Genomic DNA, 60,948 nt, shown 5'->3' with positions numbered 1-60,948 from the left:
TGACAAAAAATGGCAAAAAAAACACCCTGCTTTATAAATGGATGCTCATAAACTTTAAATGAATTTCCAACCAATTTTCAAAATACTTAGTCATGCCTGTAGGTGACATTAACAGCCTTCAACAAATGCTGCCCATTCGGCCCTTGGCTTACAAAGGATGTGGCACCTGCATTCGTCTGATAAAGGAAGCCTCCCCTGACGTCCAAACTCAAAGCCCTCAGAAATAGATTCCAGCATCTCTATAGCATCTGTGGGTAAGAAATCGTTCCAAAGACACTACTAATTTCACACATGGAACTCAACAAATTAACCTGGGGAAGGTGGGTGTTAATCAGGGGAATGTTGGGGTAAACAGACACACACAGTTGGGAAGAAACATTTTCATCAGTGATGACGAGAAACAGAAGTTTTATGCAAATTCTAAAGATCAGCTGAGCACAGGAAAACCCTCAAATTTCAGAGAAATTACAGACAAGCCCATTGCATAGTTGTCAGAATGGCCTTACAGCCGTGTCTATGCAATTCCAGAACATCTGGTCAACTCAGTAACACCATCAGTCACACCGCTTGTTTGGTCTTCAGTGCACCAAACGACTGACTCACTGAAATTTTCATTGTTTAACCCACCACTGTGGCATTGTGACAACAAAGCCTGACTTCAGGTTATGGGAACTGTGGACCTATGGACCTACAAAATCAAGCATTTAAAAATGGGCTCGGATCTTTGGGTGTTTCTTGACTGACATAATGAAAACTATTACTGTTTGTAAACTGCAGAGATCACCTAGTGCCTTCCTGATCAACACGTTAGGAGTTTTTTGGAAAGAGTAACAGAAAAACAGCTGACTTCCAATTAATCATTGTCTAGAGGTGGCCTCTGTTCTCTGGTTTCTATTTAACAATAGGCTCTGTCAATGTAGACACAGTGTACGGTATCACCTATCTGATGTCTTTGCTGAGAAGTATGAATTCAAGTTTTTGGAAAACATAAAGACGACTTATTTGAATTAAAATAAGAGAGTGCTCATTCCTGTCCCTTTAAACAACTCCATGTCTCCACCTTCCTACAGGCAGGAACACAGCCCCTTCCATGGGGACCAGCTCTGCTCGGGTAGCAGAGTTTACTTGAAGATTTCAGACGGGTGACCAGGAATTAACCTTTTTTTTTCCACCCTCACCATCTATCTAGCTAGTAATATTTTACAGTCAATTGTAGTTTTTTCTTTTTATAATACAATATTCTGAAAATCTGTGGTAGGCTCCACAGACTTCCCCAACAACCCTAAAATGGATTTCAATCTGGGAACTGTGGCAGGTCAAGAGTTAAGATTGAGGATTCACAGTCTGACAGATGCCATGCTGTGGGCTCTAAGTGATGGGAACAGGACATTCACAATGGTGACTCTGGAGAGGACCGGCTGCTGCAATGGAAAGGTTTTGTCCCCTAATCCCCAGACCCATCCTGGGAATTCTTACTGAAGACGTCATCCTGGGAAGCCTGGTGATCAATCCCTTCGTAAAACGAGCCTCCATTGTGCAGGAAAGTTCCCACCGCGCGCCCCTGCCGGGCGTGACCCACAGCATCACTGAACACTTTGTTTATTTGCTCCTCCGAGGGCATCCACCAGTCGGGGTTGGAGGTACAGTGCATCCTAATGAATTCTGTGGGAACATACACAACAATAAAAAGAGAGAAAAAAACAGCTGGTTTTTTGCAGAAGATGGTAGAAGAGACTGCTTACACTTTAACAGAAGCTCTTAATTTGAAAAGCTTTATGAGAACTCCAATGCAATGCCATGATGATGTCACTCACTACACCCAACTTATTCCATACATAATTCCTACTCATGCTCAAGGTAAAAGTCATGTAAGTGAGAGGGCGATCCTTCTAAGGAACATTTGCCATTGGAATCAAAGGTAAACTTGATTGGCAAGTTAGAGAGTTACTTTGTCAAAACCCGCATTTTTAGGATGTTAGCTACCTCCAGAAGCATAGCAAATATGTTCGCATGGTATTCTTAAACCAGCTACTGATCTATAGATTCAAGTAACAAAATCTCACATTTAGTGAGAAATTGCCTAAACTCTAGTTCAGGAGAGGCTTGCACATTCTTAAAATGTTATACTATAGGCTATACTTATTTCTCTAATTGTGGTGCCTACATATGCACTGACAAATATTTTAAAAATGTGATTTCCTCTAAATATTTAATTTCACCAGAAAGCAATGAGCATGCCTGGAAGAGCAAACATACAGGGTGACCCAAAAACATGTACACACACTTTAAGAGCTGACAGCTCAACTGCCATTTCTTTCTTTTCTCAGCCAGACTAAACTTTTAACAAAGGAAAGTCATCCTAAAATGCTACTGGGAGTTTGAAAACCCAGTTGAAGTACAAACACTGCCTTTATAATTATTCAAAGTGTGTATACATTTTTTTTGGACACCCTACATAAAAAGTAGCTAAGACTCCAATGAAACAAACTTGGCCTCCTTTGGATGAGCCTAAATGAACTCTTCCTGTTTCCTCAAGGGGGGGAGGGCACATGCATCATTCCTACGTAGCTATTTTTAACATGAACAGTTGTAAAATGAAGTGAACATTCTGGGAAAAGTTCTAAGTCAAACTGTGTTTGTTTTTGCCCAGCTGACTGCTGTTTACACACTGCTTCCTCCCCAGCAGTGCTCCCTCTACAAGATGATAGTTCTAATTGTGCGACTGGACTCGTCTGAAATGTCTTTGTCAAATCCACACTCTATCTGCCCATGGGAGAAGCTAATGCTTCGCACGCCCTCCTCAACTGTGCCCACCTCAGCAGAGTCCAGCTTCGAGGAGCGGGGGCACCACTGAGGTTGCTGGCATCCCTTTGACTCTGAGGTGAGAGACTCGCTTGTCTTACCCAGTCCCAGCCCTGGCAATCTTCCTTGGGAAAACACTTTATTCAGCTCCTCTCTGCAAAACTGCTGTGAACCTGATGGCTTATCCTGGGAAACACTGAAGGTTAATTCTCAGACCTAGGTCACAGTTGTTACAGTGCTGGGCAGAGAGCAAGGAGGTATTCTGGGACCTCGGGGGCTTAAATATTTACACTTCCCATTATTTCACTTGCGTTCACAGCTATTCACAACTCTTCCCATCATCTCCAGCCAGACTTTTTATTAGCTCCAGAAGCCAGGGACTGTTTTCTATTCTTCTGTCCTCAAGTCCCTACTGTATTCAGTAAGCATTCAATAGCTGTTGTAATTTCCCTCTCACTGTCCAGATCCCCTGCTCTCATATCAACGAGAGGGAATGAAAGACTCAACGTATCACCGAGGGGAAATAAAGGCTAATGGGTGAGGGCGCTGCCAGCCTGGGCTCCAGGAGAACGCGCTGCTGTGACACTCCTACCGCCTCCGCACCTACTACTGTGACAAGACTTTCCCTGATACGGTGAGAGACTATTAAAAGCTAAAGGCGGAGCTCATTCTCTTAGACAACATGAAGCATCTTCACAGGTCTTCTTCCCTCTAGGATCGTAACCCCTTCATGAGGAGGTCCCCCAGGATTTGGTTCTGTTCCCTGAGCACCCTGCTCTCCATCACTAAAAGTGTCCCACAGTCTGAGGCTTCCTCGGCCGTTGTAATCTTGCTCACTAAATCAAGAACACCCACCCTGGGAGTCACCAGGCCTACACCTTTAGGGAGGGATTCCCACCTAGGTCGCAGGAAGGCCCCAGGATTGCAGCCTTTGGGACAGACATATAAATGCTCTAACCAGTTGCCCCGGACACAGGTGGTCACCATTTCATGCCTATGCATTCTCCAGTGGAGGCCTGCGGGTCATGTCCCCAAGTGAGGCGTGGGCTGGAGAAGGCAGCTCTGGTCAGGTAGCCTGACTGCGTTAGTATCGGGTAGGTGTGGTAGTGCCATCAGGGCAGCGGTACTGGGGCTTTGGGATGTATGCTAATCCCTCAGTTTCACCAACTTGCTAGTTAAAATGTAAAGTGTTTAACAAGGATTTCTGGAAAGGGATACCACTGTGAGGCCCCTTATCCTGAGGCCCTTAGAGCCCAGGGCAGCTTCTGGAGCACACATTAGAGTATGTTCTGGGAGCCCTGAGCCTGCCACTGCCTCTGGCACTCTTGGTGAGTAACTGCGTCAGATCTGATGATGCTGAAAACTAAAGAACACCATGGCTAATCTGCTCAGAAAGACCCTGAAAATTTCCATCACACCCATTCTGAGCAAGTGGAATTTCCAGACTGGCCAACAGGGGGTGCTCTGGAGCACCTGTGCCTAGTTAAGACTGGTGTTCTCATTCCAGTGGTTTTCTGAAGGGCCAGTGGCAGGATCACCGGGGGTGGTCCTGAGGCACAGCCATGCATGCATCCCTACCCCTGCCCCAGACCAGCTGGATCAGAAGGTCAGGGGAGGCATGGGGAACCTCGGCTAACAGATACTACATATGCATTTGGACACACTAACAATCACTGTGGGCATCCCAGCAGGAAGTGTAGGAGTGAGTGTCCTGTGTGATAACTGAGACCTGATCAGTGACCAGGTTTTTCCCTGTGACTTCCCTGCCAGGAAACGTTTCGATCCATGTCCAGAATAAATCACTATTAAATCTTTCCAACCAACAAAATTACTATTGAACTAACTATACAGATGAATAGTTGAGCTCTCTGATATGAAATTTTACAGGTGTGAACGGTGTTTTTGTTGGCTCTATAATGTTCCTAGTTGTCTAATCTGTTTATTTCAACCTGCTGAATGAACTGAGCATCTCCCGATTCTTCCTCCTCACCCCTTGCCTCGCCTACCAAGTGGGGATCAGCTGCAAAGTAACCAGTTATTAATATTGGTGAAATGGTATTACCTAAGCAGTATTTTTAATACAGAAACTTTTTTTGAATTTAATACAATAAAGTTTGGGCAAGTAGTACTTTAGGCACTGAGGAAAATGAATTCTAAATAAATTTAAGGTACTGGGGGCAAGTATTCTTGAGAAGGAAGCTAGATGGGATGGGGGAGGAGGTGGGCCACAAGCTGCAAATGAAAACGGGCTTTATCATTTTATTAATTTAAAAAAAAAGCCACGTCTTCCCTTCCTCTGTGCATTTTCCGATGCTCCAGTTTTGCTGGAGGTGGCCTTCCCTGGCAGCAAAGAAAGTCTGAATTTAAAGCGTGAAACATGAGGTGCTATGTAATGCTATGTGCCACTCAGAACAGCAAGGCCAAAGCAAGCGAGGATTTTTCAAAAGAACTTCTCGATACCAAGTAGATGGGCCACATGAAGCCTATAAGGTCTCAGTGGGAAAAAAACCAAAAAACAGTCAAGGCTGAACACTTGCACGGGAGCCACAGCCAATGTGGTGAAATGAGATCACAGATGGCGACACTGAGCGGAAGGATGCAGTACCTCGGAGGCATGTTACTTTAACTGGATCCAGAGGGCGTCTTTCGGGACCTGTTTCTCCTGACTGCACTGACCTTTTCCTTTTCCCAAGGCCGCATGAGTACTTAAGCTCATCGGTTGTGAAAACAAATCTGATGAGGTATCGAAGGAGACGTCTTCCATCTTTCTTTGAAGAATTTACAGCCTCGTCCCACTGCTTGCTCGTTATGTAGACAGGATAGTTGTTCAACAGCTGCTTGCTTCCCTGGAAAAGCGAAATATTTTCTCATTACCCACTTAGCCAGCCAGCCAGAAGCCGAGGTGATCTCCATTTCAAAGGCAGACGTGCTTTTTAACCAAGTGGCTATGTTCTGACAATGAACCAGGTATTGAAGAGCACAAGTAATTGCTCACACTCAGAACGGGCACTTTTCAAATTACATTTGCATTTTCTATAACAAGAGCCAATGAGGTATAATGAACACCTTTGAAAGAGGAGCTATTTATAACTTGCATTTTAACAGGTAGGTTAAAATGTGTCAAGATCCAATGACAGGGAACACTATTTAAATATAACCCGCAACTTTCCTTTTCAATCTATTAAAATATGCAGAAATGACTTTGAAGAGTGTGATCAAACAGGTCCCTTCGTCCTTTGGCTGGCAGTTAACGTACTTTTAGAAAGGATGCTGGTCTATTCTCATTAGGTATCACTTGTGTTTACCTACCTAACACCTGATAGCCGTCGATCACATTATAGTGGAAACATTAAAAAGTAAATTTAAAATAAGGGGAACTGTGGAAACTGGAAAAAAAAATCATTAATAATAATGCAAAATAGGTTTTCTCAAATTATAGCTTTTGCAAATGCCACTATGTCAACTCAAAATTTTTCTTACTTTTTACCTTCATAATTTATGCCTGCTATAAAATTCCCAAGCTAAACAGTTGCAGTGGGACTAATTATGGGAATTTCTGTTAACATTTATAAGCCATGTTTAGGCAACTGCACCTACACAACCATTACTTTAGTTCTGGTTGTCCATAAAATTCTACAGTCCAGGGCAATTAATTAACTCGCAATCTCAGTTTTAACGTACTTCTTCCCCAGTAATTAAGGTGTACAAAATAAAAGAGGGAAAATGCATTCAGTTTTACAACTCTGCAAATTTACTACAGGTTATAAATTTGGTAATGTTTGAGTCTATTAGGGTTTTATTTCAAAAAGTGCTCTGTGCAGTTAAGTGCTGAAAAGGGCAAACAGCACAGACGCCAACAGGAAGGAGGCAGCCAGACTTGACTACGAAACTGTCACTGAATCATGCTCTAGAAGCTCATCTCCACAGCATTCATCCCTCCTTGAATTAGCAGTAGTGTGACTCAGTTTCCTTTTTAAGGGAGGACGTTGAGGCACATGGTTTGTGCTTTGAATTTAGAGTCAAGTTGGGTTTTAACCAAATTTTGGCTCCAGATCATAAGATAATAAAATAGTGTGGTGTTTCTTGACCAAGTTATTACTTCAACTCATTGGACCCAAGTTTCCCTGTCTGTAAAATGGATAGAATTAACTAAGTTATCATGGGTTTGACATATGAGTACTTGGGAGCATAAATCAACCCTGGCTCTGTGTACTACAGGTGGTCAAGTGACGGGCAGGGGCCCAGAGGTCCCCTGGGTCCAGGATGCTGCCCCATGGCAGCAAGTGAGATGGAGGAACAACTGGAGTCTGTGGCACTGCAGACGGAGAAACGAGCATGAAAGATGCAGAATCAAGGGGGTCAGAGAGCCAGGGTTTGGGAGGCTGGGGAGTCAAGAGGATTCCCAGGTGGTGGTGGTGCCCTTCGCAAAGACAAGGAACAGAGGGGGTGTGTCTGGGAAGAGACAGAGGCAGACAAGGAAGAGAATCCCACTGCTTCCCATGCACAGGGAGGGAAGGGGTTACAGGGTTCTGATTAGTTAACCCCTCAGCCCAGCCCAGCCCCCTGGGGCCTGGGAAAAGTGGGATCCAGAGCTCCACTGCCTCGGACCACAAACTGTGTCAAAAGCATTTCTGTGGAAGAGACTTCCTAATAACTGTTACCAAATATCCAGCCATGGATAAGCAGCCTGAGGCTGCCACATGTGCTCTGCACCCCTGGCAACAGGCTGAAATGCCGGTGCAAGTACAGAGGTAGGCTCTGGGGCAGGCCCTAGGCAGCTGACTTAACTTCTCTAAACTTTAGCTTTTTTCTGTCAAAGTAAGGATAGTAATTCCAGCTTGCAGGTCTGTGGGGAAAAGTCCACCAATCTCCCCACCAGAGGATAAGCCCACGGAGGGCTCGGATGATTATCTGCTTTAGTGCCCTCTCTGAGGGCCAAGAACAGTATATGACACAGCAGGTGCAATGAACACCTGTGGACTGCCACGGTGCACGCCACCATGACCGGCATACAGCAGACACTCGGCAACAGCGCTGCACTGCAGAACTCTTACCTTGTTTTTAACCGCTGTAGCACTGGGACACTTGAAGAGCTTTTGATTATAATAAATAGGCAAAGTGAAAGAATTTGAAGAGACCATCAAAGACAGGGGGCCACTGAAAAGGGCTACTGAAGACAGACTTCTGCCATCCTTATATGAAAACCATCTTCTCAGTTAAAGTACACTTGTCAGCTTTAGAAAAGGAGACAGTGAAGCTAGTTTTTAAAACTGGTATTTATTCAACGCTGCACACATTTTAAAATTGCTCATCTGGCAAGCCAGGACTCCCAGAACTGTTTGGCTAAGGAGATTAAATCCTTTTCTGAGGTCTCGCAAGTCCAAAGGCAGAGTTGGGAACCCTGTCCCCAAATTCAGAGTGCATCCCTCAAACCAGAGTTGAGTCTATTTCAAGATAGGAGGTACTTGAGATGAGGGAGCTGACAATCCAAGCAAGCAGCTTTCTAAACCCTTAAAAACATCTACTCAGAAAAGTTCTCCAGCTCTTCTGGAATGTTAGCAGCTCTCCATAAAATGTAGCTCTCATAAAATGTAGAAATAGCATCTGAAGGCAATTTTCTTCAACAACAAAAAAAAAGAGAGAAAGTAATTTACAGCTCAAAACAACTCAGAATGCTCTGGGTTGTGGATGAGATTTATCGTGTGTAGTTAATAGAAATAAAATGTAATAAATAATACCAGTGAGAAAATGCCCATATTCCTGACATGACAATAAAAATAAGACAGTAGTAATCATGATGATGGGTAAAGTTTAAATAGTCCTATCCAGAGAAAATGTAGGTATTTGCCCTGCTTTTATGTTTTTATAGAATTCTGACTGCATAGTCTCTTCAATTAGCCACCAACAAGTTTTTAAACTCTGACCTATTGTTGAGTCAACTTTGAAAAAGCCAAGATGAACAGTGCTCTTTTAGTGTCTTCACAGACTCGTAGCCAAATGGAAGACACTGGTGGACACTAACTTTTCAGTAAGTTCTGAATTCTTCTCATGAACAATGTATTCTGTGCACACGGGGGCAGGAGGGGGGTGGCAATCAGGGAGAGCTTCTTGGAGAAAGTGGGCTTTTCAGATGTGCTTTTTGTAGAATAGAAAGGTCAAGTTAAGAAACTGTGGACCCTAGTCTAAGGAGCCATCAAAGACTTTGAAGTATGTGACATTTATTTTGGATCTGTACTTTAGAAAATAACTTCAGTGTGGAGAATGGAGAAGACAGAATTCACTGCCATGGTCCAGGTGAAGAGTGATGAGTGTGAACTAGGAGAAAGACTGCTCAACGAGGCTGTCAAACACATGGATGTCAGTAGTGATGAAGAGGAAAGTGTCAGTGATGCCCCCCAAATTTCTGCCTGAGGTTGGTGCTGCCTTTATTACAGAGAAAACAGGCGTCTGGATGGGCATTCGGAGGTGTCTTGAGCTCAGGGTGCACAGCATTCCACAGCTGGTAGGCCCTGGACTCACTAGTCCAGAGTGGAGCCCTGAGGACTAGTGGTCCAGAGCTAGGTTTGGGTCTAGTTAACCTACACGTGGTTGATGTTCAGAGAGAGAACATAACTGACTGGAGAAAGGCAGTGGAGAGCATGAGAAAGATGGAAGGTAAAACTGGCGAACGCTGGGTGGAAAACGTCTTAGAGCATACTCAACAAAGGGTGGAAGCCAGAAGAAAGTCCTGACATGAAGGCCGAGCGGTCATGGAGGAGATGGGTGAGATCCTGGGGATGAAGGCTCAGAAAGGGCCCCTGGACTGCACAACAGGAAAGCCACCGAGGCCTCCTGCAGAGCATTCTGACAAGTAGTGGAGGTGTAGACAGACTCCAGGAGGTGGAAGAGCAAATGGAAATTAAGAGGACAGAGATTAGGAATAGAGACCAGTCTTTTTTAAAATGAGGTCACCATTTGGCAAGTGCAGGCACTGGATCGTTGTGTGGTCTTGTGTTTCTCTTAGAGAGACATGGGGTCAGGTGGGAATAAGTGTGTGGCTGGATCTACTAAACAGTAAGCATGGGAATAGAGCTTTAATATTATTTTAACTGGACACAGGGAATGCCAATGGATGTATGACCACGAGATGACAGAAAGGGTCAGCATCCTACCATTACTAGCATGAACAACTCACCTTGCCCAACAAAAAAAATGAACTACTTAAATCTATTGTTACCAATCCTAGACATTTATAACCCCAGTAAGGCACAGTGCAGTGGCTTCTTCCCCTGGATTTAGGTTCTAATGTTCCTAAGAATGAAAATAACACACACAGAAAACTGAGCCTTAGATCCTATAAAAATGTACTGTGGTTTAACAGGTACACCATTACCTGTACACATCAAAACACCGCTTCTCCTACACGTTGGAAGAGACTGTAGTTTCTCCCATTGAGATCCAGAGGATGAAAATGCTCATGTTCAGGGGCCCTACTGTTTGGAGAATCTCAGCTTGGGTGACATCTCACAGAAAGGTGTTCTGGAACCCTGGCTCTGCCTGAGGGAAGGACAGGTTGGTGTCTCCCATCTCTAGCCCCCTCTGTGCTAAAAGAATGGTGGAAAAGTTGCCCACACTGTTTAAACTGCTCTCTCTTTCTTATTCCCCTTGGAGTACAGAGTTGAATCTTTGTGAGTTAAATACATGCATCATCTTTTGCCATAGTCTACACACACACAGGTGATAGAACCATATGCCTCAGAGAATCAGAAATGTATTTTGCTAGCTAATCTGTTCTGGTATAGGTGGGTAAGCTACCAAGACACTTCATTTTAAGGAAATTCCAAATGGAACATTTACCTTTTTACAAATGGAGACCTACCTCGGTGGGCTGGTCAGCTGGCTGTGGGATCATGAGTTGGTTGTGATGCTGTAGCACCGTCTTCAAGTAATCTAGAACAGTCTGGCAGGGCACTGGGGGGAAGAAATTGCAATGATTACACATTAGATGCCACAAGAAGAAAAAAAAAACTTTAAGGTTTAAAAAGACTTTTGATGTAAATGTCTAAAAAAAAAAGCATTGTCTAAAGGAAATAGAATCTTCTTGCATTTGATACCCGTAGTTACTTAAGTTTGTAAATACACAGCAGATGCTACAGTTCGGGGGGAATTTTTAGGCTCAGCACAATTCCTTGAAAACTTTCAAGTGAAACTTAATCTAAGATGAATTTGGGCCAACAATAATGACCAACGTACAACTCTCAGAAAGAACATGATTTGTTTTCTTTGACTCAAGTTGTTACAGTAGTATCTAATGATGCTTTTTAAAATTAAAATACTGAAAACTACTGTTTCATTTGTTTTTAATCAATAACATGACACACCATTTTTTTTTATAACTTTATTGATTTCAGAGAGAGAGGAAAAAAGAGGGGGAAAGAGAGACAGAAACATCAATGATGAGAGAGTCATTGATTGAGCCCGCAACCCAGGCATGTGCCCTGACCGGGAATCGAACCCCGATCGCCTGGATCCTAGGTCGATGCTCAACGGCTGAGCCACGACTGGCCGGGCTGACATTCCTTTTTAATGACAGACTTATACCTAGTTCTTCAGAGAGCAGGAATGCCATGCAATTTAGCCCTGTTTCCAACAGAAATACACCTGAAAACACAGTTCCCACTGTAAGTGCCCAATTCTCTCTCCTCTCAAGAAACTCAACAGATCTGGTCCAATCCAGATTGTTGTGGAGTTCATTAACTGTTCATTATTTTTTTGAGGCTTAGTCTTACAGAAGCACTGAAAATTACAATAAAACTCAACAGACAGTAACCCAACATAGAGCCTGACATTTTTTGTAGCTTTGCATAAATAATTCCTACATCTTAAGATTTATATCAGAGACCTTTTAGGAGTACTGATTGTTTTTAAAGGCCTTGGTAGCTCAGTTCATATCCTAATTTATACGAATTATTGCCACTATGACTTAGCTGTGTGTTTTAAGATGCTTTTGTCACATTAAACAAAAAAATAAATATTTAACCTAAGACCCAATTTTAAAATATCACCACAGGGCTTTCTTTACATCGTTTTTCTCACCATTTTTTTTTTTTTTTAAAGAACGCATACAGAAATGATCATCGTCATCCACTGCTAACAGCTTTGGGATTTTTAGGCGACATCACATTGACATAACAAATCAAAAACTCCAACACCCTTTTGAAGAATTTGAATGACAGGAAGTAAGAGTGGGTTAGGTCATTTTTCTTCTTGATAAAAGAAATTTTTCTTAAATAATCATCATTATAGACCTGTGTCTCACAGTCCTGTGTCACAGGCCACTCTTGAATCGTCACTTAAACATACTCTTCAAACTGAAGAGGAATTTGCTGAACAACCACAAAAGTCAACAACAAAAAAAGGCATGGGGCATACCTGTACCACTTTGAAGTAGGACTTTCCTTAAACCAAAGTTTAATAAGACTTTTTAAAAAAAATTTTGTCTTTATTGTTAAAGGTATTACACATGTACCCTTTCCCCCCCATTGATCCCCTCTCCCCAGGCCTTCACCCCACTACTGTTTGTGTCCATGGGTTTTATATATATATATATGTATATCTGTTAGGTTAATCTCTCTCCACCCACCCATCCACCCCCGCCTTCCCTCTGAGATTCATGAGTCTGTTCCATGCTTCTATGTCTCTGGATCTATTTTGTTCACTGGTTCATTTTGTTCATTAGGTTCTACATATGAGTAAGATCCTGTGATACTTTCTTTCTCTGACTGGCTTATTTCGCTTAGCATAATACTCTCCAGGTCCCACCATGCTGTCTCAAAAGGGTAAGGGATCCTTCCTTTTTACAGCTGCATAGTATTCTATGGTATAAATGTCAAGAAGATGCTTGATATTTCAGTGTTCTCAAACTTATAGAAACTTGTTTTGTGTGCTACCATGTGATCCCATGTGCACTTGAGGAGAATGTATATTCTGCAGTTTCAGAGTGAAATGTTCTGTAAATGTCAATTAAGTTCATCTAATCTAGTGTGTCATTAGAATCACTATTTCATTGATGATTTTTTGTCTGGAAGATCTATCCAGTAAAAGTCAGTGGGGAGTTAAAGTCCCCTAGTATGACTGTATTGCTGCTGATCTCTCCTTTAAAGTCCTCCAGAAGTATTTTGGGGTTTTTCCCTAGCCTGTGTGAGTCTTTTGTTCTGAGGTGGGTCTCTTGTAGATAGCATACATTTGGGTCTTGTTTTCTTATCTATTTAGCTACCCTATGTTTTGATTGGAGCATTTAATCCATTTATATTTGTTATTATTGATAGGTACTTATCTATTGCCATTTTATTTCTTTATGCCTATGTTTCTTGTTCTATTTCAACTTCTTATTATAGCAGTCCCAAACATTTCTTGCAATGCTGCTTTGGTGGTGATAAACTCCTTTAGCCTTTTTTGTCTGGGAAGCTCTTTATTTCATCCTCTATTTTGTATGATAGCCTTGCTGGACATAGTCGTCTTGGTTTCAGATCCTTGCTTTTCATTACCTTGAATACTTCATGTCATTCCCTTCTGGCCTGTAGAGCTTCTGATAAGAAATCAGCTGACAGCCTTATGGGAGCTCCTTTGTAGGTAACAGATTGCTTTTCTCTTGCTGCCTTTAAGATTCTCTGTCTTGAATTTCTAGCATTTTAATTATGATGTGTCTGGGTGTGGGCCTCTTTGGGTTCTTGCTTGGGACTCTCTGTGCCTCCTGAACTTATGACTTTTCCTTCACCAGGTTAGGGAAGTCTTCTGCTATTATTTTTTCAAACAGGTTCTCTAACCCTTGCTGACTTTCTTCACCTTCCGGCACTCCCATGATGCAAATATTGTTACATTTCATGTCCCACAGCTCCCTTAAACTGTCCTCCTGTTTTTTAATTGTTTTTTCTTTTTGGTTCTCTGATTGATTTTTTTTCTACCCTGTCTTCTAATTCAGCTTCTCCTAATCTGCTGTTTGTTCCTTCCAATGTATTCATTATTTCTACTATGTCATTTTTAATTTCCTTCATAGTTTCCATTTCTTTTCTCATGCTATTAAGCATCCTTATGTTCAGAATTCTCAACTCTGTATCTGACAGACTGCTCATCTTCATTTCATTTAGCTCTTCTAGAGAATTCTTTTGTTCTTTCATCTGGGGCTTGATTTTTTGTCTCCCCATTTTGGCTGCCTGTTTGGATTTGTTTCTATGTATTAAGTAGATCTGCTAGAACTCCCATTCTTTTGGATAGTCTCTGGTGCAGGCCAATGTCAGATGCTGTTTGTGACTGGCCTCGAGTATTCTGTTTAAAGCTTTCCAGACTCCATAGCTTAGGGTTCCGAACTCTGCTGGGGCTGGGTGTGTTTGGGTAAGACCAAGATGTGCACCAAGGTCTGCTTTTCTAAGCCCTGGGTCCAAAAGCAAATCAGGCAAAGACTCAGAGCACCCAGAGGCTGACTGTTATCAGTCTCTTAATGAACCTCATGCTGTAGAAACTCCAGAGGATGGGGCTGAGCAGTTTTCCAATAGGGTGGAGCAATTTGCCCCCCCCCCCCCCCGCTCCAGGCAAAACTGCTTGGGCAGTCAATGTCTGCCTGAGAAAGATGTCCTCTGCCATATGGGGGAATAACGCAGCACAGGAATACAGATGCCAGCCCTCTGAGCTCTATCCACCAAGCCGGCATCTCTGGATTCTCCTCACACAGCTCAGTCCATCTGTCCTCCCTCTCCTGGAGCCCAAGGTGAGTGGCTGTACATGAAACTTTGTAAGTTGGCCCTTTAAGAGGGTGTCTACATTTACAACCATCTCTCCCTGGTAAACAGAAACCTTGCTGCTTTTCACAGCCAGATGGTATGTAGGCACCTTTCTCAGTTCTGGTACTCTGCGCTACAGAGCCCAGCTTGGGGTTTAGACCTCGGAGTTGTCACTGGGAACCCCCCACAGCTGAGATATCCCTCTGGCCCTTCAGCTGCGGTCTATGGGATCCTGGCCAGCCCTCTTGTGCCTCCACACTTCTTACCAGTCTAGTCTCTATGTAGTCTCCATTTTTTGTCCTTGATTATGAGGGTACTCTCCAGCTAGTCATGTTTCAATTGATTATTCAGGATGGTTTTTCTGTATTTTAGTTGTAATTCCAGTTTGGTTCTAATCTGCTACCATCTTGGAATTGCCAACCCTACTATTCTTTAAACCCCAAATATTTAGGCAGCAGTGCAAAGCTATGAGCAAGGCCGGCTGCTTCAGACATGTTGCACCTACTGGTTATAGGGGGCTCTACTTAAAGCAAGTGGGTCCTGTCTAGAGGTATCTGGAACAAGGCTGAAGGCCAGGAAGATAAGGCTCAGGTTCAGCCAACTGTTAAAAAACAGAAATAATCAGTGTCCAGGTCCCCTGAGTAGCCCCTGTCCCTCCACCTCTCCCTGGCAAACTCCCAGCCTTGGTCCTCCAAAGGCGGATGCCTCCAAAACCTTCTCCCCGCAAAGCCCTTGTTGTCACAGGTTTGGAATATCACTCCTGACTGTGGGCTCTTTAGAGAGTTGCCTAGATTTCCACAGGGAAGCTGTAGAATCAAGTGAAATGTTTTCTGTGAAAAACAAAACAAAACCCCACAACAACACAAAAAACAACAACCCACAAAACCAGTCTGTCTGGAAAGTGGAGATGGTTGTGTCTCTTAAAGTGGAGTTGAAAGGGGAAAGAAATACTCTCCTGATCCACAGCTACACCATGCTGCCTGCCTGGGAAGACACATGGGCACTGAGCAGGGAACAGTGAAAAACCTGCTGTCCTCTTCTTGCCCTTTTGTTTTGTTAACCTACAGTTCTGTAGACACACCATGGAATTTCTGAGTGTGGACGTGGGACCCTCACAAGATGGGGAATCAGGGGCCAGGGCTTCACGTGAGGTTTTGTGCAGTCCAGGCCAGTCACTGCTCCTTTAGCCTCCAAGGAAAGAGAGTGAGGTCAGGGCATATGGCAGCAAAAAGATCACGGAATTTTCAAGGAGTTGTTAATGCTCCAGAGGCATTCATATCTAACTGTGTCCTGGTGCAAATTATGAATTTTAAGCAAGTTACTCTTGCTGATGGAGCAGCCACCATCTCAGCCCAGTTGGGCAGGTTTCACCTAACTCACACATTCTGCCAAAAAAGTCAGGTCCATCTAGTAGGTTTAATAAAAAATTAAATGAGGAACCCAAAACTATAGCAACTTCCTATTCAAGGGAAGTGAGGATATGAAGGTACCCCAAGTATCCTTAGTGGCTATCCTGATAGTGACATTTACAATTTTTTCCTCCTCTATGTAGTGACATTTAAAAATGTATACTAGACAATCCTGGCAAGAGTATAAAATAGCTAGGAGGGAAAAAGCAAAGTAGAAAGATCTTTTGCATCAATAAAGTACAAATTGAGAGGAATGGGTTGCAAATATTCTATCAGGCACAATAGTTTCCTAGATGTGCTGCTCTCAAAAACAAAGATGACCCTGGCCTGGATGGCTTGTTTTTGACATGGTCAGGGTAAGCTAGTTAAATCCACACAGACAGAGTCTTTGAGAAAGTCTAAGATAATACTAGTATATAACAGCTCACTGACAAAAAGGCTGGGGATTGGTCCTAAAGTAATTCTTGGATATTAATTTTCCTCTCCATAATGTACTGATTCTGGCATTTCTGAACTGTGTGATCCTGGGCAAGTTACTTAACCTCTCTCAGCCTCTATTATCTCACCTGTAAAACAAGGATTTTACTGCCTGGCCAGGTGGCTCAGTTGGTAGAGTGTTGTCTTGTACACCAAAAAGGTTGTGGGCTCAATTCCTGGTCAGGGCACATACCGAAGTTATGGGTTTGATCCCTGGTTAGGGCACAAATGGGAGGCAACCAATCGATGTTTCTCTTGCACATCAATGTCTCTCGCTTTCTCTCTATATATGAATATATATATATAATATATATACATATATATATGTAATCAGTGGAAAATATCCTCCAGTGAGGATTAAAGAAAAAAAAAGGATATTACCTACTGTATACAGTTATTGCATGAATTAACTGAAATAATACATGGAAAGCAGAAGGCACCCAGTAAATACTGCCTAACATAAGCCATTGTGATTTTACGACTAGGAGCCTAGTGAATTCCTTGGAGAGGCTACTTAACTGACTGCTGACTTGGCTGCTATCTTGTCTGAGTGAGTGTTAAGTATGGCTCTTCCAAGGAATGGCTCCAATTCTTTTTCTTCCTATATTAATAGTTGGGTTGTGAGTGCTTAATTTCCATTGCAGATCACTGCATTAAAGTCTCGATCAGAGTTTCTCTTCTTATTCTTCAACCCTTAATTAATCTACCTTGCTATACAATTGTTTGTACAACTCCAAACATCATCTCAAAATACACCACATACAATTGCACAGGAAGACTGAAATTATTCACTGTCCTTGGATGACCACGCCATCTGTGTGCTGATATCATCTTTGAGTGTCCTAGTCACATCTCTGAAAAGTATGAACTCCTGAATTGTAAACATCTAGAAATAAATGACGAACTTTAAGTATTACTCAGCCACCAGATGCATGGTCATGCTTTTGATAATGACCACATTCTGTCAAATTTAATAGACATGTGGATGCTACATGCCTGACACTGGGCTAGAAAGTGGGGATACAAAGGTGACTTTGTCCTCAAGGACCTTACTTGTCCTGCCTCTTATTTCAGACCATTAGGAGAGAGAGACACACACAAAAAGTAAAACCTTCCTCTGATACTGACTTAAATAGAAATATGCTTGAAGTACTATATGGAAAGTGGTTAATTTTGCCTACGAATTGGGGGAAGAGTCTGTTAAAGAGAAGTGTCACTTGAATACTGAAAGGTGAATTGGAGTTTCTCAAGTGAGGAAAAGGACAGTATGTTCTTAGAAGGAGTAGCAGGTGTAACGGAAGACCAGAGGCAAAAAGTGTACGGCTACTCAGGAATCAAGAATTGTCCAGTGGGGCTGAACACTTGGTGTCTGGAGGGAATTGAGATTCAAGTCTACAAAAATAGGCAAGGAAAGACCCAGGCAGTAAAAAACCTCCTGTGTCATACTGAGAGTGCTGGACTTTCTTCCACAGACCATGTGAAGTCTTCAGAGGCTTTTTAGCAGTGGGTGACCTGGGGCTTTTCAATGGGGAGAGCCTGGTGTCTGGGAGAGGAACTGGGCAGCTACTACAACAGCCCATGTCATGAGACAGGCCCAGATGAAAGCAGAGGGGTGAGAGGAGGAACCCAAACTGATGGATATGTCCAAGCTGGAATCCACAGAAGAGACAAGACTGAAAGCAGGGGAGAGAGATGCTGTATGGATGGATTTGAGATACCTAACCTGGGGAACTAATTGAATGGTGACCTCTTTACAAGGTAAGAATACCACTTATAATCTAAGAAAACCACTGAAGATTTCTGTATTACTAGGCACGGAAGTTTATCTCTGTTTCGTAAACTCCTTATTTACTGAGTGCCTTCTGGAAGACCTGGTAGGCACTCAGTTGATATTTAATACTTCCAACATTCCTATAGTATTATTATTTTTAATCCTCACCTGAGGGCATATTTCTATTGATTTTTAGAGAGAGGAAGGGAGAATGAGAGAGAGAAACATCAATCGGTTGCCTCTTGTACACACTCCGACTGGGGATTGAACCTGCAACCTGTTTTAGTGTATAAGACAACACACCAACTGAGTCACTTGGCCAGGGCTTCTATAGTATTATTAACCTCACTTTACAGAAATAGGTTCAGAATGGTTAAATGATTTGCCAAAAATCACAGCTTGCAAGTAGCAGGCGCAGAAATCCAAACTCTGGTTTGACTCAAAATCCATTCTCTTCACCTCACCTTGTTCTGTCTCCCTCAATCTCACCTACAGCCACAAAAGTTGTGATGACTTTTACCCAATTCTAAATAAAAGAACTGAATTCTTTTTTCCTTTCTGTTCCTACCATTTGCTCTAATTTTTTACTCAGACTATATTTACATGTCTTCATTGTCCTCATACCCCCACATTAAACATGATCAGTATGTTTCTCAGGCCCAGAAGTTGGCTTGAGCATTTTCCCACCGGAACTTCTGGGCATGTGAGACTTTGGAGGGTAGTGAGAGCAGTGGAGGGTACCAGTGAATCTACACTGCCTTTACTCCAAGGGCTTTTTGTTCTGGCAAAATTATTATTACCCCAAAACTGACATTGATCTACTCTTTAAAAATCTTAGAAAATAACAACTGTGGACTACTAGGATCAGAACTGCGTAATCCAAGGTTAGTTCTCCATTTTGTAACTGTGGATTCAGTATTTGCAAATTTGCCTGTTGACTAAAATGTATCTGTAACAGTCAAATCAATATTCGTGGACCTTCTAGTCATTTACAGATCACTGAAAAGTTTGAGCAGCCTGCTGCACACATTCCCAGCTGAGGCAGAACAAGGTAATGCTCTGCCTTATTTCAGCTCTTATACTACAAACAAGCATCCTTTTCATGGTCAATTCTGTGCCACACTTTTTGCATTTCTGTGCTTAGTGTTGGTGATTTTGCTGTTTAAAATGTACTCCAAATGTACAACTGAGTGCCGTCTAGTGTTCCAAAGTAAAAGAAGGCTGTGATGTGCCTTATGGAGAACATGTGTGTCAGATCAGTTTCATTCAGCCATGAGTTATAGTGCTGTTGGCTGTGAGTTCAATGCTAATCAACCAACACTATATATTAAATAAGGTCTCTTTAAACAAAAACATACATAAACCAAGGTCACGTATTGATCGGTTGGTGACAATGCTGTGACCAGAGGCTCACAGAAACCTAGCGCTGTATTTCCCCTAGGAGCAATGGTTCAGAATTCAGTGTTCACAGCGACTTTATAGAGCAGAACTACTGTGAATGAGGGTGGAAGATGGTAATAAACTAGATCTGGAGTCAAGAAGCCTAGATTACATTCCTAGGTCTGCCACAGATACCACCTGTCAAGATTTCAACCTCTTTGTAAAATGCAAATATTGGAGTTACGAGGATAAACTGAGATGATCATAAGCATACTTTTTAAAAAATAGAAAGCTCTTTAATAATATAACATCAAGAAGTATATCTTCCCTATAATGTGTCATAATTATTTTACTTAGGAAATTATTTTTCAATTACTATATCTTACGGTTCTAAGACCTATATTTTTCACATTTTAGAATCTCTGAACTTGGTGTTCATAGATAATTATAAGGTACAATTACGATTTGCAGTGTTTTTGTTCTTAGTGGAACATAAAGAACTGGTGTGTCTTACATTTACTGAGGGCTTATTTTTTAAAATTTAGATAAAATAATATTTTATATCCACTCTCCCTCTTATGACTTTTCTTCACCTAGTGCTGATGGTAAGCTTTCTGAATAAATGTGAGCACACTAACCTGACTCCCTCTCCACAAAAGTTTCCCCACCGTTTTCCTTCCTGTAATAACCTCACAGCTCTTTGTATTCCTGATCCAAACATCTTTTCCTTTTGTGGCTTTTCTTCTTTTAACCTATTTTCATTTTCTTTTAAAAAATTTAAACTTTTAAACAGAGTGTCTAATTTCTAGTGTGATCATCGAATTCAAAAGAAAATGTGCTAATGTATCTTTGGGATAAAATATTTAATTCCCTACACTTGCAAGTTAACTTTGGAAAGTAAGTTAACAAGTACTGTCTAGAAGCCCCTTGCTTGCAGAGAGTTGATAATTAATAAGACTTTGAATATTTCACAAATAATACAGTAACACAGACCCACTCAAGTGGTGCTGGAAAGAACACCTCTGCCCAGCCTTTCTTTAAGATTTACCACCTTTCTTTCCCTCTTTTATTGATGCCCAAGTGAAATCTTTTTTTCCTATAAACTAATAGGCTCATTTCTTTTGAACTTTCACTTCAAGAACTGTTCTCAGGTACAAATGCTTTCTTTCAGGGGGGAAAAAATGAAACAGGAATCTCAGCATGCTTAACAGCATGACTGTGGAGAGGCAGAGAAGTGACTAAGGAACAGTGTCTTGGCTCTGATCTACCATAGGTGCCCCCATCTCCTTGTTAACCTATTTCCTCTGCTAACTGCTGGGTGCTACCATCTCCTTTATAATCACCCATCCTGCTTGGCTGTAAAATGAGTGATTCCACAATAAAGGATAGGTTCCACCAGAAGAAAGCTCCAGGTCCTTCCATGGAAATGTACTGGCCTTCAGGACAAGAGGCCTGCTGGGGTCATTGGGAAGCAGTGACACTGCTTAGGGAAAATCGAGCCCACTTTACACTGGAGAGTTACTGCTTGCAAAATACTCTTGTTACATGCAAAACCAGAGTACTACCTGCTGCACTTTTCTCCAAATGGGTATCTAAAAATAACAGATCCCCCCCCTCCTTAAAAGATAGCTAATAAAGTGAAAAGTGGATTCTTGGGTGATCACCCAGAGACTGATTGGTTGTTTAGCCAAAATGGAGGTTGGGAGATGAGGGTAGTGATGTCTCTTTCTGAGTCAAGTTTTCATCTCCAAGTGACACGTTCAACCTGATGCCCAATGCTAAGGTGTCCCTAGGTAGTGAGGACACGTGTTAAGTAATCACACAAAAAATATAATTTCCTGTACTTTATAGCAATTTTTTCTACTCATAACAGATAAACTGATTTTCATCTCTAAAGTTGGGTTTTGGTACAAATCATTAAAGCAATCAGTTCTCCATGTGAAATGTCTATTGGTTCAAGTTCATGATTATCAACAGGGCCAAATGTTTACAGTAATAGTAATTAGCTAATATCAACTTGTGTCCTTCAATGTCTGACCATCAAGAGGGCTAAAGAAATCGCAGCATTTCTGTCTTTCTGGGAAGCAGAGGAGGATAAGGATTAGTGGCACTGAGTTATCCCCAACACAGACATTTCATCTGGTACAGGTCCAGGAAATGAGAGGTGGACTGAAATCCTGTACTTGCTTAGAACTTACCAAAGACAGATGGCTTGCCAAATGTTTAGGATTAGAAATTAGGCAATAATACTCTGGACATTTACGTCACTGGTCCTTGACTTTAAAAGGCCTAGCTCTAGTTCTGAACAGCTGATAGAATATGTGTCCACAGTTGGTTGATCTCCAGGTAATTATTTTCTTCCTCAATGAAAGAGAAGAGTGCAGAGTAAAATGGGAAAATACCATTTTACCCCCTTTGGGGGTAAAATCCATAATTAATCAACCTGAATTTATGGAACTGTGAAAGTTGTAAAATCCCCCAGTATATTAGCTGTACCCATACCTCTCTGACTTGGAGAAGCTAGAAGTGCTCTGGGTTCCACTGTATTTTTTCGGGTTCTACCCAGTCTCTCTCCTGCAGTCAGTGCCCCCATGGTGGAAGACACAGTGACTCTGCATCTAACCCCATGGCTCAAACACAAAAGAGAGAATGGATTTTCTTTACCTCTTGCTTCTCTCCCATAAAACCACTGCACTGAGTCTAATTCCAAAATATTCTGGACCAAACCTTGGTCTATTTGGAAAATTCTTAGAAATGAAAGGATGAAAGGAAAATAAATGTCTGATTTGGCAATTCTTAACACTTGTTTTTGTTTTCTATGTGTACTAATAAACAGGTGGGTAACTTTCTTCAACATGTCCTTTCTAGATCAGCTGCCTAATTAGATGGCACAAAGACTCTGAGTGAGGAAAGAAACTTCTATATATAACTTCTATTTATATTTATGTATCAGGTTTAAAAAATTTAAATTTAGTCCTATCCAGGTGGCTCAGTTGGAACCAACAGGTTGTGGGTTTGATTCCTAGTTAGGGCACATACCTAGATTGCAGGACTGAACCCTGTTTGGGGTGCATATGGCAGGCAACCAATCAATGTTTCTCTCTCACACAGATGTTTCTCTCTCTCAAAAAAATTAATAAATCATATCCTTGAGGATTTAAAAAGTTTAAATTTATTATGTTTGCTTTATTTTGAACACAATGTATTAGTTTAGAACATATGTAATTAACCAATAAATGTATACATTGGTGGATATATGCTCAAAAATGTTTATCAATGGCTATGTAATTAAAGAGGTTTGAAGACACTGTTCTGGCTAATGATCTTAGTATCTTTAAAAAAAAAAAAAACTTTTACACATTTCTTTTCTTTTTCTTTTAAAGAGAAGGGAAGGGAGAGAGAATGAGAGAGAAATCTCAATCAGCTGCCTCCCGTACATGCTCTCACTGGGGATCAAACCTGCAACCTAGGTATGTGCCCTGACCAGGAAACAAACCAGCAACCTTTCAGTGTGCAGGACACAGGACAACGCTCCAACCAACTGAACCACAATGGCCAGGGCTTAATATCTTTCATAAGCCACAGGCATGCAGGAATGAATTCAAAGACATAAGCAAAATCAGTACCTTTCCAAATAGTAAAAAAATGGCTTTGCAACCCAAAGAAGACCTTGCCATAAAGATGACTTTTACTTTTCTGCAAATCTAGTGTCTCTGAGAGGCAGGAAATGCCTCATATTTCGCCAGGGGCACAAATAGTTTGGGATCAGCTTAAGGATTACTGGTCTGTCTTTGATCTATTTCTTTTGGTTTACAGCTGCTTATTAACTTTATGGGGGAGTTTGCATGCTAAAAAGAGACTCTGCCTATTGAAACTTAACAAGAAAGGTGAGAAATTAATGGAATAGAAGAGATCATTTGTTCATTACTACTTGATCTTGCCTCTCAGAAGGTATCATTTCATTTTAATTTTTATCACTGATGAATAAAACACATATATCAATGTCTTTAAAAATACAAAAGCAATTTTAAAGGAACAGGGACATTTTTTTAAGGAAACTCAGGTTCACAGCAGCCAGCCTATTCCAATCTCACTGTACCACATCTGGGGATCACTTTTACACTGACAGAGCCATCTTTTAATACGACTATGATCTTCAGGCCTATACCCAAGAATTTTGTGGTTTAAATACAGACAGGACAAGGCTAGAGGCTCATCCTGAAATTTGTTTGGCAAAGGCAGGCTAAGGGCACCCTGTGCATACCTGTTTTTCCAACTTTTCTACATCGTTGGCCAAAAACAAAGAAACAAACAAACGCTATACATGCATGCATGCATGCACACACACACGCGCACACATACACACACACACATGAGACCATGGAAAGGAATGAGTTGCAGTTCTCTTGTAACATGACGGGGTACCTGGGACGCTCTCTAATTTCCTCCTGAGCTCTTCATTTTCTTGTTGCAATGAAATGACCTCGTGCTCCAGCTCTTGGCATCTAGGACAGTAGCCTTCCTCTTCTTCCTCCTCTTCCTCCTCTGGCAGTGTAGAAGATGACGGGTGACCATGGGATTCAGACGTTGCTGGGGAGGTCCAGCCACCTAGTGTATGCACGGGGGAGGTTGACAGAGGATCCACGTCGGCCAGGTGGCCGTACTCACTGACCGATGAGGTGTTTGGAGTTGGAAAGCTCCCCGAGAGCAGGTAATTTTGTAGGGAGTCAGTGAAAACTCTCAAAAAGGCAGAAGTTTGCTGTTTTCTTTGCATATATTGCATCTCTATGTCTACATTGTCTGAAGTCTGACTGTGGACCCCTTTTCCAATGTGGCACTGGTCCAGTCTTTCAGTGTAACTTGAGCCTTCCTGCTTGACGTAAGAAATCATGGATTGAGAATGGTTGGAGTCCATAAGTTTGCCTCCACAATTTAAGAGGCTCAGAACACGACTGCACTGCTGGGCAAAGGCATCCAAGATCATGCGACTCTCTGAAACATACAAAAAGACACATCAGAGACGAGTAGCCAAAGACAAGGGATGAGTCAAGTCCCCAATTTTCAGTTTAACATTAAAAAATGTTAAAAATATGCATTTCTACGGTTACATATTAAGGTGACAAGGAGAATCCACTTTTAATAGGATACGTAGCTTCCTGCTGTTCTGACTGTTGGGGTGCCTGTCGAGTCGCCCCTAGCCCCTTCCTCTGGGAAATTGCTGGACTGTGCCTTTGGGGACCGAGGAGAGATTTCCCCCTTTGTGGCATTAACTGGCCTGCACAGGTCTGAACTCACACCTATGGCTTCATTAATATCTTTACTCTAATGAATTGAGCAGCCACTGCAGACTCAATTCCTCATTGATGGGAGGGCTTAGAGCAATCATTACTTCTATTTCTGGAGTGCCCTCGTGCCCTTGCTATTAATCAGCAGATACAATCCCTGCCGAGAGTACGTTGCTCCCAGATACAAACTGGAGAAGAAAGATAAGTCTTTTTGAAGAGCTCACTAGGCATCTAAGGTAAAACAAAGAGTGGGCCCATCAGGCAGATGATGAGGAGCCCCAAAGCAAAACTGTGTGTTATCCTCTATCTGTGTCCACTATTCCTTCTTTTAATTTATCTGCCAACTCAGATTTCTCGTCAAGGTCAATGCTTTTCAGCATCACCTGAAAAGCAGTAGTGCCTCTTCCATTAAGTTGCCCAATCTCCTAAAATGGCATGTGCTGAGAATGCCAGTTAGTTCACTTACACAAATTCTAAAGCATATTAACTGTTAATCTGAGAAAGCAAAAAGCAAACAGAAAGCAATCAATTCACTGCAAAAACAAAGAAAAAAATAAAACAAAACCCAAAACTGTGGAAATGTGATTTAATATTGTCAGTCTAAAGATCTTGAAAATTCACTCTAAATATAAATGTCACAAGGTGGATTCCCTTCTTTCCTGACCACCACCCAGAATGGGCTACTTAAAAATACAGAGAGATACAGGTTTTAGGGCTTACAAAGTGGTATGAGGAAGCCTCACGCCCCGCCCCCGAAATAATGGCAACAAACAAAATATTCTAGATTTTTGGTGCCAGTAACTATTGTTTATGATAGAAATGAAACTGACTACTTGCTGTCTCTGAAAATGTTGACTAACTATATCTTTTTCCTGAAAACAAATAAAAAACCCCACAACTTTTAAAATGAAAGAATGGTGAGGTCCTCAAGGGCTTCTATGGGAACAAGGAACAAAACAGTTGTGATTAGAAATTGATTTCTCCAGAAATCCTGGATATATGACCAATGAAACCACCCTTCAGAAACCTTCATGCAGCGCTTTATGCTCCATTTTGTGCTTTTTTTTCTTACTATTCTTTTCTGAAGTAACTAAGGTAATTGGAGGAGCGGGGGTGTGTGTATGTGTCCAAGTCTCCTTTTTCAACAGTTTAATAAGAATATACACATAAAGACCAAAGCACAGTGCCTGGTATATAGGACGCAGCACCCCTCAAATCTCCCAAATCCATAAAATGCTACCGTTCCTAGATCCTCTGAAACAATCAAGTCAGAACAGAGGCTGGCGCTCTTGGTTCAGGAGAGTAGAGATTATACTTTCCATGAGCACAGGGGGTCTGAGTGGGTTTTGAGGGCCTGCATAGTACCTTAAGAAATATTTACTGAATTCATGCATGCATGGACTCTTGTAAATAAACAGAGGATCTTAGTTCATAGCAGTTTCAGGTTTACTTGGCTGGGAAGAGGTGGGAAGACCACTCTAAGAGGGCTGAGATGCCACAGCATTATTTTCTTCTTGGCCTGGTGCTTCCTCACTTAGTAGTACTGCCCTAGACACAGGCAGGAGGGTCCCTCCAGCCCACCCCACTCCTCATGGTGCGGCACCCAAGATCCAGGAATTCCCTACTCAAAACTGCTCCGAGGACCTATACTGGTCTCCTCCCTGAGCCATCTTTCCAAAGACAGACCATGGTGCCAGAGCTCCAAAGTTTGAAATGTGGCACCCATACGTGGGTGTGTGTGTATGTGTGTGAGGTCCCTTCTACAGGAAGATGAAGTTGGGGGTGGCAAGAGAAGGCCATGGGCTGGCTGAAAGCACCAAAGTCGAATCTGGTCATTATGAAGGTGTCTTTGTCAGGGTAGGTATACAGAACATATTTTAACTGTTCATTAGCTTGAATCAGGTCTTTTAATTATTTTGTATATATGGTATGTGGGCTTGCATTTGTACTCTTGCCCTGAATCCCACAAACACGTAAAAGCCTGTTGTCTTACACCATTATTTTGAGTGCTAATGGAGGAACCAGATGCTGGGCATAGTTTCAGGCGAGAATGGGCTGACGGGCTGGGAACTCGGATGAGGATGCTGCCAAAATAAAGTCCGTTTATTACCTTGGAGAAAAAGGGGTGCGGATGAGGGAAGAATCTCTTACACACCAACCCCTGCCAGGTGAAATGGAGAACTGAGCCCATGATTTAAATAAAAACTTAATGGAGTAAAGAAAGACCTCAAATATTGGGTATCATTTCTTTACAATGACCCAAAACAAACACAAACAAGACAGTAAACAGTTGAACCAGGTAAGTGGGGAGGTTTTAAGATGTTGCCCTCTCATTTCCTTACTTCCGGGTTTTTGTTGTTTTATTAGTAAAATCAAAGGATGATATTGATTGGGAATTTTCAATTCTAGCACACTAGCAGTTTTCATTCATTTTAATCCTATAATCCCATTCTAGACCTGAAGTTGTATTTACTGTTTGCATTTTAATCAGCACAGTCCCAATTGATTTACAGCCTATACACCGTTAACATAACCTTGATGAAAGGAACAAAATATGAAAGGGAAGGCTAAAACAGAATTGTCTAGAAAGAATTGCTCAATATATTTGTTCACTACCCTAAATAACACTCAGTAGTTTTAATCATATTGATAAATCACATTAGGATATAGATTTAAGGGAAAAGAATCTGACTTCGGGACAAGTATGATTTGTTTTCTTAATTGAAGGGTGAACTCATAATATGCTAAGAAAGAAATCATTGTGTAATACCCTACATTATGAAGATAATGTATTAAAGTGCACTCAGAATATCAGAGAATCATAAATAAGTTCTTGCCTGCAGTTTTTTTTAAATGCTTCATTCTCGGACTTGACATATGCAAAAACAGCAACTATAAGCCTTAAAATGGAATTTCTTCTTTTCAGTATCTTAAAATATTTCAATAGTATTTTAACATCAATACATTGAAGAATGTGATGAAAAATATTACTATTACACTTGGTAGAAAACAGTAAATCTTTCCACTTACTACATATTGCAGACAGCAATACTTCAGCTTTTCCAGACAGAATATAATTAGAAATGCAAGTATTGTGCAATGCCCATTATCACTAAGAAATGAAAAGTTGTTTTCATATGAACAGCTGAATGGTCACTGATCCATGATTCTTAAGAACACGTATTTTGAATTTTTTAAACCGCCCCCCCCCCCCTCCCGCCAGCCACAGAATACTCTACTCAGATGATGGCAGAGAGAAATACCAAGTCAACAGTTTACAAAGGGGCTTTAAAACTACTTATTTTATTCCTAACGTCTCTAAAACACACAAAATGTCACAGTCATGAAACACTCTAAAATGACCACTTCTAACTTATTTTGCTTTATTGTGTGGTCTGTTGGGAGTTAATATTATGCTGCAATTTGGACCTAGTCAGATTCCAGAATCTGAACCCATGATTATTTTTTTAATTAAAAAAATTCATTTCTAGAAATTTTTCTGAATTTAAGTGGCTTAATCCATCTTAAATATGATAAGTGAACAAGGAGAGGAATGGGAACTCAGCAATCAAACATGCGCTCCCTACTTTAATGTCCTTCTTTGTAAGCAAAGCCTTGGATGGAATTTGCCCATCACAGCAAATCCCCAAGAGTATTCTGTTTCTATGAGGGAGATCACAGTAGTCGAGATTAGTGGTAACCTTTTGATTTTAGCCCAGCGAAGGGTGAAATATATTAATATTTAAAATGCAGAAGCAGAAAAAAAATTTTGTGACCTACGATCATGTATTCATACAGTATGTCTACCTGAAGGATTTCCAGCTAGTTTAAAATAGGTAATTTCCTTAAAACACTAATATAACTTCTCTTTAAGTAAGGACTTCATGGCATAGAAAATATAAGTTAGAAAATGAAAGCCTCTTTGGAAGCATCACCCTTGTCTTAAATCAATGAACTATGTCTTTTTAAAAAAATGCCATCCCATTTTTTTCCATAATGGCAAACATCAACACAGCAAAACAGGATGCAATTTTTCTAAATAAATAAATCAATGATGTGTCAAAAATTAACAGATGAGTTAATATACTTGGTGCTATCAAAACCAGATGGTGCTTCCTAATACTCATCCTGCTCAGTCAATCCCTGAATATTTTCTGGACCATCGGTATATAAAATAGGATGCTGCTATTTGTGATGGCAAACAAAAGCAATCATGCCTGCCAAGCACATACTATAACAGGCAGCACTTCAGCTCTGCTAGACAGAAAGTAATTAGAATGCTTTTAATGTCCAAAAGAATGATGCTGATAGGCTGCCACAGATGTGTAGATTTATGAATATTTATATGGTGGTTTATAGCTGACACTTTTATCAGTTGAAGAAGATAAAATATCTGCCTGACTCAAAAGCTTGACAGTCAGGTTAATAAAATCTCATTAAAGAGAATGACCTATGCAATTATATAGGATTTATTGTAATTCATTTTTGATTGTACTCTGCTTAAAGATGCAATTTCCCATTTCCTGATGCCAAATTTAGGCTGCATATCAAGATCTACGTGGGTTTTAACTCTAAGCCTCCCACAGAGGAAAAATATGCTTTTAAAACCATGGTATATTACCCCTTTTAAGGAAAATTATACTCTTCATGAGGTTTTATAAGAATGTTGAAAAAAATCTATTTTTAATCACATATTTCTCCTCTCATTGGTTTATGGCCCTTAATGGCAAACAAGATTCACTTCAACCCTTTCATCTTTTCACTGCATTTACTCTAGGCACTCTTATCCCTCTTCTTTTATCCTTGACTCATTTAATCACACCGATGGTCTGATTTATTGTCAGTTTACCAGGTGGTTTGAGATATTGCTGTAACACTTTTATGTGAGGGGGCAACAAGCAAATGACCACCCCCACCCAGTATACTTAAATGGCCATCCCTCTGAGCACACATGCTCATTGGTTCAAAGTGGAACCATTAGTTCCTCAAAGAGCCAATCAATTCTTCAGGTGAGTGTCCCTCTGATGGCCACTCACATCACTGTGCCTGTTAAGAGGTGGCTTTGTCCATCAGTGATTAATAGGACCACAATTCATGACGGCTAGTACAAGGCTATTCTTTTTGCCCCAGACCATTTTCCTCGTTACATGGGAGACACCTAGCATTTAATTCCCATCTTTCCAACAAGCATGTGGCATCCCACCCTTTGGCATTATCAAGCTTACCTCTCTATGACCTCTCTTAAAAAAAAACAAAAGAAAAAAAAAGACTTGACAATAAAAGAAAATAAGAAATATAGGTTATTTGAGGGCTATCAACAATTGCCTTTTCACTTCTTTAGACTCACTGATGTGATTTCCACCTGGGGACAGAGACAAAGTAGACTAAAGAGGACATTAGAAGAAACACTAAAAGTGAGCATTGAGAACACAGTGAGAAATAAAAAAGAAAGAAAACTACTTATGAATGGAAAGCAGCAGGAAAAGTGCCAGAGTAGGAAAGACTATGGACAGGATAGCAAGTGACTAGTACAGAAAAAGGAAGAAAAAAGCAAGGTTAAACCTACGGGTAAAAGTGGCAATGAGAGGGGACAGACTTTAGTGTATAAAAGGAAGTAAAGGGAAGAAAGTCAGAAAATACTGAAAGGAGAAAGCAAGATGAGAATAAATACTAAACCGGACAGAGAAAGGACAGGGGAAAAACCCTAAATGAACACAGTGAAACTGAGGTTATGCAAAAGAGTTAAGCAAAATATAGAAAATAGTAAAAGGACCCAAACTTCTGAAAAATAAAAATAAAAATACAGTGATATAAAACTGAGTTGGGAAATAAAAATGGGCATGAACAAGTCAAGTCCGCTAAGAAAGAACACAAACCTCTTAAGGGTAAAACAGAAGAAAAATGAGGAGGAAAATAAAAGTGGGCTAGTGACCCGAGAATGAACATAAAACACAACAGAATATTGGGCCAAGAGCAACTGGAACCAACACCCCCCGCAGTGAGCATTAAGGACACCCACAGAAGAACCCCACTCAAAACAGTCAAACATCTCCGAGTCAGCGAGGTGCGCAACAGAAAGTTTCCACTATCACCTGTAATTGGATTTTCTTCCTGCAAACCAATCCTTCGTGTGTCAAAACACTGACAAACAGAACATTAGCATGGGCACCTAGAACTCATTTAGAGACAACGCTCATATTTTCATTAGAAATAAAGCCCTGGGCTCACGGATATGCAGAATTTGGGGTGGGGGGCTCCGAAGTGTCATAAAAGGCCTAAGCAGGAACTTTCAGCGGCTGGGCGGGGAAACGTGGCTGCGCGGCCCGGTCCTCGCGAGCAGCGCGCCCTTGGACGCAGGCCCCGGGCTCCGGCCCCGCCACCAGCGCGTCCCGCCCCCGCGGCCAGGCGGGAGGGCCGGACCTCTCCCAGGGGCCGCCCGCAGGCTCCGGGTAAAGGAGAGGACGCCCCTGCCCAGGGGTGGGCGAGCCCCTGGAGGCATTTCCGAAGGCCCGGCCCAGATGCGCCGGGGCGGGAGACCCCGTGGGCAGCATCCCCCGGGCGGGAAAGCGGCGGGCTGCGGGCAGCGGGACCAGAGCGCCGGGCTCTCGCGGCGGGGCGGGGCGGGAGGAGGATGTCTCCTTCCCCGAAGCGGGCCGCGGGGGCAGCGCCAGTTCCAACTCGTGGCGGGGGCAGGGGAGCCCGGAGTCTTTCACGCAGGGGCTGGGACTCCGGGGTGGGTGGGGAACGACAGAAGCAGAGACGACGCGCGCACGAGAGCCCGCGGAGCAGCTCGCGACGCCGAGTGCACCCGAACGGGGCAGAGAAAGGACCAGAAGTCCGAGGAGGAGAGAAGGAAAGACAAACGGAAAGACGGAGGTAAAGGAAACAAGCGCAAGGAAAAAAAGTGGGGCACGAAGGCTGTTAGGGGAGGGCGTCCCCGCGAGCTGCCGGAGCAGCTCAAGCTTCTCCCGGAGCCGCCGCGACTGTCACCCCAGGGTGCCCGGTCCCGGCTCGCGGCTTCGCCACCGCGGCAGCCTCCCGCGTCCCCGCCCCATCCCGCTGACTGGCCGCCGAAACACTTCCTGGGCGCCCAGCCGGGTCCAAGTGGCGGAGCCACCTGTTAAAAGGCGCGCGCGCCGTCGGGAGCCCGGAATGAGGCGGCGGCAGCGCCGCGGAAGCCTCCAGAACTTGCTGCCCGCGCGGAAGGCCTCCGGGCTGCGCTCGGACGCCCCGACTCCCAGCCGGGGGTTCGCCCCCCACCCCGCCCGCCCGGCCCGGCCCACTGCGCGGGAGGGTGTCCGCGGCCCCTCGCTCCCCCTTCCCCGGTCCCCACCCCTCCCCCCGGCCTGGGCGGGCAGGAAAGTTGCGCGGAAGAGTTGGTACCTGCGCTCAGCTCCAGGCTGGCACCGTCACTGCCGACGCTGCTGCTGCCCGCGGCGGCCGCTGGGCCCGAGCCGTACCGGACGACGGCGGCGAAAGACGAAGATGAGGATGCGGCGGGGGCGGCGGGCGGGGGCGCGGGAGTCCTCAAGTGGCCCTGGGAGGCGGCGGAAGGCGATGATGATGAGGGGGCGGCGGCGGCCGCCCGGCCGGGCCCCGGGGGGTAGGCGCCCTGCGCCTGGAACTGCTGCTGAGGCGGCGGCTCGCTGCTGCTGATGGAGACGGCGGCGTGCGTCGCGAAGGGCGGCGGGGGCGGCCGGACGTGCGGCAGCTCCACCAGGGTGGGTCTCTCGTAGCGCTTGGCCAGCGCCGGTCTCTTGCCAGGGAACGTCTTGAGGACGCTGTAGGGGCTGCGCTGCTTGTAGATTTTGGGGACGCTGGGCCCCTCCTCCGCCGGCTGCATTTCTTCCTCCATGCTGCGCCTCGGGGCCGGTTCCCGGTCGCACGCCCCCTCGCCAGCCGGCGCCGGGCTCCGAGGGTGCCTCCGCCGCCCGCCCGCCGCTCCTCCCCGAGCGCGCGCGTGTGGGAGAGTGTGTGTCTGTGCCGTGGCCGCCGCCGCCGTCACTGCCGCCTGTCGCTAAGCCTGGCATCGCTGAGCCCCCGCGCGGGGGGCTGCCGCCCGAGAGCTGATTGACAGGCCGCCTCGCCAATGCCTGGAGGGAGAAAGGAAGTAAAGAGCAAGTGTTTAGGGTAATATCTGCTAATGATAATGGGGGCGGGGGCGGGGCCTGGCGCCGCCACCGCCCGCGGGGTGGACCAGCGGAGTGTGAGCCTTCGACGGGGTGGGGGAAGGGGACAGCGGGGACTCGCAGGGCGACCTGGTAACCCGGCGAGGTTCCAGCCGAGGTGAGACTTCGGAGCCCCAGATGTGGAGTCGCGGTTTCTGCTGCGGGCGGCGTCCAGCTTTGGAAACGACCTCCTGACGCCCCCCGGCGCTACCCCAAACTCTGGGCGGGCGTTGCACGGCGTGGCCGGGGGTAGTTTCGTACCGACGGGGCGGGGTGGCTGGAGTGCGTGCGTGCGTGCCTTGGGAAGGTACTACAGCCAGTCCTTCCCGGGACGGGATTGCTCCGCCAACCTTAAGAAAAGAGCATGGTGAAGGTCTTGGTCCAGGTCGCTGTGCGTTGTTTGCACGCCCAGGGTTCTGCCCACGCCCAGCAAGGGGCCTTGGAGTTCGTGCTGATCATGAGTTCACATTATTTCGTTAGTTTCCTGTAGGGGCCCTGAGAGTGCATTTTTCCCATTCTACAGATGAGAAAACCAAGGCTTCTCGAGAAAAAAGCCCAAAGCCGCACAAGTGCATCTAGATATCTGAATTCAGAGCCTCCCTTCTTTTCATAGTAGATAGACTGTGCAATTGAGGGTAAAATATGACCTGATACCTCTCTTTGGGATGGTGATTAGATACTTTCAAAAATGTTATTTGATATACAGGGTGTCCCCCCAAAATGTATATGCACTTTAACAGCTGATAGCTCAATTTTGAAAATGAAATGTATTTTAACACTGCCTTTATAATTATTCAAAGTGTATGGCCCTAGTTTGACTCAGTGGTGAGAATATCTGCCTTGTGGATTCAGGTCAAGGGCACTACCTCCTTGCAGGCTTGATCCCTGGCCAACCTCCAGGACCGTGCAGGAGGCAACCAATCAATGTAATGTCTCTCACATCGGTGTTTCTCGCTCTCCCTTACACTCTCTCTGAAAAGCAATGGAAAAAATATCCTCTGGTGAGGATTTAAAAAATAATAAAATTAAATAAATAAAATAATATATCCAGCTGGATTTCAAAGATAAATTCACTTTGTCCAAAAAATAAACTTCTAAAAACAAAAACAAAAAGTATACATATATATGTATATATACATTTTTTGGAGACACCCTATATATGTATATGTGCTTATATAGGGCCATCCTGGCCCCAGAGCTTTCACTCTGCATTGCCCAGCCAGTTTCTGTCTGTATCTGAGGCCATCAGGCCACGGTTTCTGGAGGACACACAGTTTCAGTAGTTGTTTGAATGAGAGAAGAGCTCTGTGCTTTCACGAAGGATCCCATGGGGCTAGAGATGTCTCTCAGCCACTTTTTAGAGCAAATCACCCCTTCCCTAGGCCAACTCCAATACCAGCATACCCCCTTCTAGATTTGTTTTTCCAGCCTTCAATCTCCACTCTCCAGGTTTGAATTCTGGGTACATCTCCTTGATGTATGACCCTCATCTTTCTACTCTGAAGTTACATTCATTTTCATAGCTTTCCTTTTAGTCTTGGGAAAGTGATACATTTTCTTTTTCTGGGGGTTCAGGTCTTTGGCCCCTCATTTCCCATAGCCCCTCCCTTCCTTTGGAAGTCTTCTCTCTCTTTCCTGGTTCGGCTTCTGTGTTTCTCCACCCTAGATAGTCTCCCTCTCTCCTGCAACCTCAGATCCTGCTGTGGTTCCTACCCAACCTCCATTTATTAGAGATGAAATAAATAATGCCATAAATAAAAGTATTTGGGAGTCCAGGAACTGTCAGGGCTGATTAGGGCATAGAGGACATTTTCTTTCTCATTATGCAAAAGCATTTCATGGGGAAATAAAAGAGGTTTCATTGTAACTCATGCATGTCATATTTCAAGGAATTCAAGATATTAATCATATTTAACATTATTTGCAACGTTTCTCCCAGCCTTCTGAAATCTGCTAAATGAGGACACGTGGATCACTGGGAAAAAGGGAGACAAGCATGAGAGGGACAGTTAAAAAATAATGAAATGCTGGTGAAAGACAGGGAGAGAGAATGAGATGCCAGGAAGATGTTTCTTAGGCACATAAGTGAGAAATGGGGGAGCTGCTTCTGAGATGTGAGACAGCTGAAATTGAATGATATACTGGAGGAAATAAATGATAACAAACCTCCCCACACTTTTCTTTCTATAAAGCAGTTCTGAATTTTGCATTGAAATATTTCCCTCCCACTTTACTCCCAGATAATTTGCCAGTAAGTCCAGGCTTTTGAAAAGAAATGGGGGTAGTGGCAGTGTGTGTGTGTGTGTGTCTGTGTGTGTGTGTGGGTGGGGGGGTAGAGTTTTACTGAAGAAGTAATTTCCTACACCCAGAGCTTTCTCTTTTGCTTATGATTTTTAATTTGTATCATCCTCATCACTTAAATCACCATAGGAGACTGGGAATAGTACTTCTGTTGTTATATTTTACCAACTGAAAGACCTTGACATCCTGTATGTCAAAAAGTGGTTGTTTCAATAAAGCTAAATGCTAAAATTAGTGGTTTAGCTTCTAAAAAAAAAAGGGGGGGTGGGGTGGGGTGGAGGGCTCCTAGAGAGAAATATTATATATTTAAAAATGATCAGCTTTTCAGATCCTTATGTTAGCAGTCACCTGTGTCTGGGGCCATAGAAAAATGAAGTGCTTAATAATCACTCTTTAGAAAATAAAATGAGCATTTATTCCAAGCATGAAGTTGAACTCAGTTTAAAAATTTAAATGACCCACTAATTCCTGCCTGGGATTGTATTTAGCCAAGTATTGTACATTGAAGTGTTTGTAAAATCACTGGTAGCACTTTGTAAGCTTCTTTCTGTAAGTTATAGTCTAAGTCAGCAGTTTTCAACCTTTTTCATCTCATGGCACACATAAAGTAATTACTAAAATTCTGTGGCACACCAAAAAGTATATGTTTTTGACAATCTGACAAAAGATATAGGTGTAATTTTGATTCATTCACACTGGACAGCTGTTGTTGGCTGTTGTCTTTTTTTTTTTTTTGACAGTGTAAGGGAAAAGAGGTCAGTGCCCCTGACCAAATAGTCAGGTATTGCATGTTTTAAAAATTCTTGGGGCACACTGGTTGAAAATCCCTTGTCTAAATTATCAGATGGTGACTGTTGATATCTTCTCTTTAGGGTCTCATAGGGGCTGGTAGGATGGTAATTACGCTCAGGCTCTAAATCTTTGTAGATATTTACTCTTTACCTCAGAAAAATAGATAGTGAACTTTTGAAAGTGAAGCGGCTATTTATGGACAGGATGATTTTTTGATTGGCAGCATGTCAATTTCTTGAGCCATCCAGAATATAGCTTTTAAATAATGTCAGCCATGGGAAATGCTTTTTATTGCACCAATTTCAATGATATTTAATGAGCTTCTGATTGACTGTTTGATCTCCCAATGTTTTGTGCTACTTTTAATTCATTTTGTATAATAGGGGGAAAAAAGTAATTGGAATAAAATTTTGTGACAAGATAATGACCTTCCACTTTGAAATTAAATGTCTGATTAGCTTCAACATTTTAATGCTGAGATGATATTGCAGCAGGAACAGGGGCATGCATACTATCATTTGGTGGAAAATAACTGAGGAATACTCCTTTATGTCTCCCATTGCATTGGGGTGGTGGTCATAGAATCGTAGACTGATAGTGCTAGAAGAGCCCTTAACAATCTTTTCTTCTTGTGACTGAGCTTATGCCTACAGCTTGTCTATGACCCTGTCAGATGCTTAGAAACGTCCAGTGATGGGGACCTTGCTGCTTCCAGAAGCATCATGCACCCAGGGAATTCTTCAACAAATATTTATTCAATGTCTGCCATATGCTAGTACCTTTCTAAGTACTAGAGGATTAATGGAACCAGATTCCAAAATCCTACTATTATGGAATTGGATGGGCAGGTAATAAACTAGTAACTAACTGAACACTATTTAATAAATATGTTCGTGTACTTTATAAGAACTCTAATGTAGTATGCTTATATAATAAATATAACATATATAAAACATATACTACCTAAGACTATTGTTATTTCAGATAGAAATAACTGATGAAAAGAATAGGGTGGGGATGTTACTTCTGATAGAGTGGTCTGAGAAGACCTCACTGAGGTGGGCCAGTTGAGCTGAGAGCTTCAGCTTATGAAGAAGAGCTGTCCCTGAGATGAGCCGTCCAGGCTGCGGGGCAGCAGGTGCAGGAGCCACGAGCAGGAACAAGCTTGATGTTCCCAGGGAGCTGAGGGAAGAATGAATGGTCAGAGTGCCCTGGTGAGGGGCAGGCTGGGACCAGGCCATGCAGGGCCTGACACCCCAGGGAAATGTTTGGGATTTATTCTAAATCCAACGGGAAGTTTGTGATGCTAGGGAATGAGACGACCAGATTTATGTTCTCAAAAGATAATTTTCAGAAGGGGTACAACCATGACTGTCATACAGAGATTTTACTTAACTTGCTCCATGTCCTCATATTACTCAAAGGGCAAAGTAAAAAAAAAGCACAGATTGATATGAAATAAAGGAATGTTCAATTGAATGCATAAATGCTTTTTTCCATGTGTAAACTGTTTTTTTCATGGGGGTTGTGGCTCAGTGGGGGAAGGGAACCTCTACCAGACAGGACAGTCAGCACGTTTATCAGTTACCTGTCTGAACTTTCAAAGTTGTAAAAATAGTTCAAAGACAATGAAAGAGTAGAATCAGATAACTGGGAAGGGTATGCCTTATGTAGACTGCGTACTTTCCCACTGAAAAACAATTTTTCTACAATACTTTCTTTCAAAACACTTTTCACTTTGAAATAGTTACACATTCACAGGAAATTGCTCAGCTAGTACAGAGAGTTCCCCATTACCTTTCCTCTATTTCCTCCAATGTGTACATTTTTGTAACTACAGTTATATAAATGGATCATGTGCTATGTGATCTTTTGACATTTCCCACTTGGTTTAATGCCCCTGAGATCCATCTGTGTTGTGTGTATCAATAGTTTGTTTCTTTTTTTTTGCTGAGTAGTACTCCATGGCATGGGTGTCCCACAGTTTGCCTAACCATTCACCTATTGTAGGACATTTTGGTTGTTTTAAGTTTGGGCTGTTACAAATAAAGTTGTGATGCTCTGAAGAGTCATGGACATGTTTTTGTGTTATTGTAAGTTTCATTTGTCTGGGAGTAAATCCCAGGAGTATATTGTTGGGTTGCTCTACAATGTGGTAAAAGATTCATTCTGCTTTGTGGACAATGGACTGTAGAGGATCAGATTGGCAGCAGGGAGATAATTTATTTTCATGTGACTGAGTGACCCTTTTAAAATATAACCATGTCTCGCCCGGCCGGGCTTGGCTCAGGGGTTGAGCATCGACCTAGGATCCAGGCGATCGGGGTTCGGTTCCCAGTCAAGGCACATGCCCGGTTGCGGGCTTGATCAATGACTCATTATTGATGTTTCTATCTCTCTCTCTCTCCCTCTGCTTTCCTCTCTCTGAAATCAATAAAGATATATTTAAAAAAATAAAAATAAAATATAACCATGTCTCTTGGGCTCCCACACCACCATGGCTCCCATGGACCCTGGTGCGGGCTGTGTCCTCTGCTGTGGGCAGAGGCTTGGAGGACCCACTGCCTCCAGGCTATGGAGGAAGCATGGCCCTCTGCTAGGGACATCCCTTGAGGGGCTGGGCACAGAGGGGTGCTGGCACATGTCCCTCCGCTTCCCCATCCCCCCTGCGTTCTCAGCCTCCCTGTCCTGTCCTGTTTGTCTCTAAACTCACATTCTACATGTTTGACAGTGGAAAGGTTTTTATAATTTTAAATTATTACTGCTTTGAACAAAAATGGATGTTATATACATATACTTGATCATATACTTGATCATGTCTCTCTTAGGCCCTCATTGTCTTCCTCCTCGGTAGAGTATAACCCAGAGTCCGTACAATGTGCTTACTTCAGGACCCTCCTGATCTACAACCATCCCTTTCCTCTCTGAGCTCATTCCTTCCACCCCCTCCCTTCCTCACTCCATTCCAGCAGCACTGGTCTTGAACAGGCCCCAAATGTCCTGCCTCAGGATTCTTTCAATATCCCTTCTGCTTAAAATGTTCTTTCCCCAGATTTCTGTGTAACTCACTACCTTATCTCCTTCCAGTCTTAGCTCTAGTGTCTCTTTTTCAGTGAGGCCTTCACTGATTATCCTATGTACAGTTGCACCCCCCACCCCCACTCCCAGCCCCTACACAGTCATTCAGCCTCATTTCTTATAACACTGATGAGGGGGCCACTGTGCCACTGTTGTGTAGAGTTTGCATGTACCCCCACGTCTTCGTGGGTTTTCTCAGAGTACTCTGTTTCCTCCCACATCCCAAAGTTGTGCGCGTGAGGTTAATGTGTCTACATTGTCCCAGTCTCTCTGTGGGTGTGGGTGTGCGTGTGGGGGGCTCTGTAATAGAAGGGCGTCCTGTCCAGGATGGGTTCCAGCCTTGCTCCCTGAGCTGCTGGGAGAGTCTCTGGCCATCTGTGACCCTGAACTGGAATAAGCAGGGTGGAAAATAATGATTTTACTTGTTTTTATTAATCTTTCTTAAATATATGTATAGCTCACATTTATTTCAATGTTTAATATTAGAAGTGTTTTGGGTCTTTATTTAAAAGTTTGGTGATGCTTCTGTGACCAGAAATATAGAGTGTCCAAAAAAATGTATACATACACTTTGAATAATTATAAAGGCAGTTTTAGTAAAATACATTTCATTTTCAAAATTGAGCTGTGAGCTGTTAAAATATGTATACATTTTTTTGGGGGGACACTCTCATTACTATAGGATATTAGTCTATGGTAAAATTGGTTTCCTTATATATGTGTTTTGCTTAAAGTCACAGTTTCCAAGAACCTGTTCACAGTGTTAAGCAATGACTTACTATGCGCCCTATCCCCTTTCCTATCTGGCATACATCACCATCTGTCATGCTGTATATTGTACTTGGTTATTGTTTGCTTCCCTTGACTAGAAAGTACATTTCTTGAGGGCAGGGATTTTTGTCTGCTCCATTCCCTCCTGAGTCCTCAGCATCTAGAATAGTGCCTTGCACAGAGTAGAGGCTCCACAAACATTATTGAATGCATGAATGCTTTTAGGAGGTTCTGGCAGTAGTTCACCCTAGAGCTGGGACTGCTTGGACCAGTGTAGCAGTAGTGCCGATGGAAGAAAGTAGACCTATGTAGGACACATTCAGGAGGTGGTCCACTTCATTTTATACAGCTCCCAACAGTGGAAAGTTTTTCCTTGTGTTGAACTCAGTTTTGCTTCTTTGCTTTCTCCAACTCTTGGCCCTTGAGGCTATTCAGGGGAAGCTTAATCCCCTCCCCAACCTCTCTTTAGAATAAAATCTACAACAGTTTTTTCGTTCCTTCCTGTAATGGTTTCTAGGACATTTTTGGAATGGATACATCCTTTTAAAGAGCAGAAAAGTTCAGTCATCTTTGATTAATTGCTGTTTTTCTCACTAATAAGATTCTATGTTCATTAGAACTTTTTTTTTAAAATCCTCACTCAAGGATATGATTTTTGTTGCTGTTTTTTATTGATTTCAGAGAGAGGAAGAGGGGGAGAGAAAGAAATATCATTTGGTTGCCTCCTGTATGTGCCCTGACCAGGAATCAAACCACAACCTTTAGATGTACGGGACAACACTCCAACCAACTGAGCCACCTGGTCAGGGCTATATTTATTAGAACTCTTTTCGTAGCAAGTGACAGTAACCTAACACAAATGAATTACACATAAAGATGCTTTCAGCTCACGTGACCCTGAAGACTAGAAGTATATCTGGTGTAGAGCAGTTATGGATGCTCATGGTGTTACTAGAAATCTTCCTTTTTCCATTTCTCGCCTCCAATTTTCTTTGTATTCGTTCATTCTCTGGCAGGCTCTTCCTTTGTGGTACTCACCCAGCCACCAGCGATTTGTCACCAGTCAGCTCCAGAAATAGTACCAGAACTAACCATCATTGACTAACTGGCCCTTGATAATGGATTAGTTTATTTGTTCTTTGACCTCTTCAGTGTTATGATGTTGAGACTGTTTCCCTAAAAGTGAAACTAGAGAAAAAGGAATTGAAGAAAATTTAACTCAAGTCATGATTCTCCTGTTTAATTAAAGTAGGAAATATTCCTTGTCAAACTTAGTAAAATTAACATTTTATTCTCTATTTTTTTATTTTCCTCCAATTTCTAAAAGAATATTTTCCCCAAAGATCTGAAAGCATCCTTGACAGATGTATAGGCTTTAGATATTTACGAGAATAAGGTTGGATATGAAGATGGAGGGGGAAAATCATTAAGAGAAAGTTGAAGAGGTGTAGCAACAAGCCAAACTGTGGGTGATTCCGTTTTTAAGAAGAGTATGCAGCCTCCACCAGCAGGGTCAATTTCCATTCTGCGCTCTCTTAATTTTTCTATATGAGTATTATATTGCAATAGGAAATGACCAGTTCATTATGTTAATTAGTGTTTAAGCCAACATTTTATTCCATAGAACTATAGGAAAACCAACTTCCATGGAGAAGGTTCTGAATTGAGCCAGTGAAACACAATCTTAATTACTGGCAGCTTGAGATTTTGTGAGATCACACATTATATGCTTTATTGGAATTTTTACAAATTAATCCATGCCATACATACCCAACCAGGAAAGCAACTGGATTTGTTTGGTGTCCTGGTTGCCTGGAGTATTTCAGGGTTTGCTAACAAAGCATCTGTAAGTATCCATTTTTGAAAAACCAATGGAACTATGTTTTTGCTGCAAAAATTGTAACAGTTTTCTAACTGCTGTATTGTCCAGGCAGCTGGCCTTTTTGGATTCTGTTTTCTAGGCAAGGAGAGAGGAAAGTTTTGTTTTTCTTTCTCTCTTTTGTACTTAAAGAGCAGCTGGTTATAAACCTCATGTGTTGCATGAAGATCAGCAGCGACCCTTTAACTTACTGTGTTCAGGTTATTCAGACTTTTGGGTCCAACACTGCAGAGAGCATCAAAGGTGAATGATTACAGAATCATAAACTTTTATATTAGGGACTGTATTAGTTCCTAGAGCTCTTATAACAAAATATGGCAAACTGGGTGGCTTAAAACACAGAAATTTATCGTCTCACAGTTCTGGTGGCTAGAAGTCAGAGATCAAGGTGTCAGCCACATTGGTTCCTTCTGAGGGCTGTGAGGAAGAATCTGTTCCATGACTCTCCCCTGGCTTCTGGTGGCTGGCTTGCTGGCAATCTCTGGTGTTCCTTGGTTTGAAGAAGCATCATCCCCGTCTCTGCCTTCATCTTCACACGGTGTTCTCCCTGTATGCCTGTGTCTGTGTCCAAGTTTCTCTTTGTGGTACTTTCTTACTACAGCCCTAACAAACTGATACATATTCCATATAGATAGGTAATATAATAATTTCTATTAACCAAAATGAGTTATGTCATAAAGGTCAAAATATTTGATATTTTAAAAACAAGTCTACCAGAATTTTATGGATTAATATATATAGACAGAGACTTAAATGCACACAACAGATATACACACTTGGGCACAAACAGTGGCTTCCCACGAGGCTACAGACCACAAGGCCAATGTGTAAGTGATACTAAAAGCAAGGACTTTAGATAATTTCCATCACACCCCCTGGAGATGTCTAATATGCTTTAATGAGTTCAAGCATAGCCCAGAAAATGCTGAAGGAAAGTTACACAGGACTAACCTTCATGTCTTCTCCAGCCCCACATCCAAAACATGGTCAGACAAGTTATTCTAGTTGAATCAAACACAAAAATTATTAAAAACTTGTGTAAATATATTTTTAGTCAGCCAGTCCTAACCTTGGCCAGGTGAATTTTGAAAAATGTTGATGCCCAGGTCCTTCCCCAGACTAACAAAAACAGAATCTCTGGGGTGAGACCTTGGTATTGGTGTTTTTAAAATTCCTTTGGGTGATTTGAACATTCAGCTATCTCTAACACCACTGCTCTAAGTAATGGCAGTGTGACTAGAGTAAATACGTCATGGTATCAAGGTAATCACTTGGAAGAACAGTCCACATTGAGATGTCTGAGCATTTTGCTATTTATGAGCAAGCAGAGTATCTCTGTCTGTCTCTACAAAGACAGACTAAGTTACTGCAGTTAGAGAGTAATCACATTGACTTGAAGTACAGGCTAAGTAGGGAGTAAAAGAGAAAGAAGTAGATTGAATGCAGAAGACAATGGAGACTAGCAAGATGACAGGTTTGTTGGGTATAAAACTCAGTCCTTTGTAAGAAGGAAATACCTTCAGCTCAGACAGATACCTTCTGTGAGTGGTCAAGGCAGTAATTTAAACCTTTAGTCTTTATAGTATGACTCTTTTGGTTGCAAGAGAGAGAAAGCCAACTCAAACCAGATTAAGTACGAAGGGAAACTTACTGGTTCATTCAACCCAGAAGGTTGCTAAGGTATCTCACAGGAAGGAAAAAAGGACTGCAAGAATTAGAGAAAAAGGGGCTCACTGATTCCAGGATTTTTCTCTCTCCCCATCTGACTCTCATCTCTCCATGTTAGAGGAAAGATGGCTGGCAGACACAAGGTGTTATCTTCCCAGCTTAAAATCTACAACAGAAAGATAGCTGCCTGTGCTATCCTTGGAGCAATCTTTATTGCTTGGGAGAGAGTTTTGTTATAGGCTAGGCCTGGGTCACAGTGCCGCCCACTGGTACAACACATAGAGATGTGGTTCTCTAAGGAAGGGATGCTAGGTAGACAGAACCAACTGCTCTCTACTGCGCCTTTGAGAGTGAACTAATAAGCTCCTCTTTCAATCTTTCATAAAAGCCATTTCTGTGTGATAAAAATGTTCCTTAAATCAAGGAAAAAGCCTTCTTTGGAATTGTAAGAGAAAAATGAAATGGCAAAGGAAGACATTCTTGAATGTCAAAAGCAAGATTCAGAGAGTTTTATGCTTTGATATGTCTCTTTTCTAGTTGGTGAAATTTAAGAAGATTGCCCTGGACTCGTTTGTTCACGGACACCTGTGGGAACAATGACTTGACTTGCTCTGGACACATTCTACTCTGGAAAGCAAGTACTGTATTTTCTGTAATACGCATGACAACAGCTGTTACTTAGGCTACTTTCTGTTTAATGAAAGAGCCTAGTGGTTTTGTTTTGCTATTTCTCCAACTGGGACTCCAGGCTTCATATGAGAAAGGTCATCCACAAATTCAGAAGATAGGACAGTTGCATGGGTGTGAGCCCTGCCATGGGGAGCCCCTATCATGAACCTGTGGGGGCCATGTGGTTTCAGCCTGTTGAAACTATCATAGGTGTTTTGGATTTCCAAGAACATAGATACTTGTTTCAAGTATAGATTTCTTTTTCTGTGGAGAAAAGTTGAAAGAGATCCTATTTTTTTCCTTCAAAACTTGTGAGCTGCTCTATGTCCCAGGTGTCTCGTTTTTGCCAGGAGAGGAGCAGCATGAGTGCTGTTCTGAATGCATGTCTGAGCGGCACAAGGTGGAATAACGCAGTTGGAGGCTGTGCTACTAGCCATTACCTGTGTGTCTGAGAAGCAGGAGAGCATTGCAGTGTGGAGCGTGAGTTCTGGAGCCAGTTTCTTGGGTTTTATGTTGGCTCTTCCACTTCATAGCTGTGTGAACTTGGATCAGTTGCTTAACCCTCAGTATCTTGGTTTCCTCATCTATAGAATGGGGATAATAATAGTGCCCACCTGGCAGCATTGTTCTGAGGATGAAAGGAATTGATACGTGCCACATAGATGGAATCTGGTACACAGAAAGCAGTCAATAAACTAACTTTTATCATTGTCTTCATCATCATTAGATAATAATTAAGCGAAGTCCTTTGTGTATATCTTAGTCCCAAATGAACAGTGGCCCAGGAGAGGGAGCTTGGTAGCTTAGGCTTCTTTCCTGGCCTCACTCTAAGCTGTGGGAAGAGTTCAGACCTTGGAACCAGCAGCCCTGGACTCAAATTCAGGCTCCACCACTTATTAGGCTCTAAAATGGTGGGCAAGTTGTACGACTCTGAGTCCCATTGTGAAATCAGGGTGATGACACTGAACTCACTCTTCTGCTGGTGGGCAGGTCAAGGAGACCACGCTTGCCAGCTGCCCCAGGCTCAGCATCGGTGAGCGGCCACTGGCTCAAATACACTTCAGCCTCTCTTTTCCCCCCACTGGTAATGTTTCAGGACACGGAGGACACCGTAAAATGCACTGTGACTTGTTTTTAATAGTCTCCCATTTTGCCCTTGTCTTGCTTTCAAGTTTTTGCTATTCGGGATTTCAGAAAATAGTTCAGTTGCCAGAATTGGTTGAATGAACTACTTTTAAAAATTGTCAAGTGATACAAAGTACTGTTTTGCAGAGTGGTCCTAGCAATTCCCCTTTGCAGAACCATCCTCTAAGAGAGTGTTTCGATGAAAGAGGAGGATTTGTAAAATTCACATCACGAGAGCTCCTCTTACCTCCACACCCAAGAAAATCCCTGTGTCATAGAAATCTTCCCTTCTCTTTCTCTTGATTTATCAGAGCATCAAGATTAATTGCGACATTGATCGTCATCAAATAATCTAACATGGAGGTATACAAAGATAGAAGATTTTAGTTAGTTATATTATTATTACTCACTTCAGTAGTGAATTCCTTTCTTGGGTTACTGGTTTAGTCCTATCTGGTAGCCTCAGATTTTAACCTTAGCTATTTAATTTAAACTCAGTTCAGTAGCTCATGTTTTTGGATAATTGAGCAAAACAGTAAAAGATCAAAAGCAAAAAATAAAATTACAATGGAGTTTAATATTTCAGAAAGCAGAGTCCAGTGAATGTTAGGGAAGTGTGGCGTTCAGAAAGAAAGGCTGGCATTTATGATAATGCGGCTAACAAGGAAATGAGATTGACACAGCAATTCTCTGTTTTTGTTGTCCCCTGAGGTTAGAGATTATGCAGTGCTTGTTTCTGCTTTTAGCTTCTTTGGTAATTCCTATAGTGAGAGACTACACTCTGCATATTTGCCAAGGTTGCACTCCTGTTAGGTCCTGAGTATTTGAGGTAACGTATTAAACACTGTTCTCATAGGAGCTTTGAGCTCCATCCCTCCCCACCCCAGCTGCCCTACGATGGCCCCCTTCTCATGGCTGATTTCTTTATTTATATTCAGTTAGCAGGGAATTCCACTGGGGTAACATAAGTCTATCTTAACAATTGTTGCTGTGAGAAAGTTGAAATGGTTGGCCCGATGACACAATGTTTACATTCTTTATTTGATGTGTCATTGTAATCCTGGGACCTTTTAATACCAACTGAAGGTAGACTAAGAACAGGAAACTGGAAGATCAACATGGATTTGAATGAAAAATAAATTAGTTAGCCTTCTTTTATGACAAAGAAACCTCGGTTTGCATCTAGTGCCTCTTCAATAATCCTTACGGTAGCTGAATGCTTGAGTAGAAGTGTCATCAATAAACCCAACTCAGGCCATTGAAGGAGCAAAGGGCTGTGTTGACCGACTTGGCTGGGAAGGTTACGGGAGTAACAAATTCACTGCAGCAGTCAAGGCTGTGGCAGCTGGAACCAGGTGCTCGGTGCTGGCAGGACTTCTTCCCTCCCCACCCACCCCTCGTCCGTTTATCTTAGTTTCTCTCTGTGTTGCCTTTAGATCTACTCTGGCCTCCTGTCAGAGCACGTGGCCACCCTCAACCTCAGCTGAGTGCCCAGGCAAAGAGAGCTTCTTTCATCCAGTACCTGTATAGAAATCCCAGGCAAGGACGCGGATTTGCTCTGCTTTGGGACATATGCCCACCCCTTGGACCAATCAGTCTCTGGTGCCAGAGGATGGATATTAGGATTGGTTGATCTGGGTTGTGATGCTTACCACTGTAGCCGGGGCAGAGAGTGAGTTCCCAGGAAGAGAGGGAGGAGAGAGTTGTCATTGGAGTTACCAGGGAATTCCATGATATCAGTCCATCCTTTGACTGCCTTACATACCTATTGTACAGTCACAAGAATGCGTTCATTTATCATAACTGTCCGCTATGTTCAACCAAAACACAATCACATACTCCCTATGAGAGAAACTATTATTGTTAATGGTGAAAGTGAGGTGTCCCTTCCCCCACTGAGTGCTTGGGGTGGGGTCCTTATGGTATCTCAAGAAAAAGAATTTTCTGAGACTCACGCAGGAGGATGAGAGATTTTTATCTGCATGGAATTACATCCCTCAGGTTGCACAGTCCCATCTCCCTTAACCCAGACCTGGAAGATGAGCAGCTGGGGATTCAGTAGAGAGAGGAGCAAAGCCAGTGTCCAAAGTTTCCGTTCCATGGTGGAGCTGGGTCCGGCGCAGCATTAGGCTAGTTGCAGTCCACCAGCCCATTGTATGGGGTCTGCATTGGCTGTGGGCCATGTGGGGAGCCAAGAGAGTGCGCCCCCTGCAACAAGAGTCCCAAGAGTCAGTCCCGAAAGCACCAGAGAGCAAGAGGCCAAGAGTGCAAGCTCCTTTGTTTAGGAGACTAAATATCCTAAATCTTCCTGCACTTGCAGTGGCCACACCTACTCTGGCTAATGACCCGTTCCCAGGTGTGACTGATAGGCAAGTACCTTCCCTATTTCACCCAGACTTTACTGGGCATGCGTTTAAACTGCAGCTTCCTGGCAGAGCTGCACCAACGAATGTCTGTAATATTTGGCCTTCCTTTTGCTCCTTTCCAGTTATTTATAACTAGGTTAAATTACAACGGTATCATTACCGGACCGCTTCCACGTCGGGGGCTGGCCCTGCCTGGGCACAGTCCAGGCAGGACCTTTTGCAGGTTAGGCAACCTCCTGGTTCTTGATTCGTGCAGGAAGAATTTCAAGACACGAATCCAGGTGAAAGAACAAAGTAAGTTTTATTCAGGTAGAGAGAAAGAAAGAGGCCAGTGCGTCGGTGCCTCTGTGAAAGAAGTGAAAAGTATGCATTCAAGTGGATGTAGGCCAACTTAGGAGTGAGTTGTGCGTGTGGTCAGTTCTTGGGATTTTATGTTTCCAAGGGAGGAGGTTGTCTCCAAGCTTAGTGGCGCCAAAATTCTGACTCTGCCTTCCAGTTGGGAGGGGGGTCTTGTTCCTAATATGGTCCATTCTAGAAGTGTCATGGCGTTTGTCCCCCTAGGCCCTCCTTCAGCTTGTGGTGTCAATTTTCATTTTAATGATGGTATAATGAGCTTTGGGGTTCTCTGGTTAGTTTCGCTTCTATCTTAGGTTAGCCTGGCTCTAATTGGTGTTGGTTATCCACCTTCCTGACTATGTGATTTAAACCACCTGCTCTTAGGCATCTTCAGTGAGGGAGGGTAGGGTCTTGTGATTTACCAGCTGGCTGTTAATTGCTCAGCTGGTCCGGCTGTTTAGTTATTTGTCTCAGTTACCTCATTTCACTTGCCAGGGAATTTTTCTAGTTTCTTACTAACCTGCCTCATGACAACCTAATGTCACATCCAAGTTATTACATGTAGTTCCAAGGATAGCTTTTCTGGGCAATGCCTTTCCCTCTAGGTCAAGTTCAAGCATGCCGCTTTACAGACTGGCGTCCTGTAACTACCCATCTCCAAAACACCCAGCATACAATAATAGAGGCAGAAGAAGGGGAATGGGGTAAAACCTCCCAGTTAGAAAAAAGGGAAAGTGGAAAGCAAAATGCAGCCATCACCCATCCTTAGACATCTCCCCGAGCTGCGGAACTACTTGCAGGCACATTCAGAGGCCAGAACAGAGGTTTCTCAGAGACTTTTTCATGTGAACCACTAGAATTGGATACCTTTCTCCAATATAATACATATTTTTCTGCCTCTAAAAAAAAAAAAAATACAAGTAAACCATGTTCATTGTGAAGGAGGAAAGAATACAGATAAACAACACAAAAAACATCGCCCACAGCACCATGTCCACAGAGTGGTGGACGTTGGTCCTCTCGGTTTCTCTTCAGTGTGGGCATGTGTGTGTGTATGTTCAGCAAAAGAGGAATCCTATCACACAACTGGTCTACAGCCTGCTTTTCCCCACCTGCCTTTGTAAAGATGATAGGATGATTGAAGGAGGGGGAACGGGACCTACCTTGTTGAATGCCTGGGTGTGTGCACCTGATCTCATTTTGTCAGGGTTATGAACCTAGGGCCATAGGAGTGAATGGTGGCCCCCGCCCAGGACTCAGCGGCCGCACGCTCTCCCCCTTGCCGCCTTCCTCATCACTCCTGAGACTGCGTTCCCCTTGGTAGAACCTCTCCCTGCAGCCTTCCCTTCTCTCTCATCTCTCTGACAGTGACCTCTGATGTTTTCTGTTTAGAGCATTGTGGGAAGTTCTTCAGGGTCGTTTTCATGAATTGTGCGGCCAGTGGGATACAATGCATGAAACCATTGTCCTGGAATCTCTAGGACCAAGGGTCACCATCAAAGATCAGAGTAAGTGCTTAGGTCCTGGCAGGTAGGGCATACTTCAGTCTGGGGCATCAGCCCTGGTTCCTTCATCAAGGCTGAATTTTAGGATTTGAGTCAGGTGCAGTCCTTTTGTTTCTTCCTTTCATCTCCCTTCAGGTTCCCCTCAGCCACTGTACCCCCAACATCTGACCAGACCAAAACTGAGTTCTGGGGATGGTCCAGAAGCCACGGACTCAGACACGTGTAGAACCTGACTTCCTGTGAGAGGCAGCTCTCTTCCACCCTGTACTACCCTGTGTGTCTCTGTAGGATGTTTAAAATGACAGGTTGCCGTTTTCAGCAATTTTGCGAAATGACCTCTCAGCCTAGTTTTGAAAATCTCAGTGGGAATTTTGAAGTTGGGTTGGTGGGAGTTCAAGTCTTAATCTTCTTTGGGGGCTTCAGGTCAAATATATCCTGCTGTCACAGTGCTGCTTTTTAAAGGGAAATCGGGTCATGTCACTTCTCTGCTCAGATGCAGTGGTTTCCCCCTGTCACTCAGGCCAAAGCCCACAAAGGCCTGCAGAGACCCTAATTACTCCCCTTACCCCCATCCCTGCTCTCTGATCTCGCCCTCCCACGCTCACTCCACTTCATCCACACCAGCCTTGTTTTTTCTGGGGCACATGAGGAATGGCGCCATTTCAGGGTCTTTCTGCTTGCCATTCCCTCTGCCTGGCACTCTCTTTCCTCCGGATCCACATGACTTGCTCCTTCAGCTTCTTTAAATCTTGGGTCAAGTTTTGTTCGAGTTAGCACATCCCTGAGTGAGAGATCAAAATCTCACCTTCTCAGTGAGACCTGCGCTGCCCCACACTCACCGAACTCCCTGATTTCTATCCGGAGACTGTAATTCATGCCTCTCCCTGCTTCCTTCCTTTGCTGATGTCTACCTCTCCTCACTAGGATGTGGACTCCGTGGAGGCAGAGTTTTACTCACCGCAGTATCCACAGCACCTAAAACAGTGCCTGGCTCAGTAAGCATATGGCGCATGAATGAACTGAAGGCAGTTTCCTCAGAGGCTAAATGATCATCGCCTAAACTGCCTACTTTTTATAAATACAGATGTCCACTCATTAATGGAATAGACGTCTTTTGGTAAGTTGGCCATAAAATAAAATCTGTCCGCCTCTTGATTTCCATTACCAAATTAAAGATGCATTTCTATGGGAAAAATATATCTCCCAGGAGGTTAAACAAGGATTAGGAAAACTTCCAAGCCGTTGACATCCAGGCATCATTGTCATGCTAGGCTACTTGCCGCTTTGGCATTCACTCATCACTTCTTGCTCCTTTGTAACATTTGCAGCCCACAGTGGTGATTCTAATGCTGTCTCTCTCTACGGAGAGGGAATTTTTAAAAGTGCACTATACTCATAATGTTCTGAACTTTCTATTTTCTTTCTCTTTATCCCTAAAGTGTATGGTGCTATCCGAGCACACCACCTTATAGATGCAAATGAAGTCCCAGCAGTGTCAGTGTAGATTTCCTGTCCTTACTCTCGCTTGCACTGCAGAGTCTCTTGCCCTGAAAACACCTCATCTAACAAATATTTCTTGGGATCCTCAAAGGTGAGCCCTACGACTTGGATGTCAGATATAGACACTATGTTGTGTCTGCCATGTTCTTTCCTCTTGCTTTGAATCTTCATATTTGATACCTGGTGCCAAAGACACTGCTTGGAGGACTCTGGTCTTCGTCACTGGCCACGGTGTCTGCTGGGAGCTGCTGCTTCCTGATGCTCCCAAGGCTGCCAGTTCTCCGGGTGCCCAGGGAGTTCTCACCTCTGAGATGTGGAGGAAGGACCCAATACCAGGGGTGTTGCTGCATTTGGCACTGAAAAGCACTGCTTGGCGTTTTCTTTTTGGTTGCTGTTTGTTTATTGTCTGCTTGGAGCTTTGGAATGATAGTTGACCTGACTTCTACCATTCCTACTAATGTTTAAAAACTTTTAAGGTTATGTTTTGATCAGAATTCAAGCCCGAGATTCCATGAGCTTCCTGACCCTGTAGGTGCACCTGAAAGGATTTGGATTGTCTCATTAAGGAGGTTTGGGAATGGGAACCTTGAGAAAGTGACCCACATGCGCCTCCAGTATCACTGCTTTTTCTTGTGTAGGGGACCTGTTATCCTAATAAGGCGGGGCTGTTGCAAGAATCCATGGTAGCATCAGGTTGTATAGTTCAGGTTGTGTTCCATTCATTCATTCCTTTATTCACCAGATTGACTGCACACTTACTCCATGCTGGAAGCTGGGGATACAACTGTGAGCATCAACATGGCCCCTGCCCACCTGGGGCTCCCCTGTAGTCGGGTAAGGGGGACAGCTATTAAACAGGTAAATGCTGCACATTGACTACAGATGAGTTAAAAGCATTATAGGAAAAGTATAGGTTTCCTGGGACTGTGTGGAAGGGGGTAGTAGGGCCGTCTCTTGAGGTGTGGGAAAGGAGTCAGGGAAGGCCTCCCCGTGGGACTCATAGAAAGGGAAGCTGAGACCTGAGACATCGGTAGGAGTTATTTGGAGTAAAGAGGAGAAGAATGTTCCAGGCAGAAAAATACAACAGAATTTCTTAAGATCGAGGTCTCAGGGATCTATAAAATATGCAAAACATTAACAATAGCAAAGTGGCTGGCTGCAGTGTGTTAACCTCAGTTTAAACATGGGTTGTAGTAATGTCCAAATAACCCACCTTATCCCCAGGGACTCGGGCCCCATACTCTGCACCTCCTTCCTGCTCTGGTAAAACCCATGTTAAATGAATATTAATGAGAATGACAGGAATTTTGGTTGAGCAATGTTTTTGGTCTAATTTTGTCTATTTAAATCATTTTCAGAGTCTAGTCCTTTGCTTAAGCCATGGAATTTTTGTGTTCTCCAGGTATGTTTTCAGAATGGTCGTCAGCTTTGTGCTTTGGTAGGCTGTGTCCACCCGTGGAAAGCCCCCTAAGTATACATATAAGGGAAATCCCTGGATCCTGGGGTGCAGAGGAAGAAAAAAAACACATTGTATTAGAAAGGTGTAGCAAGAGTCCCAGTATGGAGACCTTGGACATCAGGTCTGGATGATGATATGTCCTATACACAGGAGTAAACTGTTTCTGGGAACTGACATGGCTTTTCTGGAATGGAGTGGGTAGAAGCAAGAAGCCAAAGATCCCTCCCCCAGTTTGTGTGGAGATCTTTGGATCTGGTGGATTTTTCACATACCATGGACTACAACCCTGATGGATGCCAGAAAGAAACATCCAACAATAGCCTTTGTTTCTGTCATTCTCATATCCTTTTTGATACTCCATGAAGCTTTTGAGTAAAAAATAATCTGCATTCATGAGATTCATTTCCATCATTCACAAGCCCATCCTGAATCTAAGCCTAAGATATAATATTTGGATGTCCAAACAACTTGTACTTTTGGGTGCTGATGTTTGTGACACCTTCAGTGTTTCTTTTTTATGCCATTTTTAACAAAGTTTCCATATTTATATAGAATAGTATTGACTTACATATCGCAGAAGTTTAAAACTGCCTTATAAACCATGCATAGGTATTGCATTCATTTATTCAATCAGCACATATTTATTGAGCACTTACTATGTGTCAGGTGTTATTTTGTGAACTGGTGGTGAACAAAACAAATTTCCTATACTAACGAGCTCACATTTAGTTGAGAGATGCAGGCAGTAAATAAGTATTTACATCAATAGAGAAATGTGCTAGCAATGTAAGTGCTAAGAAGAAAAAATGATAGGGGATTGAAAGCGTAAGGTTGGGAAAGTACCACTTTGTACAGGCAGCCAAGAAGATTTTAGCAGAGACTCTTGGTTTTGTGGGGGAACAGCATTTTTCAGAGGGAACGGCAAATGCAAAGGAGCTGAGGACCAAGTATGTTTGGCTTGTTCAAGGAATAGTGAAGATAGTAGTGGTAGAGTAGGCATTGAGATGGTGGTAGTAGTGGGATAGTGGTAGGTGGAAAGCCAAATGTGTTAAGACATAAATATCAGAGACTAGAACAAGTCGGGCAAGCTATGGACTGTGGGTTTAAATATCTGCAAGGAGCAGCCATTAGAGGGTCTAAGCATCATCTATGACAAGATCTGACTTCCATTTTGGCAGAGACCATGGCTGTTGGGCTGGAGTGGTTGTTCCTAGAAGGGCTCCATGTCTCCCTCCTCCTTTCAACCAGGGCAACCTCATCTTACATATCTGGCTTCTGGATAGATCTTTTTGTGCGTGTTTAAAGAAAAGTTATTGTTTTAAAAACTTCTAAAATTATTGTTTTATATTACCTATGATATTTATAAAAACAAATGGTAAGTGGCTAAATTAAAGTGATAGAAAATGAATATCTTATAAATTTTACTTCATTAAGGCAAGGATAGGAACCACTCTGAAGGCAGGTAGTGGTCATTCTTAACCTCAGCTGGATCATCTGCTTTTAAACCAGGAAATGGGCAAAGTTAAAGGTGAGGATTATATAGGGAATTTATAATACCTTTTAGTGGGAATTGAAGTCTGTTCAACACGGATCAGCTGTTTGCATCCATGTTTAGGAACACGTTTCGTCAAAGCAGGGTGGCCTGTACAATCTAATGCTGAGGGTTAAAAACATGTGCTGTAAATTCACATTACTTTCAACAGAACTTGTTGTTTTTGCTTCTTTCCCTTTGTATTACATCGTGGATGGGGGGGAAAAACTGTTTGAATTTTTAAAAATTGATATTGTAAGAAATTTTCATGAGTTTTTAAATTCATTACCCTGGAGAGCTATTGCCTTTTTAAATTGTTGTGTGACATTTATTGAGAGACAACAATGTGCTAGGGCCTGCATTTTTAATATGATTGATCTAAAAAGACAAATCCTTTAAAACTCAAAACCCAGGCCTGCTTCCTGTGAGGCTCTGTGTTGAATGAACCTTTTTTTAATGCATTAACCCTTTTAATCTGCACAGCCGCTCAACACTTGGCATGAGTTTTCCCTGTTCTAGGTAAGGAGACTGAGTCACACAAAGTAAAGCTATTGATCCGGCATCATAAGCGAAGCAGCGGTAGAGGTGAGCTGGGGAGGTGGGTCTGTCGGCCTCAAGGCTGGCCCTTTGCTGCTGGGCAGAACCATATCCCAGGACGGGAAAGGTGGTTTTTCTGGAATGCTCTGGATGGAGTCTAGATATGGGTGGCAGAGAGGGAAATTTCGCATCCTGTGAACCTTCTGTGAAACCCGTCTTCACCTGAGCCCATCATCCGGTGACCACATAGAAACTTGTTCCTCATGCTCTGAGTTATGGAACTTTGACTTACCAGACTTTTTGTATTCTTTTGGGAATAGATATTTAAGGTTTGAAATAGATTCTTTTTTAAAAAATTATGTAATAAAAATTTCAGAACTTTGATATTCTTAAAATAATTTTAATGGTGCTTATCAGCAAGCTGTGTCCCTGTGTGTGAATCCCTGATACCGAGATATGCTGGCCAAACCTCAGAAAATAGAGAAATCTAGGAATATCAGTTCTTGGGATGTTCACTGCTCTAATAAATTAACTCCATGGTCCTGAGATCATAAAAAAGTCTTGTCTATATTTTTGGGGCTTAAAATGTAAAAAAAGAAAGAAAGTGAAATTGATTGAAATTTAGATATTGACACTAAGGAGAAAGGAACCGACATAATTTATATGAATGTACTTAGGTCATAATGGCTTCTTTAAAGGTTGATGGAATCTGAATTTCTTCAGCTGCAGTAAATCAGCCTGAGGAGGGATAAAGTAGCCCTAGATCATCTCATCTTCAGCACCCTCTTTTCCCTTCTCTTTCTCTCCCTGTCCTTGTATCTCTGTCTCTGTCGCCCTCCCTTCATCTGAAAGAAAAAAAGTACTAGGCTAACCAACAATATTTCAAAAAAGTAGGATAAAAGACGGGGTCCTAGCCCAGCAGATTTGAAAACATGTTGTAAGTGTACAAATATTAAAACAGTGCTTGGCCTGGAACCAGGCAGCAGATGATGAATCAGAATAGAAGGCCAAGAAACAGACGTGCTTCCAGTTTAGGGAAGGAGCGGAGCAGTGAGGGACTGACTGGATGATTGTTAAACATAGTCTTTGTATTCTTTCCTAATTCCCTAGGAAAAAAGGACAAAGTATTTTCTCACTGCTTACATTCAAATAAATTCCATCTGGAGATGATTTTAATGTAAGGACAAAACGTAAAATATTAGAAAGAAAAGAAATATCTTAGGATGGTAAAGGGCTTTTCAAGCATAACTCTGAAGAACAAACAAAGACAGTTGGTTGATTTTATTAAATTTTAACTAAGAGCTTCTATATGATTAAAAATATAACACCCAACTGAAAAGCATACAAACTTGGACGAAAATGTGCAGTCATATAAAAATCTGTAATATTTTAAACAAAAATAAATAAGTAAAAGTTAATATTTTTATTGTATAGAGAGCTCTTATTGATAAAAAAGATCATCACCCCAATATCGTAATTTAAGTTCATGAACAGAAGTTTCACTAAAGGAACAACTGTTTAGTAAGTGTTTAAAAAATACCTTTGATGTCATGAGTAATCAAATATATGCATATTGAAACAAAAAACTACAGTTTTTGCATATCAGGCTCTCAGAGACTGCAAAGCTATACCTAGTTCTCCCTGGGGTATAAGGAATTGGCACCATACAACATTTGTGGCAAAATAGTTGGCAATGTGCATCAGAAACTTTAAAAATGTTTATAGCTTTTGATCTAGTAATGTCACTTGAAGTATTTATCCTAAGGAAATAATTAGAAATGTGGACAAAAATTTTGCACAGAAATATTATGTTATTAAAAACACAAATGTTTAATGCTTAGAAATTTAATGCTCATGGTAAAATTATAAGTAAAAAAAGATTATCTCATTTTTGATTAAGAACTAACATATATACACATGGTTACTGGGAGAAAATATATCAGATTATTAGCAGTGATCATTCTGGCATTATAGGTGACATATCTATTTTTAAACTCTTGTGAGTTCTCTGAAATTTCTACAATGCTCACGTATTTCCTCTACATTTAAAAGAAAAGGTGGGTTAAATGTATATTTTTTAAAGTTCCTTTTCTTTGGCTTCAGACAGATTTGCAGCATTCTTCCTTGGATGGCTACCCAGTTAAATGATCAATCTTTGGTGCTGCAGTGTGAATTAATTTATGTATTTTTTCCTCTATAGCTAAGAGGAGGGCCCTTGGCAAGGTAATCAGAGGAGGGCAGACCCAGGCAGGCTGTTTTATGCCCTAAGCACTATTGCTTTTGTGGGCTACTTCTACCTAAAAAAAAAAAAAAATCAAAATACTTGTTTTATGATAGTGGTAGTATTTACATGAATATAATCCAGGGTGGATTGTATTCATTTTTGTTTTCTGATTTTAAAAGAAATAAAATTAAAACATTTTTGTAGGCTCCTATAAGGATCATGGCTCCAGACACAGTGCTAACTGTGCCTAACGGTGGAGTTATCACAGGAGCAGGGGTTTGGGGTAGGGGGTACCACATGGAGGAGTAAGATTCTGAAAGGCAAGATGGAACAATCCTATCTACACTGAGTGGCCTTGAGCAGCTCAAATTTCTTGTTAGTTGTGTGAGAACAGTGTAAATTTCAGGGTGCTAGAGAGTCCTCTCAGCCCTGTTCTGAATTGTGCATTTCACATCCAAGGCCTTTTATGGGAAGGCATGCTAGACTCCATGTGAATTCTGTTTGGGGATAAGAGTGGTTACCAAGACACAGGTGACAGCCAGGTTTCTGACCAGGACACCTGGCTCAGAGGTAGTGCCCTTCTTCAATGTAGAGGTCACAGAATGAGAAAGCTTTCTATTCAGATATGGTGAATTTTAGGTGACTTGGGAGATGTGCTAGATCCGTGGGCTTGAGACATCTATCAGCAGGAGGTGGATGGTGATGCACCCAAGGGGGAGTGACTGAAAGAGTGGTGAGAAGACAGGTAGCCTGAGAACAGAATGCCTGCAGTGCTTCCAGAGGGCACAGCAGAGGGCACCTGGGAGCAGGAAAGGGGAAACCAGACAGCAGTGTTGATGCCAAGAAAGGTGCAGCTCCTGGAGGAGCCCGTGATTCACGGTTTCAGAAACCACAGCGAGTTTTAGCAGAATCAGGATTTAAAAGTAAGATGATTTGAAAGTTAGGTGGTTGTTGGTGATGGTGCTGAGGACATTTGGTGCCAGACCAGATTAAAGTGGGTTTAGGAACAAATGGATGAAGGAATGAAGAGATTACTCTTGAGAAGCTGGCTGGGAAAGGGTAGAGAAAATTAAGATCATAGTGGAAGTTGTTTTATTTATAAGAAGGGAGATAGTAGAGCATGTTTATATGTTGAGCGAGAATTATTGAGAGGGTCCTGTGTTGAATTGTGTCATCCAAAATTCATGTTGAAGCCCTAATCCCTAGGACTTCAGAATGTGACCTCATTTGGAAACAGTGTCTTTGCAGGTGTAATTAGTTAAGATGAGGTCACACTAATCCAATAGGACTGGTGTCCTTTTGAAAAAGGAAAATTTGGGCACAGATCTGCAAACAGAACACTATGTGAGCATGAAGGCGGAGTTTGGGGTAATGTCTTCAAGCCAAGGACTGTCAGAGATTGCAGAAAACCACCAGAAGCTAGGCAGGAGGCAGGGAACAGATTCTTCTCTAGCACTTCAAAGGGGCATGGTCCTGCAATAACTTAAATTTCCAACTTTTAGCCCTTAGAACAGAGATAATACATTTCTGTTGTCTAAGCTACTCTGTGGTACTGTACTTCGTTATGGGAGCTTGGGGATGAGGGTGAGGGGATAGAGAGAGAGAGAGAGAGAGAGAGAGAGAGAGAGAGAGAGAGAGAAAGGAATAAATCCTAATTCTAAGGATCTGGCCAACTGGCATTGCTAGTGCAGCATTCTACTTAGTGACCACCATAGGAAATGTGTTCTGGAACGCATGGAAATGCCTCCAAACCAGACTGGGAAACAGTAAGAGGGTTCATCCAGTTTTTTGGTTTTATCTCTTCAGTCTAGAAGTCATTTCTGCATACTGCCTGCTGCAGACAAAATTCACTGTGAATTTTTTTTAATTGATCACTTCTCTATTACGTAAGTTCAATAAAATCTCGCATCACGTAACATAAGCCATAGTGTTCTGAGAGATAACAGTTACAGTAACTTGGCGGTATAAATCTTGGTAGTATTGACAAAGAGTGTTTACGTAGGTATTTTCAGATGCCTCGACTTGAGCAGAAAAGTGCGAGTAAGTAACAAATTGCACTTAACAGTATTTTAACAAATTGATACCCACTCAAATGAAAATAAAAAAGATTCATATCTTGGCTGAATATTAATTCTTATGCTCTTTATAGAGGGACAAATTAATCTTTAGGGTGAAATTCATAAGTCAAACAAATAAAAGCTATGTGCATCAAGAACTGGAAATTTATTCAATGAATCGTAACCATTGCTTAACTCTAACTTGATTTTCATATGTTTATTTTGGGGGAACAAATGCATTATCAGACAGTTGCTACCTTATTTACTTTGTAAATGATTTTTGATAATGTTGATTATGCTAAAAGATATAAATAATATGTTAAGCAGGTGAAAGACTGTTTTGCGTTTATGAATTGCCTAGTTACAGCTGCGTGCATGCCAGAAGAGGGGAAGTTCAAATGATCTTACTTCTACCTATTAGAAAATCATCCTAATATATTAAGAATTAGAACAAAAAACACTTTACTGCTTATAATACTTTATTAGAGCTGACAACAAAATGCCACACACTGAGTGGTTTAAACAACAGAAATTTATTTCTCAGAGTTCTGGAGCCTGGAAGGTTACGATCAAGGTGTTGGCAGGGTTGGTTTCTCCCGAGGCCTCGCTCCTGGGCTTGCAGATGGCCGCCTTCTCACTGTGTCCTCATATGGCTATTTTTTCAGTGTGCACAGGTCATTGGTGTTTCTCTCTCTCTTCTTGTAAGGCCACCAGTCCTATTGGATTAGGGCTCCAGCCTTGTAACCTTATCTAACTTTAATTACTTCTTTAAAGCTCTATATCCAAACACAGTTGCATGGAGGGTTAGGGCTTTGACTTATGCATTTGGGAGGTAGGGGACACAACTCACTCCATAATACTACTGCTGGCAGAAAATTGTCAGAATAAATATGCAAATCTGCTTACTTGACATCACTTGGATGTTTTACAGGTATCTTAGTCATGAAATGTCTAAAATTCTGTTTTTTGAGATTTCTTTTAAAAAATTTTTAATTATAATTAACATTCAGTATTATTTTATATTAGTTTTCAGGTATACAGCATAATGATCAGACATTTATGTAATTTATAAAGTGATATCCTCTGTAAGTCTAGTACCCTCCTGGCACCATGCATAGTTATTACAATATTATTGACTATATTCCCTATGCTGTACTTTGCATCTCCATGACTGTTTTGTAACTACCAATATGTACTTCCTAATCTCTCCACCTTTTCACCCAGCCCCCCAACCCCCTCTCACCTGGCATTTGTTCTCTGTGTCTACGAGCCTCCTTCTGCTTTTTTTTTTTTAAATTTTGTTCTTTAGATTCCATATATAAGCGAAATCATATGGTATTTGTCTTTCTATGTCTGACTTATTTCACTTAGCATAATACCTTCTAGGTCCAGCCATGCTGTTGCAAATGTTAAGATTTTATTCTTTTTTATGGCTGAGTAATATTCCATTGTATATATGTACCACATTTTCCTTATTCAACTGTTTATTGATGGTCTCTTAGGTTGCTTCCATATCTTGGTTATTGTAAATAATGCTGCAGAGAACATAGAGTATGTATATCTTTTTGAATTAGTGTTTTAGATTTTTTAAGATAAATACCGAGAAGTGGAATTGCTGTATCATAAGGTAGTTCCAGTTTTAATTTCTTAAAGCACCTCCATATTGTTTTCCATATGTTTCAGAATGGCTACCATCAATAAATCTACAAATAACAAGTATTGTCAAGGATGTAGGGAAAAGGGAACCCTCGTGCATTGTTAGTGGCATTAGATTGGTGCAGACACCATGCAATTGTATAAAATTCTTAATAGTCACTCCTCAAAATGTTGATCTCAAAGCCTTTACCATTTCAGTAAATGGTATCACTCAGGAGCCCAAGCCAGAAGCCTGCGAGTCTTTCCTGATTTTTCTCTCTTCCTTACCTCCCACATCTGATTCATCACTAAGCTTTTGGACTTTGCTTTGAAAACATCTTGGGGAGGGAGGGGTTGGGGGGCTGGGTGCAGTAGGTGAAGGGATTATAGACACAGACAACAGTATGGTGATTGCCAGAGGGAAGGGGGTGGGGCAGGTACAGGGAAAGGGGGGACAGATGGTGACG

General features: G+C 42.4%; 1 protein-coding gene across 1 annotated transcript; it reads right to left on the bottom strand.

The window, feature by feature from the left end:
- Positions 1-1,403: 1,403 nt before the first annotated feature.
- BEND4 (BEN domain containing 4) lies at positions 1,404-32,735 on the bottom strand. The gene is made up of 5 exons (XM_087816882.1): positions 32,264-32,735; positions 24,021-24,587; positions 10,661-10,752; positions 5,408-5,648; positions 1,404-1,662 (listed from the first exon to the last, which is right to left on the bottom strand). The coding sequence occupies exons 1-5, from the start codon at positions 32,733-32,735 to the stop codon at positions 1,445-1,447; spliced, it is 1,590 nt and encodes a 529-aa protein (XP_087673008.1). The 3' UTR covers positions 1,404-1,444.
- Between the last annotated feature and the right edge of the window lie 28,213 nt (positions 32,736-60,948).

Source organism: Miniopterus natalensis, chromosome 1 (genome assembly GCF_054644295.1).
Source record: "Miniopterus natalensis isolate mMinNat1 chromosome 1, mMinNat1.hap1, whole genome shotgun sequence".
Taxonomy (NCBI): domain Eukaryota; kingdom Metazoa; phylum Chordata; class Mammalia; order Chiroptera; family Miniopteridae; genus Miniopterus; species Miniopterus natalensis.
This window is presented reverse-complemented; position numbering and strand designations above follow the sequence as displayed.

Bases quoted from the DNA above. Each gene is read 5' to 3' on its own strand.
- BEND4 (XM_087816882.1), bottom strand. From the start codon at position 32,735: ATGGAGGAAGAAATGCAGCCGGCGGAGGAGGGGCCCAGCGTCCCCAAA. The intron at 24,588-32,263 runs GTACCAACTCTT...TGTATGTTTCAG, and splicing joins CAGCCTGGAGCTGAGCGCAG to AGAGTCGCATGATCTTGGAT. The intron at 5,649-10,660 runs GTAGGTCTCCAT...TCGCTTTTCCAG, and splicing joins CAGCTGACCAGCCCACCGAG to GGAAGCAAGCAGCTGTTGAA.